The sequence below is a fragment of the Triturus cristatus genome, chromosome 2_2 (genome assembly GCF_964204655.1).
Source record: "Triturus cristatus chromosome 2_2, aTriCri1.1, whole genome shotgun sequence".
Classification (NCBI taxonomy): Eukaryota; Metazoa; Chordata; class Amphibia; order Caudata; family Salamandridae; genus Triturus; species Triturus cristatus.
Genome location: NC_140582.1, coordinates 475,691,765 through 475,763,853, shown reverse-complemented (window position 1 = coordinate 475,763,853; position 72,089 = coordinate 475,691,765).

Sequence of the window (72,089 nt, the reverse complement as noted above, 5' to 3'; positions counted from 1 at the left end):
ACAGAGAGCGCTTCATGCCACAGCATTGGCATGAAGCACTATACAATGTCTACAATAGACAGGACCAACCAGAAAACGGGAAATGCTGGCTTTGCAAGAGTCACAGGCAGTGAGGGTTGGGGCTGAGGGGCACCTCCTGGAGTCTGCCGCTTTCCTGCTTCCTAAATCAGGCCGGGGAGTGTCGCTATGGCATTGAGATATGGTGGGCGATGACGCACAACCAGGAATGTCACTGCAGAGACCCCCTCTGGGGAATCGACACAGTGCCTCGTGATCTTCCCCTCTGCCTACATTCCCAGAGAAAAGCATAAGGCACGAACAATGAGAAGGTGGGGGCCAAGAAGGCACGGACTTCACAAGACTACTTATTTTGAAACAGTCAAAGTAAAGGGGCCAGTAATCATGGAAGGGTACAAATGACGACATGGCAGTCAGAAGGAGGGACTAACAACCCTAAAACCAATTGGAAGGCAGCATTTAGGGACCAAACTCAATGAAAAAGATGGGCAGAGAGTGGGCGGAGCTACCTCGGAGCTTCCACTCCATACTGAATATTGCATGCCCCGCAAAGCGAGCAGCGCATGCGCGCTGCCGCTATAGGCTCGACCTCAAAATGATAGTGAAGACAGCTCAGATAAGACTTCTTACATCCTTATGAAGCAATGCCGGGACTCCCTGTTGGCGCTCACAAGCAATATCAATACACAGCAAGGAACTGCACAGCTTAAGCACACTCAACAGTATGCACTTCTCTGCGTCTGATGGCTCACAGATGTATGGTGATGCAGTCTTTTATAAGGAATATGTTGACAATTGTTCTCATTGACCTAATGGGAAGCTTTGATGTATTCATTCTGGCTTTCTCCAAACTGTGATGCTCTGGCTAGATTTTCTTGTGAAGCAGATGTTAGTCTTCTCCTCTTGTCCCTCGGACCCAGTTGAGTGTTCCAATCACCCTAGAGAATTTTCATAAACATAATCACAGTTAACTCAATAGTTGAAAACATTTGAACCATTTTATTATACTAAATGTACATCACCTGTCCCGGATATTATCAGTATTTGCCATACATTTTATTCTATACAAGACAAATGGCAACCCATGACTTGCCATTTATCAGGCGATCATTGGCTATTAGCTACTGTGGATTTCAGCTTATCCTTTAGTTATTTCACACATACAATAAACAGACTGATTATGAACATCAATTTATTGTTTGCCTGACTAAGTGTTTGGGGTTCTCAAAAGGACTGGGAGAGCTTTGCTGTGATTCTTGACTCAGCTGCACAGATTCTGACACACATCTATAGGTGGCTCATACTAAACCTCTTTGACTGTGTCAATGCGGTAACCCGGCAGTGGTTAATTTGTAAAATGAAAAGTCTCCTCAGGAGACAGCGCTAACAGGAGAAATGTGATGGTGCAAACTGCCTCCTGATTAGAACTGCTCAGGCCCATTTTAGTATCAGTCAATTATCTACTAGAACCCACTCTGGTCGGATGGAACTTTTTACTTGCCCAATAGCGTGGAGGGAATAAACACAATTATCAGAAAATGCTGTCCGCCATTTGTCATAATCAAGGACTCGAGACTTAATCTCTTGGCTCTCTGGCTTTTATTATCAGCATAAAAATTTGAAGATACAAACTCCTCAATATGAGGCACAACAAGTACATAGGCACTAACACAAATGCTACTCTACGAAGAATCCGCATACGACTGAAAATAACTAAAAGCACAATTTCTAAAAGCATGAGGTAGAAAACTACCAAGCCAATGTCGATATTAGGGACACTGGACCATACCATCTCTGTCCCTACTCTGTACTGGATGTCATCCCTACTTAGCAATCCCTTGAGACCCTCAATCAAGAAAAAGGTGTCAGAGTGAAACTTCCTAAGAAGTCTTCACTTAGAGAGCTTGATCTAAAATTGCCCCCTCTAGCTCCTCGCCTAGATCTTCTCTGCTCTGGGCTGCTCTGCTCTGCCTCCACCCTCGGGGCGCTTTCCCTAATACAGAACCCCGAATCCCAGAACATGCCCTTTTGCGCCTCCTCTTCAGCCGGGTCGTCTTTCAGTACTTTTCCATCGAGCGCTGTCCAGTTTCATCGTACATCAGCTTGGCCTTGAGTCCCAGACACCATCCGCACTAGGAGTTACGATTGGCACATTCCAATGCACTCCCATGTCTGGCTTTAACTACATAAGTCAATTCGTGAACAAAGAACTTCTCTACTAACGAGCAACTGTCCTTGCACCTGGGGTGAGATCATGCAATGCAGACATACTTCACATCTTTTAACTTTGCAATTTACTACAGCCTAAAACCTCTACTGGAATAAATCCCTTTTGGCCTATTGCCCTCGGCTAACATAAGAAAATACCAGGCCTTTCGCCTCAACGATATATGTGAATTCCGGCCACTACTTCGGTTACACAAGCATGTCTAAATCACACTATTGACATTTACGTCTTTCTTTTCATGTATGTTTAAACTAAACAGTCTACAGGCACGTATTCTAAGCTACACATTTTAACATCACAATTGCGTTCAAGTAAACTAAACTCTATGCATTTCTCTAAACACATTCAATATATCATGGTACATTGCAAACACTTCTATTTAAATCGATATAGGTTATACAATTCTTAATACATTGCACACGAAATACCTGAGTACACACTTGATTATATGCAGGTGCCGACTAACAGTGAATATAACGCACCCCTACAATTTTCAACCTTTTAAGCGCTACATCAGTTCCCCCCTTTGATGACAGCTGTCATCACACCATTACAATCTTCCTTCTTTAGAACTGATTTAAACGGTACTGGTCATGACTCTGCCATGTCGAACTCCCTCCATTCTCTTAAGACTCTCATACTGCTGATCCTGAAACTTCGCCATCCTTTTCTCATTTGCTCTAAGAGCTCTTTCAACTTTGCCTCCTTGATACCACTTCCACGCTTTCACGCATCCCCACAAACAAATCACACAAACTACAGCAATGATAATTGGCTTCAACACTGATCCAAGAAATCCTCTTCCCAAATTCGCAAACCATGTTCCCACTCTTCCAAATCCTTGTCCAATCTTTTCCCACACATTCTCCTCCGTCAAATCCATAATTTCCTTGTGAATTGTTGTGATGTTGTCTATGTACTTCCCCAACTCCTTCGTATTGTCTGGAATCTTTGTGCAGCATTCTTGAACCTTCAATAATTTACAGACCCCACCCTCCTTAGCTAATAATACGTCTAACGCAAGGCGATTCTGCATAACCATATTCCGTATCGACAACATCTCTCCCGTCACCAACAACAAAGACCTCGCCGTATTCATAGACAGCTCATCAACTACAGTCGCCAACCTTCTGATCTTCACATCATTCAACACCACTCCCATACTAGGTATCATTGCTCCATATAAATCACTGCACCTGCCTTTACAGTCCTACGTCTCCTAGAATGTTGTCTCGTCTCTAACAACTCCAAGTCCTCTGTGTGATAAATCTTCGGGAATATGATGGCCAAATAACATATGCCATACCAATTTGCAGGCAATCTGACATAAGCATTCTTCCCACATACATAATACACTGTCGGAATCACTTCTACTGGACCTTTCATAAAGTCCTTAACAGAAGCCTCCATAGTGAAGGTCTGAGAGCAAGTGCTATGTCCTACTGCAACCTTCTCCGTAGCTGATTGAGGACGTCCAATACACAAATTCCCTTTCTGCACTTCATCTAATGCTATTGGTCCATAGCTTCCCTTGGACTTATGAGATTTCTCCTCCTCTGTCCAATCTACTGGACTATCTCCGGTGTCTCGTGTCTGGGTCAACTTTCTATATCTGTCCTCTACCTGATCAATGAATTTCTTCTCTGTCTCGGACAATGCACATGTCAGGTTATGCCTGTGAGCATGCGCAGTATCCAACTTCACAGTAGGTCTAAAATACTTCAGGAGTCTGTCCTCTTTCTTATAATAGTCGTACTTATTCAAATGCTTGATTGCTGGAACTTCAGGAAGTACCGTATCAAAATTTGAAAAGAAATACTCGAACTGCCTCCTGTCGTAAAATAAACTAAGCAACAAACTACAAGAAATCCCGTATGTCAATGGGAGATGATGATACTTGATACCTTCATCTACTGAAGCAGGCAACTGCATACACACATAGCAATCCTTCACATCTATCGCATCAACATACTCCTACAACAACTTCGCATAAGCATTGAGTTTAAAATCACCCTTCGACAAATCCATGTGGAGTCTGCGATCCTCCCTTAACTTTGATGTTCTCTGATCTCTGATACTGACACCTCTCTGTCCTGGGGTAATAGGTGTAGGTGCTCCCTGAACCTTAACCTCCTGCCTGTGAGCCACCATGTACGAACTTATCACTACTGCAAATATAGTGGCTATCACAACTCCTACCAATGTGCCTATTATCAATCTAGCCTTACGATGTGTGTTTGCAGGATCTGCCATCTTCGGAATATAATCAATGTTCAATACAGTCTCTGGAATGGTAAGTCTCTTTCTCATTAATGTCTCTTTTTGCGAACTTTGGCAAACCTCCCTAACTTTTCTTCGTTCTACAACGGAAAATCCCTAATTTTATTCTTCTTCCACTCGGGCCTAGGTTATCTTCTTCCCTGCTTTACAACACTCTTGAATCAGTCCAAAATAACTGCTGGTCCCAACAGTTCCAGGACCCCCTGCAATATTTCAAGCTTAAGAATGGTCAGTTCTTGTGGAGCTGGCACAACTGTGAACGTCGGGAAATCCAAAGTGTCCAAGATCATACCACGAATGAGGCTTAGAAATGGTGGATTCGGGATGTTGATGGTCAGGATTCCATCGATCTCCAATCCCGGAATTCTCATCAACACTTCTACTCTCGGAAACGGAGCACTGCTGACCAATGTCATTGACCTCAATCTTCCCGTGCTCTGTAAACCTGGCATCAGTCACTGGATATGCCCACTCTGGCGAAGCGTACTTCTGGCTTGGCACTCGAGTTCTCTTTGACCTCCTCAGAGTACCTTGAGGATGCTCTTCGTCACTCGATTCTGCTTCTGGCTCCTCCGAAACTGGTGCAAGATCTGTGCTCGGCGCCAACCTGAGGTTTACCCGTTTCTGTCTTGCGGGCCAAACCCTCTCTGCTTCTGTGGCACCTCCGGTCTTCCCCTCGATACCCTGTGCACTGGCCTCCTCCTCCTCTGCAGAACTCGATTCTGTACTGCCCACTGCACCTCTTATTTCTTCCCCTGTTTCTGGTTCGGTACTTCTCTCACGTTCTCCCTCAGCTTGATTCAGTGCACCACCAGCTGCTTCAACAACCCTCACAGCTTGACTTACCCTCTCAGATGGCTCTACCACCTCAGCTGGGTTTTCGTTCTGGAGAGGGGCTGTATCTTCCAAGGGTGCTGGAACTCTACGGGTATGGGAAGCATGCACCCAGTTCGGTAAACCTCCACACTTGACTGCTGTGTTCGTGATGAGGATCACTTGAAACGGGCCTCGCCACCTAGCATCCAGGCAACTCTTCCTCACGTGCTTTCGGACTAGGACCCAATCTCCTGGGCATAAGTCGTGGCACAGGTCACTCGCAGCTGGAACCGTTGCTGTCTGCACCTGCTGAGACACAGAACGGACCACGTCAGCAAGGCCTTTACAATAGTCCAGGATCATATCATCAGTGATATTTATCAGAGCAGTGGCAGGTATTGCAGGCAAACTCATCGCTCTCCCCATGAGGATTTCATGGGGTTTCAATCCAGTCCTTCTATCAGGCACACTTCGGAGGCTCATGAGGACCAAAGGTAATGCGTCAGGCCATTTCAGGGACGTCGACGAACACACTTTCGCCATCCGAGCCTTCAGAGTTCCATTCACCTGCTCCACTATCCCTGAAGCTTCTGGTCTATAGCTACAATGTAATCTCTGATCTATATTTAGGGCGGCACAAAGCAATTTCATGACTTCACTGTGGAAATGAGTTCCTCTGTCCGATTCAAGGACGTCGGGAACCCGTACCTTGGAATGAGTTCTCTCAATAATAGTTTTGCTACAGTAAGTGTGTCACATCTGCGTGTAGGGTATGCCTCCACCCACCTGGAAAAGACACATACTATCACTAATATGTACCTCAACCCATTACACTTCGGCATTTCAAAGAAATCCAGCTGCATCCTATTGAAAGGTCCACCTGACCTCCCTATGTGACTCAACGTCACAGCTGTCCTCTTTCCTACATTCATCTGTTGACAAGTGACACACCTCTGGCACACGGTTTCGGCCACTGCCCGAAACTTCGGGTTATACCAAGTCTGACGAAACACTCTCATCATTGCGTCTCTACCAAGATGTACAGCACCATGTATCAACCTCGCCATGGGGTTCAACAAACATTTCGGCAACACCGCTCGTCCATCATTCGAAACCCATATATCCACATCTCCCTTCTCACATCCAGCTCGTATCCAGCTGTCTCGTTCCTGATCCGAGACCCCTTCCTGAAGCTGCTTCAATTCCTCCCATGAGTCTGCCATTGCTAACATCTGGTCGTACATCGTTTTCTCCTCAGTTTCCTCAATGTGAGTCTCCGTGTAATTACATCCTTGCTCTGCACAAAACCGGGCTACTTCATCGGCATAATTGTTACCCAATGAAACAAAATCATTTCCCTTTGTGTGTGCAGCACATTTGACAACAGCGATTTCATCAGGACCTTGCAATGCTTCAAGCAATTTTCGCACATAATTGCCATTTCTAATGGGTGAACCTGAAGACGTCATAAACCCTCTCTGGGACCATAGCTGTCCGAAGTCATGAACCACACCAAACCCATATTGGCTGTCTGTGTAAATCGTTACACGGATCTTATCAGCTGCCACACAGCCACGAGTCAGAGCAATAAGCTCAGCCACCTGCGCGGAGTGTACTCCTTCTAAACAAGCGGCTTTAACCACCCCCGCGATGGTACATACAGCAAATGCTGCTCTCAATCGACCGACACTGTCTCTTAAACATGAGCCGTCCACAAAGAAGATCTCATCTGAAACTGGGAGCGGTTCATCGACAATGTCTGGTCTCGGTTTGGTGCATAGTTCAGTCACATCGAGACAATCATGGTCCTCACAATCTTCATCATCTACATTTGGGACAGGTAACAATGTAGCAGGATTTAAAACAGCACACCTCTTCAATATCACATTATCGGCTGCAAGGATGACTTGCTCATAACGAGTCAGCCTATTATTCGTGAGGTGCTGTGTTTTAGTCCTAGTCATTAACAATTCAACGGAGTGTGGCACATGTACAGTAAGAGGATGACCCATCACAATGCTCTCACATCTCTCGATGCTGACACCTGTTGCCGCAACGGATCTGAGACATCCGGGCAACGCAGAAGCTACCGGATCTAGGGTAGCTGAGAAATAGGCAACTGGTCTACGGACACCTCCATGATTCTGAGTTAACACTGCTAATGCGCAACCTTCTCTTTCGCAGCAGAACAATTCGAATGCCTTGTTGTAATCCGGCATTCCCAACGCAGGAGCGCTACATAAGGCTTCTCTCAGCCTCAGAAATGATTTCAAACAGTCGTCGTCCCATGGTACCGGATCACTTTCGTCCTTTCACGTCAGCCGCTGTAAAGGCTTCGCTTCAAAGGAAAAGTTTGGGATCCACTGGCGGCAATGAGGTTCTGGACTTTTAAGAGTCCAGAGGTGTCAGGGAAACAACACCCAAAGACCCCTGAGTTCCTCCTGTCTCGGTGCACAAATAAACAGAGACACGGGCTTCTCGATGGTGGCGTCAAAGACCAAGGTTTATTTACTGCAGGGACACAGAAGTCATAGGAACCACACAGAGGCAGAATCTACGAGACTGTTCAAATTGCATTAAGTGGGTTGTTCTTTAAATACACGCAAAATGTCTTTAGGCAACATTACACGAATATTTCTCATGTCCAACCCGGTATCCCAAACAAGCAGTAAATAGACATCAAACAATAATTAGTCGTAGGATTTCGGTATTCGATCAGGTTCCCTTGACAGTTTTCCATTCTTTGTCCGATCCTCCCCATCATAAAAATGGTAACCTCCCCATTGTAAAAGCCCAGAAGGAGAGGAGCAGAGCCAGGTGTAAAGGATTGAAAAGTAGGATAAGAGGTGTTTTTGGATCATAAACGGACATGGCTATCGTCTTCGGCCTTTCAGTCAGGACAACGGACACGAGAACCAGTATAGCAGGACTGGCCTCAGGCAGGGGAGGCAGCTTGATTCTGCCTAGTCATGTAGCATCAGCCTTTCTCGGGGCTTGAGCTTACGTGTCCTTAACAAGGTGACTCTGCCGGGGTCATCGCCCGTTCATTGACTATGTGAGGGCAAGAAACAAAATGGATGCCGTAACTAAAATGGATGCCATGACTTTACAACAGAATGCCCTATTTCTCAGTGAATTCATGCTAGTTGCGTAGCGAAAACACTGTTATGCATATAATGGATCATTTGCGGTTCATTGGTACCAAAATCGTGTCAGTACTACGATACCGATTTCACGGGTTCGGATCGCTACAGAACCTCAGACCGTCCTTTTGCCCTTACATAGGCAATAACTCACTCTATGTCAGAATCCATTTCTATGTTCATCAGGTCACTGATATGTTGTTGAAGCATTACTCTATCCCGTGGCGTATCTCTAAAAACAGGTGGTCTTCTTACGCATGTTGAAATGCAGAGGTTACATAAGGCAGGACCACACTGAACAATGAGACAGCACGAAAATAAAAATACCAACGCAACACCAGTGACTATCAGAACCTTCCATCCCCATGCAGACAAAAGGCTCCAGAACCATCCCATTAATGACCAGTCACCTTCCTCTACATGAATAGAGTCAGAGATTTTGTGTAACTTAGAGATGGCCTTGTATACTGTTGGCGCATTATCTGGGATAAAAACACAGCAACTCGATTGGATCATCTTACACACTCCACCTCGATCTGCAAGTAACACATCAAGAACCATACGGTTCTGTAACGTCATGAGGCGATCCGCTTGAAGCTCAGCTGTTAGGTTACTAAGGGCACCCGCAGTTTCGGTGATAGTGGATTCAACTACCCGTGTTAGTTGACGTAAGTTTCTACTGTTGGCCATAGGCCCCCAGAACGGAAGGAAACCTTTGAAGAAGTCTCCTGCTTCTTGGCCAGTAGTATCTTCTTTACTGAAAACACCTCTCACAATTCTAGTTTTGTGATAGTCCGGTGCAGCAGTGTATGTCGGAGGTAGCAGTTGAGCGATATAACATGAGCCTGAGAAGTCAGCAGGCAGCCATGTGTATGCTCTGTCTTGGCAAACAAAATAGGTACCCTTAGCAGCTAAGAATGCAGGGGAAGACTGTGACGGGAAAACATATGTTTCGATACAGTCACTCTTCCCTAGTCGAGCTTTCGGATTCCTCCCATTTCCTTGCAAACAGACCTGACCTTGGTGGGGTACGACCCAGATCGGAGTCGAGCTTTTACGTTTGTTCTCACCCAGAGTAATGCCATATTCCGTAACATTCCAACCCATGTAAACTCGCAATTCATCCTTGGGAATGAACGGAGTATTATTGACATCTCTAACCATGTCAGTGATTCCTTTTACCAAGGCTCTATTAGCAGAGTTATACCGAGTGTAACGCGGAGGTCATGGAGGATAGGTCTCTAGGGCATAAGCGAACATGGTCTAAAATGCCCAGAATGATCCATTATAACTAAAGGGCAGAACCAGATAAGGGATGCCCTTGTCCATGGTATGTGGTATCAAGCCACACACCCAGCAGTTTGTTGTGTTAACCACTAGTTGATGTTGGTGCAAGAGCTGAATGAAAGTGTTATTTATAAACTCAGAGCGTCGAGCTTGCTCGTGGGCAGGAAAAGGATGGAAAGAATGAAGAGAAACAACAGTCGGAGAAACAGGAACATGGGGAGATACTGTAGATGTAACAGGTGTAAAGATCAACTGAATACCAAAAATAATTCCGCCTACCAAAGTTATCAAAACAATTAGAAGTGTCAGAGTACATTGCATTAGATAACATTTGCTATATAATATGTCATATAGCTTTGTCTTGTGCACATTTATGACATTAACCCGTCGCAGTTCAGGAAGCTCCATCTTCTATAACCGTTCGCAACGGATGGTTTGTACCTGTTAAAAACTTGCCTCTGTTTACCCTGGGAGTTCCCAAGATAGACAGAAGAAACCGACCTTATGTCTGATTCCCTGAAAATTAAAACAAGGCACACGTTACGACCCTACGGTAACCCAGACGGCAAGGTGAGAGAAACAATAAAAACAAAAAGATAAAAATTTTGAGCAAACTTCCTGACTGAATGGAATGCAGTAAGATCAAAACAGTTTTCAAACAGAAAGGTAATTATGCAATGTCATTAGTTCATAACATGAGAACGTAGATTATATCTGTACTTTCCGGGTCTTGTCTGATCTTGAAATAGCTGGTCTACAGGTGCGGAAATGTTCGACTCCACAGGTGACAAATGTTCACTTTGTACAATACTTTCCAAGATTCAAAGGAGCGGTTCCTGCTGAGGTGTCAAAGTTCTGTGTTTCAGTTCGTGGGTGGTCCGTTATGTACTCTGCATCACTGAAAGGGATGTGCCTAGGAACAGGTTCTGTCTCGGATACACCAAATCCCTGTCTAACCCAATTGTCATAGGGGAGTGGGAGAGGGACACGCTTCATATGGCTAGCGTGCACCCAATTTTTCCTTCCAGCTAGGCGTACAGCAGTTCTTGTTGTGAGGAGTACCTGGAACGGACCCACGAATCTTGGCTGGAGGTTCCGAGTTCGTTCGAAATTCCGAACTACAACTTGGTCGCCTGGTTTCAACGTGTGGCCTGGACTCTCTGGCAGTTTAGGCAAGGATTCGAATACCTGTTGATGAATAAGGCTTAATTTAGCAGTCAGATCATAAAGATAATCAATCAACATTGGGTATTCAATCTGTTTGAATTCCTTTGGCCTAGGGACTCCCCAAACATTAGCAGGACGACCGAACACAATCTCATATGGGCTAAGCCCTACTCGAGAGTGTACAGTCGCTCTGGTGGACAGTAGAGCTAAAGGCAGTGCGTCTGGCCAAGAGAGACCAGTGGAAGCTTGAATTTTAGCAAGTTTCAGCTTCAGGGTGCCATTGTACCCTTCAACCAAACCCGCTGACTGTGGGTGATTCGCACTGTGAAATTTCTGGGTAATACCTAAACCCGCACACACACTCTTCATAACTTTCCCTACAAACTCACTTCCATTGTCTGACCAAACAATCCGTGGCATACCATACCTGGGGAAGTATTCTTTGAGGAGGATTTTGGCAGTGGACATAGCAGTGTTATCCTTCAACGGATATGCCTCAATCCATCTTGAAAAGGCACAGACTACCACTAGGACGTATTTAAGATTGTTACACCTATCCATGTGAAAATAATCCAACTGAATCACTTCAAAGGGACAAGAAGGGGGAGCAAAATGACCAGTTGGGGTTGGGGTTCCCTTGCCAGGATTATGCATCAGGCATATCATGCAATTTTTCACCACTCTTTCCGCACACTTAGTAATTCCATCGTTCTTCCATACTGGAGCTAACATTTTACAGATCCCTTTCGAACTGATGTGCGCCGCTCCATGCGCCATCGTGACTACCGCAAGTACATACGCATCAGGTAACATCCAACGTTGCTGCTCAGACAAATCAACCCAACATCCACTTGAATCCATTTTACCCGTTTTCTCCTTCCATTCATTCTTCTCATTTTCAGTTGCTTCATTCTGGATTGCCTTCACACTTTCAATCGTATTCTCACACATCCCTGATTCAGCAATCCATCTTGCAGACGTTGCAACATACATTCGTCTCGTCATGTTCTTGGCCGTCTCTTTGGCGACCTCATCAGCAAACGCATTCCCACGGCCAACATCATCCGTAATCTTCCGATGTGCACTGCACTTCACAATCGCAACTTCATTCGGTAGAGTCAGGGATTCCAATAGATCACTGACTAACTGTCCATGTTGGATCTTAGTCCCATGGGACGTGAGAAAACCTCTTTCTCTCCAGAGACGTCCAAAGCTATGTGATACGCCGAAGGCGTATTGGCTATCAGTAAACACATTCACTCTCTTTCCCGCAGCTAAAACACACGCTCTTGTTAGTGCAATTAATTCTGCAGCTTGGGCAGAATTCTGACTTACTCTTGCGGTCTCAACAATCGTACTCAAAGTCGTAACTGCATACGCGGCCGTCACATCACCATTCTGTAATTTAAAACACGACCCATCGACATATAAGGTGCCGTCTGGATCTAGTAACGGAGTATCTTTCAAATCAATCCTACCTTTTGTCTCTTCCTCAGTTCTGAAACAACAGTCATGAGGCTCTGAATCACTCGACTCCTGAGTAGTCGGCAACAGCGTTGCTGGATTCAATATGTTGCATCGCTTGATCTGAATGTGACTTGCCAAAAGCGTCAGCTCGTAGCCTGATAGTCTAGCACTGGTGAGGTGCTGAGTTTTCGTTCGATTCATGAGTGTATCCACAGCATGTGGAACCATGACTACTAACATGTTGTTCATGACAAGTCCAGCAGACTGTCGAATAGACACTGCAGCTGCTGCTGTAGCTCTCAAACAACTTGGCAATGCTCTGGCTACCGGATCTAATGTGGATGAGAAATATGCACAAGGTCGCTGTTTGTCACCAAATTGTTGCGTTAAAACACTCAACGCACAACCTTCTCTTTCATGGACATATAAAGTAAACGGCTTACTGTAGTCAGGAGTACCCAACACAGGAGCTGAACACAGCGCATCACGTAAGTCAGAGAAGCTCTGTTGACATTCATCAGACCATGGCAAAGGGCTCGGAACACCTTTTCCAGTCAGGGCTACCAATGGTTTTGCCATGAGAGAAAAATTTGGGATCCATTGCCTGCAGTATGACGTAATACCCAAGAACGCACGCACTTCTCCCTGTGTGCTTGGTACAGTCATCTGCGAGATTGCTTTGATTCTCTCTGGGGTCAACCTTCTTCCCTCCTTTGACAAAAGATGACCTAAGTAGGTCACTTCTTGGCAACAATATTGCAGTTTAGAAGGTGACACCTTGTGATGTAAGTCTGACAAATGACGTAATAGAGAAATTGTAGCTGCTTTGCAAGTTTCCTTGTCATCAGCAGCCAGTAAAAGATCGTCTACGTATTGGATCAGAGCAACACCAGGAGGAAGTACAAGAGCATCTAATTGACTCTTCAATGCTTGACTGTAAATTGAAGGGCTCTCACAATAACCTTGTGGAGCGCGCTTGAATCTGAAACTGCGACCTCCTAAGGAGAAACCAAAAATGTCTCTACTTTCCTCGGCTATGGGAATGCTGAAAAATGCATTTTTCAAGTCGATAACTGTAAACCATGAGGCTGAGGCAGGAATCAACGTCAATAATGCAGTGATATCTGGGACTACAGGAAACTGTGGGATCACTATTTTGTTAACCTCTCTGAGGTCAATCACAAATCTGTAGATTGGAGGTTTGGAAGGGTCAGTACGTTTCAAAATCGGCAGAACAGGACTATTGCAGACATTTCCTCTAGTTTCCTCAATCACATCTTTCTGTATTAAGTCTTCACAATCAGCAAGAGTGCTCGTTCACCTTCATTCGAAATCCGATACTGTGGGATTCGTGGGAATTTAACATTCGCTTTCAGACTTACCACATAAGGGGGAATTTCCAAGAGGCCTACATCGTTAGGACCAGTTGCCCAAAGAGTATCAGGGAGAGAACGCAGCTCCGGTGGGAGCTTATCCATCGACATATACATTGGAGAGATGACTCTTTTGCCTAATGTGAGCTGTACTCCCGAAGGAGAACAGTACAGTGTCGCATGCAGGCGTTTCAACAGATCTAAACCAAGCAGATTCTCATTACAACCGGTTGTTAGAATAAGGGGTGCTTCTAGTTCGCATGGCCCAACAGATATTGGCAAAGGACTAGAAACAGGATTGTGAACAGGGGCGCCTGAAAAACCTACTGAAGTGTTCGTTAAGCCAGACAAAGGTGCGCCAGGGAGTTTCGCATGCATAATTGAACTTTTTGCCGCACCAGTATCCAACAGAAACGGTTCGACCACACCTGAGGTAACTACTGCGACATAAGGTCCACTCTGATCAACTGGAACTGATACTACTCCCTCTCTTTGCCTGTGGCTGTCCTAGTGCTCGCTTCTCTGAATCTCCTCATTATGATCATAATAATCTTCAACATGATACTGTGGAGATCTACCTGCTTGCGCAGATTGTGCATTTCGCTGATCGAAATAATTCGATTGGCGATCAGCCTGTGGTGTCATAGTACCACGTCCTCTACCTCTAGGAGTTTGCATAAACCCAACAGTACCTCTCTGAGCCGGGACACCACTAGTCTGTGCGTGCAGTACCGGACACTCATTCTTATAATGGCCCTCCTTTTTACAATAGGCACACTGATTCCATGCTAACTGTTGTCGAGAAAAACCATAATTAAATCTTTGGGACGTCCCTTGCTGGAATTGTGGCTGTTGCTGAAACTGGGGTCGCTGCTGTGAATCTGACTGATTCGAACGAGGCGGATACGCCTGTTGCAAAAGAACTTTAGTCTTTAAATCTTTTGTTTTCTTTTCTGACTTTTCCTTCTCTTCCTTCTCTCTATTCTCGTAATACTGAGCAGTTGCAAGTATCTGTGCTGTTGTCGACACTGCCCATGCACTTTCAGAATCCTTTAACTTGTTACTAAGTTCAGGTAGTAAATTAAACACGAACTTGTCGACAAACAATCTCTGGCCTCCTTCAGTACTCATATCTTGCCCACTGTGGTCTACGAATGTCTCTTCAAATCTAGTGAAAAAGTCAGAAACGCTTTCGTCCTTCTTTTGTTTGCATGCCGATAGTTTATCCCAATTGACTCGTAATGCTGGCATCAGCGTTTTCATCAGATTAATTATTCTGTCAGGTAGGGCAGCAATCAGAGGTTCAGGTTTAGCACCGCCAACTTGTTGCGCATCTGCTGCTACAATAGCTGGCCAATCACCTCCTAAGGCGACTGGGTGGTTCTCTTGTCGAATCTTGGCCGATATAGGCTGTGGCACTACATTACCAAATAACATTTCAATGTCTGCCAAATTCATGATGCACGCTTGAACTGTCTGCGTTAACTCTTTGTAATAACCAGCAGGATTTTTACGTGGGTCTGGTAACGCTTGTTTTACTGCTAATACTTCGGCCCGCTTCCAAGGGATGTGTATCCACACTCTCTGGAAATGTGCCGGGGCAGCTACAATATTATTAGCCCCATCAGCTTGAACTGCATCACGCCATATCGGCGGAACTTCCCTCATCGGATATTGACCTCTTTTTTTCCTAGTAATCGGTGAACCGTCAGGGTCTCTTGTCGCTCGAAGAGGGGAATCATCCCTATAAGCTAAAATCAGTTCTATCGCTCCTCTTACTTCTGAACCTATCACCATTCCGGTGGCGAACTTCTGTTGAATATTTATCAAATCAGAGGGGACGGAATCTAAGTCATCATCTTCCCATTCTTCACGCACAAGAGAACACATCACGTCAAAAACATAACGTTGAGTTGGTTCATTCCATTGCATAAAAGTATCTAACACTCTTTGTGCATCATACTTCACAGCTTTCGACATCCACCTAAGAGCTGTCGAGTCTAACATGTCTCGTTCCTGAGGACCAGGAAGCTGGCTACGTCTCTGTATAGAATCAGAAACGGGGGTCTCAATTAAAGACCTGTAGAGAGGAGTTAAGATATTAGTTACAGAGTCGGTTATTTTCCGACGAACGGAAAGCGGAGTCAGAATGTTCACAGGGTTCGGGGATAGGGCAGCTGGAGCAGATGAAATAGTAAGGGTGGGAGTAGCAGGTAAAGCAGTTTGCGTAACGACAGGCAAAGGCGGAGCAGGCGACCCAGGAAGAGGGGGTGCCGAAGGAACATTAACCACGGGAAGGACAGGAGCTGGAATCAAAGGAAGTGGAGCAACTATTCCAGGCTGACCAGCAGCTGGCTGTACAACAGGTAGTAACTGTGGTACTGTAATACCCTGTGCATACGGTGGAGGTGAATTCAACAGGTAAGACAACAGAGGATCCTTCTCATGATCCTCCATCGGCTTAGTAGGACAAGATGGCAATACAGGGTAACATTTATCAATTGCCAAATTATATTTTCTATTCGCCATCTCCATTGCTTTCTCAGTCTCGTTGACATGCAGCTGCCTAGCAGACTCCATTAAATTCAACCCTTTCTCTTTCTGTTCTTTCTTCGTCTTCCTAATTTCTCTCTGTTTGGCTTCTTTGCACCATACGCGAAAAGAATCAAACATTGCCGGCCGGGCTTTTCTCTTAAACAACTTCATTTCTAGATTGTCTAGAATTTCGGTTTCGAAGCTACCATGCGGTGGCCAACTAAGGACACCATCTTTTCTGGTATAACGGATCCATACTTCATTATACGTAATAGGACCAACACCATGTTTACAATAGAGCTCATATGTAGGAGTTCCAATCGGAGGAACCGAACACGAATCCTCCAACCGGGAATCCCCGTTGCAACATAACCAGGACAGGAAACAATTACTACTGGTAGTCATGACAAACAAAGACAAATTCCAACCAAAATGCGCAAAGAACTTAGGCCTACCAAAATGAACTAATACCAAAACAAAGATTATCTAAACAAGAGCAACCAATGATAATCTACGAATTAAACCAGAGCAACAAGGAACAACCAAACTGAGCGTAACCCACTTAATACTTAACTGAAGTGTGGAAGACGTCACCAAGGAGAACCCGTCTACGTCTCGCCGTACTAAGGTCTGCACCTCGGGTCCAAGACAGGGCGACAGTCAGGGCAGCGGTCCTCTGTAGCCGTCTGGGAACGGGAACGTGGAAGAGATCGTCGGGCCACTTTTACGACATGCAGGGATCGATGAAGCGGGGTACCTCCCTCCGGAATCTTCACACGAAACTTCTCGAACTTTTCAGGCTTTGGACCGGTACCGGATGACGTCGCCCAATGTTGGGCGCCAATTTGAGTTTCTGGACTTTTAAGAGTCCAGAGGTGTCAGGGAAACAACACCCAAAGACCCCTGAGTTCCTCCTGTCTCGGTGCACAAATAAACAGAGACACGGGCTTCTCGATGGTGGCGTCAAAGACCAAGGTTTATTTACTGCAGGGACATAGAAGTCATAGGAACCACACAGAGGCAGAATCTACGAGACTGTTCAAATTGCATTAAGTGGGTTGTTCTTTAAATACACGCAAAATGTCTTTAGGCAACATTACACGAATATTTCTCATGTCCAACCCGGTATCCCAAACAAACAGTAAATAGACATCAAACAATAATTAGTCGTAGGATTTCGGTATTCGATCAGGTTCCCTTGACAGTTTTCCATTCTTTGTCCGATCCTCCCCATCATAAAAATGGTAACCTCCCCATTGTAAAAGCCCAGAAGGAGAGGAGCAGAGCCAGGTGTAAAGGATTGAAAAGTAGGATAAGAGGTGTTTATGGATCATAAACGGGCATAGCTACCGTCTTCGGCCTTTCAGTCAGGACAACGGACACGAGAACCAGTATAGCAGGACTGGCCTCAGGCAGGGGAGGCAGCTTGATTCTGCCTAATCATGTAGCATCAGCCTTTCTCGGGGCTTGAGCTTACGTGTCCTTAACAAGGTGACTCTGCCGGGGTCATCGCCCGTTCATTGACTATGTGAGGGCAAGAAACAAAATGGATGCCGTAACTAAAATGGATGCCATGACTTTACAACAGAATGCCCTATTTCTCAGTGAATTCATGCTAGTTGCGTAGCGAAAACACTGTTATGCATATAATGGATCATTTGCGGTTCATTGGTACCAAAATCGTGTCAGTACTACGATACCGATTTCACGGGTTCGGATCGCTACAGAACCTCAGCAATAACCCACCATTCCCAAAACAATTCTAACTTCCCTCTGCGCCGAGGGAACTGGCATTCTCAGAATCGCATCAATGCGATCTGGAGACACCTTCCTTTTACCCTTCTCAATTCTGTGCCCCAAATACTGTACCTCAGGTAAACAGTATTGCAGCTTGTTTGGGGACACCTTGTGACCGTTTTCCCCCAGGAAATTCAACAACGCAATTGTATCAGTTCTGCAAGCGTCTTCTGTTTCCGACGCAACAAGCAGATCATCAATGTATTGCACTAAAAAAGAGTTTTGTGGCAACACAAGACTTTCAAGGTTTTTCTTCAAAAGTTGATTAAAAATCGATGGACTCTCTGTATACCCCTGTGGGATACGACACCACGTTAACACACGGTTTTCTAGTCTAAATGCAAAAAGAAATCTGCTCTCTTCATGTAGGGGAATCGAAAAAAATGCTTAACACAAGTCAATCACTGTGAACCATTCAGCTTCACATGGGATCTGAAACAGGATCACAGATGGATTCGGTACCACTGGACAACATGGAACGACTATATCGTTTATTTTTCGCAAATCTTGCACTATCCTGAACTTCCCACTTGGTTTCTGCAGTCCCATAATGGGCGAATTGCATGGACTACCCATGATTTCCACCAGTATTCCCTGCTTAATCATGGACTCGATCACAGGTTTAATCCCTGCAACCGTTTTGGGGGATAATTTATACTGAGGGGTTCTCGGGAATTCCACGTTTGGCTTGACCTGTATCTTCACTGGTTCCACTCCCCTGACTAAGCCAATCTCCTCTCCACTTAGGTCCCACACGTCGACGGACACTGAGTCCCCTAAATCAAGTGGGAGCTCCTCCACGGTCAAAGCTGGGTACATTTCCACACACCCCCGCTGATTCGCAACCTTAAAGGTCGTGTCGTCATCTCTTGTCTGTACCTCTACTCCTTTCGGGGTACAGTAGATGGTGCAATTGAGCTTGCACAATAAGTCTCTCCCCAATAAACAAACAGGACTAGAATCGAACACCACGAACTGGTGCCGATCCCTAAAATTTCCTATCCTGACTGGAATCGGTTCTGTCAAAGGGCTAACTAGCCTCTTATTCGCCACCCCAACAACCTGTATGCTTTCCCCAGAAAGGGCTACCCCCGGAACTACTGCTGATCTTATAGTCGACCTAGTAGCCCCCGTATCAACCAAAAAGGTAGTAGGGTGTCCGTCAAGCTCTGCTTCCACAAAGGGTCCTCTCTGATCTACCTCTAAGATGGCCCTAAGTATGCAGTCATCATCTTGGCTTAAACTCAACCGGGCCAGCATTTCCATATCCTTCTCTTCGCTTACTTCAAACATGGGCATCTGCAAATAAGTTCGCGCTCCCTGCTGTATGTTCTGTATCCTGGGTGGCTGGGGAACCTGCGCTTGCGAGATGCCGGTCCCCCCTTGCATCATTCTCGGTGTAGTCACCGTCTGTACCTGTTCCGCCCCAGGGACCTGAACTATTCCTCCCTCCATCTGTTGCTGGTTCCAGGTGTTCAGGGGACACTCGCGCCTCCAGTTTCCCACCTGGTGATACTGGTGACACGCAGTCGTCTTTTTCAGTATCGCTACATCTATGCCTGTCCTAGGGTCTATGGGCCTTGGCCTTCCCTGACCCTGCACGTTCTGATTTCCTGTCTGATAATTTCCCTGCCTCCTTACCACTGGACCCCCATTCGGCGGTCCCTGAGCAGCTTGCATCTGTATAAGCAACAAATTATCTTTCATCTTCTTGTGCTTCGACTCAATCTCATCCGTGCAGTACCTGGCGTACCGCAAGAATTCATCCACGGGCTTATTCTGCCAACAGATCAAATGCTGCTGTATCATGAGACTAACCTCGGGCTTCAAACCCAACACGAACTTAGAAACAAACTGTCCCATATCTTTCGTTTCCAGCTCATCTAGGCCACTGTACTGCTTAAAAGCCCTCAAGAGTCTCTCATAAAACTCATGTACTGTCTCCTTTGGTTCCTGCACTGTCCTATCTATTTTCACCCAATCGATGTCTTGGGGTGAAACCTTCAATTTTAACCAGGTAATTACTTTATCATACAGCCTCATCACCGCTGGCGACGGACCATTTGTAAGCATGTTCCTATCAGGCTCATAATCCGGCCAATCAACAGCAACCTTGCATGCGTTCCACAAATCTCCCGGGACCACAATATCAAATAAGGTATTCAGATCGATCCATAATACCTTCTAAATTTTAACAAAGCGCTCAACTTGCTTGTACCACTCTGCAGGCTTCTCCCTGAGCCTGGGAAAATCATTCGTAAATGATGCCAAATCACCCCTGCTCCATGGTACATGCACATATCCTCCATTCGCCACTTCCCTCAAGGGGAAGGTCTTTGCCAGTAGCAACCCTGTACCCGGAGTTCCTCCTTCCGCTCCCTTAGAGGTCTTTTTCTTAGACCATCTCTACTCCCATTTATCAAGCATCAGCCATACTCGCATGGCTAGAATCAGTTCTCTGGCATGTGACCTTAATCCAACAACCCTTTTCTCCTCCAGCTCCCGCTCAGTATAATGCATCCTATGACTTCCTTGCAACGCCCTGGTCTTGGATAGATCCACATCATATTTTTTCGCCAATCCCCTTAATTTCTCATGTGCAATTCGTGCTTTACGAGTCACATGTTTCGCTACAAAGAACAGCTCATCCGGGTTGTAGGTTACTATTCTCTCAAGAGGTAGACTTCCATATATTATTTCATCTACCTCTGCCTTGAGCCTTACTATGTCTATCATCCCTGCTCTCAAGGCTCCTTTCAACACCTGACAACTTGCTCCACGTCCCTCATCATATTCACATTCCCGTTCCTTCTCTCTCCTCTCTTCTGGTGCTTCTATAGGAGCAGAATAACTCCTAAAATTAGCCCGATCTCTCTCCGATTGGACCACATTCGGGTTCTGATGCCTCTCTGATGGTACCCACGACCTTAAATCTGATCTCGACTCCATCAGATTTCTCGGCCTCACTGGTCTCTGTTCCTCTTCGCCCCTAGATGTATCTGACACCGCTACCAATGGTGTACACCATTGTACAGGGCTTGGAGGTCGGGCCATTGCCCCCTCTAACCCACTCTCCTCACTTTCCCTTCTCGTTCTTTCCGCTACCTGTTCGGATCTCTCCCTTTCCTCCGATTCCGGACTATAAATCGACACAATCGGTCCAATGGTGACCGGTACCCTCAATGCATCTGGTAACCTCATCTCTCTCTCAATCCTCCCACTAGCCTCAGACTGACTCCGTGGACTCTCTGTTCCAAACGAGATCAACCCTTCTACTCGAGTCTCGGGTTGAATGGTTACCCTTCTAGTTTCCCCTCTCTCACCCCACCTGTCATCTGCTTCTTCTGGATTGTAAGGAGGTGGCCTCTACTCCAACAATCTTTCCAATACTCCGTCATCGGAGTCACTTTCTTCCTCCTGTGCCTTCACATGCCTTATCCCCGTCGAGTCTATCAATAAGGGATACAGTTTCTCTTCCTCAATTGCCTGCACTCTCCATCTTTTCTCTGCTGCATCCCACTTGGCATCCTGGAATGCCCTGATAGATTTCCTCATCCTTTCCTGACTCCTTCCCTTTTCTTTATCATGCGCTGCTCGAATCCACGCATGTAATGCTTCAAACTGTGTTGGCCATGGCAAGGGTCTTAAGGACCTCATCACAGACTTCAACTGATACAGCACCGCTAGCCTAAAGGAGCCATACCTCGGGAAGGCTAGTTCCCCTTCGCCTTGTGTAATCTTATGCCAATTCTCGATCCAAACTATCGTATGTAATCCCACATTCTTTTCCATGTAATGTGCTGGGGTATCCTCGGGAGGGGCTTCTTCTCCCTTCCGAGTGACCACATGCTTGTCGCCTCTACACAATTCTCGTAAAGCCTTAAGACACTTCATGACGAGCAAGTTCGATCTCGCGCTCTGTTTACTTCTTGCTCTTAAATCCTCCAATAACAGCGCGACTCACACCAACCGGCCTATCACAGCGCGACACTCTCTGACGTCACCTTCCTTCGTTCGCAGCAGTTCCCTTCTCCAGACACGTTTCACGCCTACTCTCGTCCCATTCATACACTGAAATAACCGATTAAGTTACTTCTCTGGCTGTCCGTCCACAGCCTCTGACTGTTCGTCCCCAGTCTCTCGACCTTGTTGACCTCGATTGGCGACCGTCTGCCCCCGTCCGGCCAGACAGATCACCACTGATAGGTTACTGACACTCCGATCCACACACAACAACCCACGACCAGCGTTAAGTTGCCATACACACACACGTTCACTCCCCCTATCTCGGTCCAGGTGATCGATGGTACCTCACGATCTCCTTTGGGTGGGCAACAAAATCTATCTCAGGTGTCTTCTACACCACAACTCCCGGGCTGCGCGCGCTCACAGCCTGATCTCACAATCACTCAACATACACATCAACTCCGCAAGACATCACACAACAAATCAACACCGCAATCTACAACATCTCCTTTTGTTCATACTCACTCCTGGAACTGCTGCTTCCTGCCGCACTGCTACTCGTCGTCGATGCTCATCTGCCGCCGTCGTCTCCCGCTCACCGTCTGCTGATGATTCACCATCACTTATCGTCTATGGGCCTCAAGGATCACTTATCCTTATCTAATCTAATCGTCCCTCGCTATCGGAAGTAACCATCCTCTGTTACCAACTGCTCAGGCCCATTTTAGTATCAGTCAATTATCTACTAGAACCCACTCTGGTCGGATGGAACTTTTTACTTGCCCAATAGCGTGGAGGGAATAAACACAATTATCAGAAAATGCTGTCCGCCATTTGTCATAATCAAGGACTCGAGACTTAATCTCTTGGCTCACTGGCTTTTATTATCAGCATAAAAATTTGAAGATACAAACTCCTCAATACGAGGCACAACAAGTACATAGGCACTAACACAAATGCTACTCTACGAAGAATCCGCATACGACTGAAAATAACTAAAAGCACAATTTCTAAAAGCATGAGGTAGAAAACTACCAAGCCAATGTCGATATTAGGGACACTGGACCATACCATCTCTGTCCCTACTCTGTACTGGATGTCATCCCTACTTAGCAATCCCTTGAGACCCTCAATCGAGAAAAAGGTGTCAGAGTGAAACTTCCTAAGAAGTCTTCACTTAGAGAGCTTGATCTAAAATTGCCCCCTCTAGCTCCTCGCCTAGCTCTTCTCTGCTCTGGGCTGCTCTGCTCTGCCTCCACCCTCGTGGCGCTTTCCCTAATACAGAACCCCGAATCCCAGAACACGCCCTTTTGCGCCTCCTCTTCAGCCGGGTCGTCTTTCAGTACTTTTCCATCGAGCGCTGTCCAGTTTCATCGTCCATCAGCTTGGCCTTGAGTCCCAGACACCATCCGCACTAGGAGTTACGATTGGCACATTCCAATGCACTCCCATGTCTGGCTTTAACTACATAAGTCAATTCGTGAACAAAGAACTTCTCTACTAACAAGCAACTGTCCTTGCACCTGGGGTGAGATCATGCTATGCAGACATACTTCACATCTTTTAACTTTGCAATTTATACAGCCTAAAACCTCTACTGGAATAAATCCCTTTTGGCCTATTGCCCTCGGCTAACATAAGAAAATACCAGGCCTTTCGCCTCAACGATATATGTGAATTCCGGCCACTACTTCGGTTACACAAGCATGTCTAAATCACACTATTGACATTTACGTCTTTCTTTTCATGTATGTTTAAACTAAACAGTCTACATGCACGTATTCTAAGCTACACATTTTAACATCACAATTGCGTTCAAGTAAACTAAACTCTATGCATTTCTCTAAACATATTCAATATATCATGGTACATTGCTAACACTTCTATTTAAATCGATATAGGTTATACAATTCTTAATACATTGCACACGAAATACCTGAGTACACACTTGATTATATGCGGGTGCCGACTAACAGTGAATATAACGCACCCCTACAATTTTCAACCTTTTAAGCGCTACATCAGAACCCCAGCACTTATTAACCTCGAGAGGACGTGGCCTAATGGGTTAAGCTACCGATTTCAGAGCTGGAGAACCCGTTTCGAGTCTCGATGTGTGCTCAACATCCTGTTAGTCTGGGGAACATCATGTGTCTTCTAAATATGTGTGTCTAGCTGGTGCTATAAGCACTGGTGCCAAGGATTAGTTTCCGGTGTTGAGCGCCGGAAAGCACCTGCACAAATTAAGCACACCTGTATTTCTTGTTTCAGGACCACTTCAGTGGATCACAGAGGTAGGAGGCGTCCATTCAAGGTATGTGTAGACAGGGTTTTTCACCAGTACCATAATGGCTAACTTCACCACTGCGCAGCCTTGTTTCACTGAATCCCGATGCTCATTCTAGGGAAGTCAGTTAGCATTCTGCTGGGAAGATGGCTGTATGAATGAGGGCAAAGTTGTTGCTCTCTGTACAAAAGTGGTGCAAAAAATCCATTTCGTTATTGCAAAGTTTATGGTTTCTGGCAGCGGGACGGTAAACTATCGGAAATGTATTGTGGTGCAGCACGTTAGAGACGTGTTTCATTAAGTTATTTTCTGGGGCCAGTACTGTTCTAATTTTTCAGAGACATTTGAATAAATTAAAATTCACTATCATTTGAAATTTCTCATAATAACAATTTAAATCAGAGATGATTTTGAGGACATAGAAATGACTTTCTGGTGCTTGCCCTTTAAATGCAAATCTGTAGACAGCTCGCTGTCGCTGTCTGTGCTTACTTGAGGAATGACAGCATTTGAACGTATCTTTGTGTGACACTGGTCCAGCCATCTACTGGTGATCCAAACACAGTTGGATAAGTTTAAGTAAACGGAGGATATTTTGTCCCGATAGGTATCCATCCTTAAAGGAAATATTACACATCCAAAATATCTGACTGTTAATAGAGGCTTACCAAAAGCACAGGAGTTTCATTAGAAATGCTAATCGCCAGTATCGATTACTTCAGTACATGAGATGACATCATTCGCAATCTGAAAGCATGTTTGGAGACACAGCATACAGCAGGCTTACAGAAAAGATCTTCACTTCTTGACAAATCAGAGCTCTCTTTCGAAATTGACTCTTCAGGTCAGAAACAGGGCTGGGGCGATGACCTTATCTTCACAAACTGTCTCAACATTCTTTCTAGCAACTTGGTGGTCCAGTGTACAACAGTCTACTTAAGAATAGCTATCAACAAAATACTGATGGCAGCGTCAAGGCATTCACAAAATGTTTGCAGTTAAATGTACATTCATTTTCTGAAATCGGTTGTGGCATTTTAATATATCATGAATTTAACTTAATCCATTTGTCTTTAGGAATATCAGCATAGGGACATTTACTGCAGATGAAGGGTAGTGGGCAAATGCTGTGCTGGGTAACCGGAAAGGTAGGAGATTCAGAAAGAAGACGTCAGAGGTTAGTTACTTGCCTTTTACACGGACGCTTTCTGGTCAAAAAGTGGTGCAAAATATTGCCTCAATGTACTTACAATAGAGAAGGCACCCAGGTTTAACGCGAAACTGGCCAGTTCCACAAAAGGGCCCTCACAGCCCTTAGTAAATGTAGGCCTTCGTCTACTCAAGCATCAGCTCACCCTCTCAAGGGTTTCAGACATCATTGTTAGTTGAACTCTTCGAAAAATGCCCACCGCAAATTTGACTGCGTTCAGATATCTTAGTATACGGCCAGCTCTGAGTTGGTGCATAGAAAAGGCAGTTGTGCAAATCTGGCGATCTTCTTGATGGGAAGCTCCTCAGACTTTTTTCTTGCGTTCTGCTGTTTTTCACCTGTTTCTTTCTGTCTACAAAAATCGGTAGAAAAGCACAGTTGTCTTTTATTCAAGACTTTACAAATAAATTGAAGTGGCTTACCAACAGCCACATAGAATTCAATGCCAACTGGCCACCACTGTAAAGATTGGCCGTGTCTTCCCATATACTGTGACGTTTATGTTATTGTACAAAACTGCATTAAGCCACGTGCACCAGTCCGCCAGGGTTTGCCCTCTTAGGGGCATATTATCAAGAAACGGCGTTATAATTATCGCCGCTTTAGCGGCAGATAATGGGCTTGATAATATGCCGCAGAGAATTCCCATAGAAGCCCATGTTCTGGTTTCAACATGGGCTTCTATGGGAATTCTCTGCGGCATATTATCAAGCCCATTATTGCCGCTTTAGTGGCAGTTGTCTGCTGATAAAGAGGCGATAATTTTAACGCTGTGCTTGATAATATGCCCCACAGTCTTGTTCTCAGTTGCACACTAGTGACTTTATGCTTCACTGCACTGTGCTTGCAGGCGCGGTGCGTCCATTGGGGCGTGGGGGCGTAGCCCCCCCGCCCGCCCGTCCACGCACCTGCACGTAGCTCTCTCACGACGCCGAGGGTGGGGAGAACTCAACTGACAATGCATGTCAGTCAGCATGACGTCGGACCGTGGGCGGTCCGGCGTCATGTTGACTGACAAGCATTGTCAGACCAGGCAGCACTGCAGCACAAGTGCGCATGAGTGGGCATGGTGAGCTAGTTTTTACCCCGTGCCCAGTCATGCGCATTTGTGTTTTCACGGATTTGCACATGCCCATTAGGAGCCCCTCGGTCTCCTAATGGGCAGGCGGCGGGCGAGGAGTAGGCTGTGCCCTCAGCCAATCCTGGCGCTTCAGCAGCGCCAGGATTGGCTGAGGGGTTGCCACTGCAGTGCTGACGTGACGACGTGCTGTTCAACTTCCATCCAGTTTGAAGAGGCGCCAACGCGGACCAGGAGCAGAGGCGGTCAGGTAAGAGGGGCTGTAGGCGCCAACAGAAGGAGCCGAGGTGGCGCGGACGTGCTGAGGCCCTAAGGTAGGATTTAAAAAAAATTTATTTTAACACTCCCCACCCCCCGCGACTCCCCCCCCACCCCCCCCCTGCGAGCCGCGACTGCTAGAGAGAGAGGGCGATAAAAGTTACTGTGGATACCTAGGAAGAGAGCTGACTCCGAGTCTCCGACCTTACATTATCCAACTAGAGAGGACAGAAAGAGGCAGCGCTGGCGACCCGATTTGAGGGCCTACCCCCACCCAATTCCACAGACCTAGACAGTGGACACTGCAGTTATATCTCGGAGCCGTTCCCATTTCAATGCTTATGTATGTGGGTCATTTTCCATGATAGGCCAGAGCGTCTTTGTTTTGCTTTTGTTTGAACCATGTCATTAATTCATTCGTACTAACGGAGATTCCCCTGTAACACCGGTAGCTGGTCACAGGGAGCGAGCTGGAGAGACAGCGGCCTCGCCGCAGAAGGGAGGATCGTCTGTTTAAAGAGCTGTAACTGAAGGCTGAGATAGAGATAAGAAGCTCTCGGCACTTCAGACGGGTGCGTGTCAAGTGTAGGGTGTCAGTGGCAGTGCGCAGTGGGGGTGTACATTAACACATTCATGACGGACAGGTGTATGCAGAGTGCAGGGGCATTCCCCGAGGTGGCTTGGTTTCCTCTCAGTGCACAGTGCGTGTGTGTACATTAACGGATTCATGACGGACAGCTGCATGCACATTTCAGGGTTCGTTTCCCCGGGTCGCGTGGTTTCCGGTCCGGGCCCTGTTTGTGTACAGTGACGGGTGCATGCGGAGTGCAGCGGCTTTCCCTGAGGTGGCTTGGTTTCCCGTCAGTGCACAGAGTGTATACAGTGACGGATGCATGCACGGTGCGTGGCTCGCTCCCCTGGGTGCTTCCGTCCCTGCTGCTGATGCAAGGCCGCGCGCTGAAGGCTGCTCACGCTGGGGTGATTGGTGGGCTCCCCAGGTTGCAGTCTGCATGCCCAAGTTCTCTTCTGCAGATGCTGAGCATCTCCAGCAGCGGGAGGAGGGGAGGGCGAGGGCATGGATTACAGGGCGTGTAGTGCGAGGTGGAAGCAATAACTGCGGGGCACATATTAGAGTAAGAATTTGGAGACTGGGGTGAGGCACGGAATGGCTGAAATTAAAAAGTACGGTGTTTTTGGATGGACACTGGCTGACCTGGACCAGAGGGTTTCAGACGTAGGGGATTTTGCGCTCCACCACACATTTTACGCCCCACGACTTTCAAATGTCACCAGGCGCCCCTGTGTGCTTGGCTCTTGTAGACACTCATAGAGGAGACACCGATTTGCATGTTTCCATTTCTACCTGATAATTGATTGTTAAGGACTATGGGGCATATCAACAAGGGCTTTATCTCTGCTTTTTTGGCTTTAAAAGCCAAAAAAGCAGAGATAAAACTAGCGCCCTATCAACAACAGGGTGCTAACACGCAAATTTTCATGTTAGCACCCTTTTACTCTACGCTTCCCCTTGCATCTCTAATGAGATGCAAAGGGGGCGTTCCAGAGTAAAATAATAGGAGAAATGTCGCTAAGCGACATTTCTCCTATTATCAAGAATGTCGCTAACCCTGTTAGAGACAAAAAAAGCAGCGCTAACCGCGGTTAACGCTGCTTTTTTACGTCTGCTAATTTTCAGACTTAGCCATGATATCCTATGGAAGGAGGATATCATGGCTAAGTTTGCCTGTCCCTATCAACAAGGTAACGTGTGATTATCGCTGGGTTTCCAGTGATAATCTCACGTTAGCCTGTTAGCGTGTAGATTTTTATCGCTATTGAGATAAGCATTGCTAATAGCACGCTATCTCAGCGATAAAAATTCACGCTAGCCGGCGATAATTATCCTCACGCTAAGAGCGCTGAGCGATAATTATCGCCGGTTGTTGTTGATATGCCCCTAAGTGAGAGGCAGAAAGTAGGGGTGCGGGTGCACAACTTTCTAAAATATTTCTCTCATGAACATACTGAATTTCAGGTGAGTACTACAATAACCACATGTAATAAGGAACATTTCTGTACGTGTGGGTTTTCACATAAAAATTTGGAGATTTGATAAAAAAAATTATTGCCAACATCAATTCAATTTCAAAATCAGAGTGAAAAAAGTTTTAAAGTTAACAGGCAAATCTATTTTAGGGCAAACAATGCAGATGCACATAGGGAGTGCATGAAAACATATGTACCATGGCGATGAACAGGATTCACTGAAGACTTTAGGCTGATTTAGAGTATGGCAGGCAGAGAACTGTCTATCAGTGTGGTGGAGGGTATCATCACTACCAGCCTGATGGACTACTGCCTGCCACATAGGATGATTGCTGGTCCTGCGGTCATCTCTGTACATTGAAGGGAACTGCAGTCACATTTATTCTTATTCTTTTCAATAAACCAAAGCAGGTGTTGTTTTTGAAAAACAAAAAACTGATGACCCCCACACCCTAGGAGATTACTCCCCGGGTGTGGGGGTTAGTATAGTTTTTTTCCTGTTCCTCACTGCCAGGTTTCTCCTGGAAGTGACAGGCAGGAAAATAAGACATTACAGTGTCTAACCATAAATCTGGCAGGAGGTGTAATATCATGTGTCCTACGATCTCTACACTCTTGGTCCATCAGAGGAAGAATTCTGTCAACGGAGCCAACCAGGCCTCCTATGACAGAATACTTAAAGCACGCTCTTCTCTAAATGAGGTGGGCGGACCTAGAGTTTGGGGGACAGGGTAAGTAATGTGTTGCATTTGCGACAGAGTACCCTGCCCACCAAATACTAATTAAGACTCTTTGTTCAAATAATGCATACCTCACACAACCCTAGTACAAACAATATTACCTCTGTGTTTAGTTTACCATCCAGGTACTGATGATTAATCCACATGTACTGCATGTCTTGGACACACAATTACAGGCAGTCCTTCTTGTGCTTGAAGATGGCTGGGCAATGTGTTTATGAGTTGGTTTTTGTGCAGTAGAAAGTTAGCTGGAGAGTAACAGAAAGATAATATTCATGGGGGTGCTTATGAGGCGGTTATGAGATGATACAAGATATTGTACATTAAGGGGGCTGTTGCACATTGTTTTTCAATTATAGAGTTACACTTTTTTGTTACGACTGCATTACATTTGGCATATTTACTACTTTTAGGCACAAACAGCCCTATTCAGAAACAAAAATAAAAGTAACGAGGGAGATTTACATCTCCATCTGAATGCACTTTTACGTTTATTTTGCTGATCTCAAACATTCCTAGTAGTATGCCCTGACAGCTGCTCCAGGCGCAGGTTTCCAGGTGCTCCACTCGGAATGTCACGTGACTATTCTCACAGGCTCTTATTCCGCATGTTCGGAGTTCCACATAGCATAGAAGTATATACAGTGCAAGTGGAGCCTCCAGTTCAAATGCACATCTTTTTCTCTGCAGGCAAACATTTTTTACATGGAGAAGCCCATCCTTTACGCTCCTCATAAATCTGAGGTTGATGCATTTCCCTTATCATCCTGGAAGGGGAGTTACTCTGGCCCTTAGCTGGAATACAGCTCTAATTCCAGTGTGGAAAGTGGTCCCACAGACACATGCTTGAGGCCCTTCCAAACTTCCCAGTCTAACCATCTCTTGGAATGTCCACTTCCTACTCATTGAGTGAGATTTACTACTGCGGCTTTCTCCAAACTCATGGCAGAGAAATCCGCAATAGTAAATACAGTCACGTCGTAGGGAATCCTATGTTAATTCCTAGCAGGTGTAAAAAAGCTATTTTCATTCATATAAAGCCTTGTCTCCAATCTCCAAAGGAGGTAATGTAACCTGAAAACTACATTGCTTGCTTTAATGTACAATCAGAGGAAGAGCTGGTCAGTTACTCAACACAGTAGGCTGGTCAGGCAGACTAATACTCTCATCTCACAATTTTTCCAGAAGAGGTTTGTTTGCTGAAAGGAAGTTGTGATCCTTGCACCAATTCTGGCTAATGTGTACTGTGGACTGCTGAGCGCAGTGATCAGTGGCGGTGCGTCCATTGGGGACGTTCGGGAATTGCCCCACCAATGCACGGGCCCACGGCCCTATTAAGAAATCGTTCTACTTCTGACGCTAATTCCAGCAATCAGGACTCCTGATTGGAATGGAATTAGTGTCAGAAGTAGAACGAGGGACGTTGAAGGGTGTTGGGGCTGCGGCAGCACTCAGGGTGAGTGACAGCGCAATAGTGCGCATGTTCGTTTTTGGGCTGCTCATTTTTAAGACCAGCCTGAACATGCGCACTAAGCCTTCCCCTTAGGAGAGCGAGGTTTGCTTCATTCGCAGCCCCCGGTCTCCTAATGGGCAGGGAGTGAACCTGCTCCAGTGCCAATCCTGGTGCTGCTGGACTCTAGAGCGGCGTCTGGATTGGCTAAGAGCCTGAGAGGGCTTGCTAGCCACTCACGCAGATAGACGACGGTGAAGGCGCCAAACGTGGACCCCGGCCCAGAAGCAGACAGCAGAGGCGGCAGACCCGGTCAGGTAAGTTTAAGCTTCTTTCTTTATTTTCAAACCCCTGTGGCCCCCCACCCCTGCACAAGACCCCCCTCCCCCGCACGAGACCCCCCCACGAGTATTGCGAGCCACGACTGGTGTGTAGGGTTTATCATCCTAAATCTCAGACGATGCTATCTAATTAGCTGCAGGCAGCAGCGATTTGTTTAGTCAATTGTGTAAGGTATACTAGAAGCCAGAGAGGACCTCATGAAGTGGACATTCAGAAAATAACACTTCCTCCTGCGTGGTTTGTGTGTTCTGGCACTTGTAGTGGGTACACATTACTTGGATTTCTTTGGTGTGTAGTGTGGCCGACAGAAGGCATTTCTGTATGTCGAATCTAATGAAATGTGCCAAGTAGTTTTCATAACCGCTCCGACATCTGCTACTTGTAGCAATTAAATATCAGAACATATACTTTTCGCAGTAGTGATTTGCCCAAGGTCACACAGTTTAAGCGGCTTGTGGTAAATAAAAATTCCTTTACCTGGACTGAATTTGATACAGAAACATTATAAAATAGCTCAGTAAAATGAGAGGCAGAATCCGTGATATTGGAGTTTCGGAATGGGCTTTATTCCAGTGATCGATTATAATCGGATGCTCCAAGTTCCATCACCACGGGGGTTCAGGAAGTGAAGTACATACTTTATTGACAAGAAGTAACTTTTATAGTACATACATTATAATGAAGCGAATACAGTAGGCGTGACAATTGATAAGGAAATTGACGTTTTGTCTGCGTAACCGAAAATGGGTGTAATAAAGAGTAAAAAGGAACATAATTGGTTATGATGTCATACATAGGTGGATCTATAAGATAATACTCGACCTAGGTGCGCGCGCAGCAGCATGACGTGTAATTGACGTGTAACTAGGGGGTGAAGGGGACTTGACATTTAGCTCTACATGTGGAGACAAAAAGTCTGGGGGGTCAAGTCAACCTAATCCCAAATCATATCTAACATCCTATGTTTAAAGAACTATGTTATCCAAAAAAGAAGGACTCTCGGACAGAATCTATTCTATACTGACTGTGCGTGCGTGTACAAGCGTCTAAGTGTCTACACTGAATGCGAGGGTTGGTAGGAATATTCCATGGTAACAGGGCTATGAATTACTTGCATGAGGACAGAGAAGCCGGGCCTTTTGCTCGGTAACTGGAAGAATGTTTACTTAAACTACTAGGCAGGAATGCATCGGCTGAGGGGGAAGCAGATAATTAAAAGGTGAAATACAGTTCTTGGCAGAGAATAGGCTGATGTCAGGCTTCGGGAGCCGCGCAGAGAATGAGACAAAGTTCATGGTCACAGATGCAGGCTCAGACTCGAGGTTTCAGAGGCAGAAGGCAAGAGGAGTTTTGATGACAGAGTCAGGGCCTACTTGCCTAGACTGTAAAATGGCATAAGTGAACCACATAAAGCCGGTGGCCTTTCATATTTAGGAATGGAATATCCGGCCTATTCATGGCGGATCTGACAGAGGACATGTTGACGGTGGACGCACATGCATTTGCGTCTTCATAACTGGAACTGGAGGGAACATACATGTACTTGTGACATGCACATAGAACCGTTGGGGTCCAAGATAGGGGACATAACTGACCAGAAAAATCCATATTTCCACATTCCCTCCTTGTCCCCTACTTGCCCTTCAAGAGATATCAATCTTCATCAATCCATTGATCTGTTCATATAGCATCATTTGTTCTTCTTTCTTCTTCCGTGACGAATGAAATCTTGGTGGTGGAATACATGATGTGGCACACAGACCACAGATCGCTGGTCCACATTGTAGACATAGACAGCAACTGAATAGTATGAGAAGGCCAATACCTAGGAAGGATAAAACTCTCCATCCCCAGGCTGATATCACATTCCAAAACCAACTGGACCAAGTCCAAGTGCCTGGGTTCTGGTGTATCTGGCTTACAATCTTATGAAGGCGAGTGATGGCTTTATATACAGATGGCGAATTTTCTGGTATGAATACGCAGCAGCTTGATCCGATGACCCTACAAGCTCCGCCCCTATCAGCCAGGATGACGTCAAGGACAAGACGATTTTGAAGCACAACAATCCGCATAGCAGACTGCTCTTCTGTTAGATTGCCTAAGGCGGAAATAGTCTCATTCACTACTGCTTCAAGGGTTCTAGTTAATCTACGTATCAGCTTACTATTAGTAACAGTACCTATATAGGGAAAGATACCTTTATTAAAATCTACATACTTGTCCCATGCCGTCTCAGTGTAATCGACAATGGGGAGATCTCTCCGCTCTCTGTTGTGTACTAAATGAATATTTCTGTAATAATCAGGAGGAGCTAGGAAAACAGGTGGCAAAAGGAATGCAATGTAGCAGGTACCATCCCAATCTAGAGGTAAACGCATATATGCAGTCTGACCACATACAAAGTAGGAATGGCGAGAAGCTCTAAATGAAGATTTGCCTTGATCACTGAATTCTACTATAGTAGTGCATTTACTATGGCCCATATGTATGGAACCAACCTTTCTTACACACAATTCACCCTTCGCTGGGAATACTGACATGGTGGGTAAGACTAGTTCAATTTCGGATACGACATTTAGAATCATGAGATTAGGTGTAAAATTACCTAATCCATATACTTCATTTTCTAGATCAGTTCCTGTTCTTTTGGGGCGACCCTCCTTGTCAGGGTAGCAGACCTTGAGTAAAACTAGGTTCAGGTTTCCCCATACCCAATGATCTTGGTAAACTGCTGTGTCTGAATCTATGGAATTGATTAAACTGAACCATGCCCTACAGGAGCCATTATGTGTAAATGGATGTGGAAAGAAAGGCAGGACTCCTTCATAATTCTGATAGGGAGGGAGTCGGCCACACACCCAACAATTAGTGGCATTATTAGTCTGATGGGAATGATGTAACATACTAATGAAAGTGTTATTGCGCAGCGCAAGTCTATAAGACAATTCATGCGGAGGTAAGTCACTAAAAGAATGTTCAGCAGCAACATTATAAACATGTCTAGAAATAGGGTAATATATGTGCAACAACATACTTATAATAATTATTAAAAGACTCAATAAAAACAGAATTAATAATGTCACTATGCAGTGGCTACGCAGTGATTTACAATACGCCTGTCGTTTCAACATTTTTCGCGACTGTCCATGGTTCAGGTCTAGAGGATACATGTCAGGGACAAATTCAACCGCTTCACCTTGGAGAGGACTTAAACAATCAAATTGTCTGACGTTCTAGGCCTCAATTTTACTTTGTAGAGTTCAGTTTCAGTCTTTTCAACCAAAGGAAGTTTTGAATCAGTCTGTGAGGGAGTGCATGGCACAATGTCTATATCCGAGGATAGTCCATGAAATTTCTTGATATGACTTGAATGAATCCAGCCCTTGCGGCCCTCGATCTTCACGGCTGTCCTTGTGGTCAGCAGGACCAACTTGGGTGATTTCCACCTGGGCTCCAGCTGAGTCTTTCGGTCGAAATTCCTCACAAAGACAAGATCGCCCGGAACAACGTCATGGGGTTTCACCTCAGTGTTGTCGGGAAAGGCTGCAGCTACCTGTGAACGACAAGATTGTAGTGCAGACATCAAGGAAGCCAAGTAATCTGTCAGCATATTACAGTCAATATCAGTTATTTTGCGTGGTATAGGCGTCCTCCACATATTTGGTGGTCTACCGAAGATCACCTCATACGGGGATAGCCCTGTTCGAGAGTGTGCTACCATTCTCATGTAAAAGAGTGCAACTGGTAACGCTACTATCCAGTCGACACCTTTTTCTCTGCATATTTTGGACATTCTGATTTTCAGTATCTGGTTATGTCTTTCTACGAGACCTGCTGCCTCGGGATGTCGGACACAGTGGAATTTCCACTGATATCCTAACAGAAGTGAAACGTGTTTCATTAATTCGGATGAGGACGGCTGGCCGTTATCTGAGTGAACAACACGTGGTAAACCGTATCGTGGGAAGAATTCTCGAACCAACTGTTTGGCAGTAGTCGGGGCAGTGTAATCTGAAACCGGGTACGCCTCTGTCCAACGGGACAGAGCGCAAACAACTACGAGAACATATTTGAATCCTCGACATCGTTCCATCTGGATGTAATCCATCTGTAGGACTTCAAAAGGGTGATTAGGAGGATGAAATCCACCCTGTTCTACGGGAACGCTTTTTCCTGGGTTAAACTGACAACAGATCATACAGGTACGGACCTTTTGTTTGGCTGCTGCTCGTAAATGTTTATTGAACCAAATGTGTTGAATGCTGTCTAGCATAGCTTTTTCTCCTAGATGTGCTGGACTATGTATAGTGTTAATTATAACTTGGACCATTGAATCAGGAAGGAACCATACAGACTTTTCCTTCATCATCCATCCTTGGTCCGTTTGAATCCCTCCTAATTCAGTCCATTTCTTTATTTCGTCTGGTGTAGCATGTGTCTGTATGTCAATTACGTCAAGAGTAGGATCTTTAACTGTCATACAATGTGTCGGTGTCGGGACTATTGTCTTTGTCATGTCGGGGGTTTGAGTTTGAGCAGTCTGTTTAGCTGTTCTGTCGGCTAGATCATTGCCTTGGGAAATGATATCAGTAACCTTCGTATGAGCCTTACATTTCATAATTGATATTGCAGTGGGTAGATGTATTGCATCTAATAAGGCATGAATGAGGGGTCCGTGCTGAATGTGGGCACCGTGGGAAGTTAAATAACCTCTCTCTCGCCACAGCACGCCGAAGTCATGTACAACTCCGAATGCATAACGTGAATCAGTGTATATGTTGACTTTTTTATTCGTGGCTCGAATACAGGCTTGTGTCAGAGCGATAAGCTCTGCGGCTTAAGCTGACAAAGTATTTATACGATTAGTTTCAATGACTTCAGTATCTGTGGTGACTGCGTAAGCGGCCACTAACTCTCCTGTACTTGTTCTCATACATGAACCATCTACATACAATGTTAGGTCTGGATCTGACAATGGGACATCGGTTAAGTCCTGTCTGGGTTTTGTCGTTATTGTAATGACTTCAATACAGTCATGATCTAGTGGGTCTGTTCCGGTTACTGGCAAAAGTGTGGCAGGGTTCAATGTGTTACAGCGTGTGATTTCTATATGTGGCTGAAACAATGTAAGTTCATATCCTGTAAGTCGCGCTATAGTCAAGTGTTGTGTTTGCGTTCTATTTACAAGAACCTCTACTGCGTGTGGTACTTGAACTGTCAATGGATGCCCTAACACTATAGCATCGCTTTGTCTGATTGCTAAAGCTGTCGCTGCCACTGATTTCAGGCATGCAGGCAAAGCCTGAGCTACGGGATCTAATGTACTAGAAAAATAAGCACATGGTTTGTGTGATCCTGCTTGTTCCTGTGTGAGTACTGACAAGGCAGTACCTTCGCGTTCTGTAACAAAGAGTGTAAACTGTTTTCTGTAACATGGCGTTGCTAAAACAGGTGCTTGACATAAGGCTTTCTTTAGGCTTTCAAAAGCTTGTGTATGTTCTTGAGTCCAAGGGAGAACAGTCGGTGTGGCTGCCTCCTGTGTGGTTAACTGAATGAGTGGTTTTGCTAGAAATGCATACTGAGGGATCCACTGCCTGCAATATGACGTGAGGCCTATGAAAGCTCGCACTTCCTTTTGTGTCTTGGGTATTGACATGTTAGCTATTAACTGAATGCGGTCGGGTGTAAGCTGCCTTCCCTCCTTGGACAGCGAGTGTCCAAGATAAACAACTCGCTGGACACAGAATTGCAGCTTAGAAGGGGACACCTTGTGCCCCTTTTCGGCTAGAAATTGTAAAACTGTCAGTGATGCTGTTTCACATTCCGGTTCGCTTCTCGCGGTGATCAGCAGATCATCGACGTATTGAAGCAGAGCGGTGTTAACTGGCATGTGGATACTGTCTAGTTCTCGTTTCAGTGCTTGGCTATAGATGCTGGGGCTCTCTGTAAATCCTTGAGGTGCGCGTGAGAATTTAAAGCTACGCCCATTTAAACTAAATCCGAACAAATATTGGCTTTCCGGATCTATTGGGACGCTGAAAAAGGCATTCTTGAGATCAATTACAGTAAAGAATGTTGCTTCAGAATCAATAGCTGTCAGTAATGATGAGATATCTGGGACCACAGGAAATTGTGGCACAATGCATTTGTTTAACTCGCGCAGATCAATAACCAATCGATATACTGGCGGGGCCGTGGGATCTGTTCGTTTAAGAATCGGAATTATCGGTGAATTACATACATTGGAGTCTGTTTCTACAACTACTCCTTGGGCAATGAGCTCGTCAATGATTTGTAGTAAAGCCACTACAGCATCTGGTGGTAACTTGTATTGTCGTATTCGTGGTAGCACCACTCCTGCCTTTAGTGTGACTCGATATGGTGTAATATTCATGCAACCAACATCAGTAGGGCCTTGTGCCCATAGATGTGTAGGTAAAGTCTGCAGTCGGGGATCCATGTCTCTAGACACATAGTGACCTTTAAAATCACGTAAAAACAACCTTACTCCTTCCGGAGAACAACATATTATGGCTCCTAGAGCTTTCAGGGTCTTTATTCCTAACAAGTTTTCTGGGCATGATTTAGTAAGCAATAAATCTGTAGTTCGGGTCAGAGGTCCTATCGTAAGTGGAAGAGGCTGCGATACTTCATTAACAATAGGTTTTCCTGAAAAACCAAGGGAAATATTCTGAGAGCCTGAGAGGGGTGCCCCTGGAACTTCACTTCGTTTTATAGTTGTTCGACTTGCCCCTGTATCGAGTACAAATTTTCTGTCTTGGCCTAATAATTCACTATGGACATAAGGTCCTTCTTGATCTACAGGAATCTCGATAAGGGGTAAGTCCACTTCCCTCTCTAGGCTAGTTCATGCGTAACGCTGATACTCAGGATATTCATACTGTGCGGTCTGATACATTTGTCGTGTTGTGGTTTGTGTGGCAGCAGCAGGCAACGGTGGTGCAGCTGGCACAAACTGTATTGGCTGTTGTGCGGCTGGCATGGCCTGGGCATGCTGCATAGCTCCTTGTTCATTCTGATCTTGTCTGAGTGGCCGTGATCTTTCTTGTGTTTTACCTATGGCGATATTATGTTTTAAAACTGGACAATCGTGTACGTAATGACCTGGCTTTTTACAATAATTGCATGTCCCTTTTACAGGTCCTGCTGAATCGGAATGTGTCATACCCTTTTTATGTCCTTCAGCTGGAACTGTCTGGGAAACTAGCATTTTCATTTTCGTGTCTTTCATGCGTCTGTGTTCATGTTCTTGTTCCTCTCTAATTCTATTGTGATGGTACTGTAACATTTGTAACATTTGTGATGGAGTGTTACCTTGCCAGGTACTCTCGAATTTTAATACTCTATTCTTTACTGGGGGCAGGGCATTTTCCACTAATTTTGTTACAAACAGATGTGGGTAGGATTCGCTACTTGCTTTTATGCCACTATTTATACCAAAACATTTTTCAAATCGGGCATAGTAATCACTAGTGTCTTCATCTTGCTTCTGTTTACAGGCTGAAATTGTACCCCAATCTTCTTTTTTCGTAGTTAACAAACGTGGCAGTACCTGTACTAGTAAACCTGGTAATGCTTTAGTTTTATCCCCAAGTCCTGCTCCTGCAGTTCGGGCCTTTTCTTCCGCTTCTAGCACTGACCATTCTATCTTTTGGTCTCCTACCTCCCACTCTTTTTCCTTGAGTTTTTCATAAATGCCAGCAGGCATCAATACCTTTAATATTGTCATAATGTCGGGATAGGTATACTCTCCCATGAGTAACATGTCTTTAATTTCTCGGTGAAAACCCGCTGGATCTTTGTCATGACTGGGTACCACTTTCTTCATTTGCAACAATTCTATTTTCGATATGGGCGTATATACAAATACGCGCCTAAACTCGTTGTCCTCGCCTTTTATTGGGTGCACTTCTCGTAAGGGATTCTGTCTATCCATGTGATACGTGGTTCTTTCTTTGACGGGCAATGAAACATGCTCTGAGCATACAAAAAGAATATACTGCTTTCTTGATTCTAGAATTTCTTTAATTAATTTAGTACCTGGACCTCTCCATTTATTCGTAAGTAATTCAGTCAACATGTCAGGTAAGGGACCAGGGTCCGTATGCTGACTCCGATATAGTATAATGAGTTGTTGAATCATATAGATCCCAGCTAACCTCTGTTCATCTGGGGTGAGATTCAAAAATGTGCGTACTACTGTATCATCACTATATTTTCCGGGACTGTCCACCCAATGGACAGCTGCCCTGGCTAAATCTTGTTCATCCATAGAATCGAGAAAATGATAACCCCTTCGTTCTTGGAGTAGCTTGTCGGCGGTTTGGAACGAATGCTCGTTAGACCTTATATTAATTATGGGTATTTGGAAATTCCTGTTATTATCTGGACATATCGGACGTATTGAGTCAGTATGACATCTAGTCTGATTCCTATTACAAGATCTTCCTCTACCTACATAGGCTATGGTGTCCGACTGTCCTGCGGGCAGTCCTGACCCTTCTTCCTCGCTTTGTTCGAACTCGTCTGCCTCTAATCTCTCTTCGTGTAGGCGTTCTATTTCTTTACGGATCTTTCGGCACATGGCTATTATACAATTTTGCTTATCGTGTCTCCCTTCTGATATATTCTGGCTCCACCTGGTAAGAATTTGCATTGCTTCCGGGTCTACCCCCGGTCGGTCTACATTTCTGATCACACAGTTTATGAGGAAACGTAACAGTTCCCCCTGTATCTCTACTTTCTGGTATTCCATAGCTCTGTTAATACATTCTGGGTCTCGCCCTGTTTGGACAAAATGGTATATTTTATCTAGATGCGCAGGCATTCCTGGTAACTTCGCTAAATACACTGCGGCTCGTCGGATACGCAATGATGCCAGGATCATTTCGTCCTCTATACCGGGCACCGGGTCATATCTACAATCTACAAGAAGTTCTTTAAGTGCACGGGCACTTACGAATTTGGGTGTACGTGAATGCGCTGACTCTTGAAAAGTAAGTTTATTTATTCTAGGTGGCGTAGAAAAAATATTGGTAGCACCTCCCGTGGCCCCATCTGGGGCGTCGGGTGTGAAGGGATTCGTTGAACGTGACACAGCAACTATAGGTGTGGACACAGCTATAGAAGTACCTGTAGAAACAGATGCAGAAACAGATGTGCTTGCCGGAACTTGTGACTCGATTTGTTGCTGTAGGGATACGGGTGCAGGGTCTTGGCGTTGGACCTCTCTGGTATGCGGTCTATGTGGGGCGGAGTTAGCATACTCGGGAGCTGCGTCATCTAAATATGAGGAAAGAAAAACATCTTCTGCGGTTCTAGGATGCCCCTTAGGATGTACCTTGATTGGGAATAATGGGGGTGGCAAGTCTTTCGGTATCTCTGGAGTAGCCTTAGGTAATCCTTCGGCTAGAAGGGGATACATACCATTCATAAGGGCATTTCTTTGTCTGTCTACTTGTTCTGATTTCACTCGGATACCTTCCTCAATTAATAGATTTTCTTGATCTTTGTTTGAACTCTCTTTACTCTTCTCTTCCTGTCTACGTGCTTTTTCTGTACGTCTATGAGATTCTTTACGCCATAACTCGACGGCGTCTTTCTGTGACTGTCTGACTTTCCTTTTCCATAACTCTTCCTCGACTTTCATGATGCACTCTGCATCCCAGGTCCCCGCTGCGGGCCACCTCTGACTTTCTGGTAACCCCTTGGTGTAGTCTACCCATAAATCAAGAAATAATATAGCGTCTAAGCCATGTTTGTGATACATGAAGTGTCCTGGAGTATCCCTAGGAGGAATAGGGACGGCTTCTTCGAGTACCCCTTTTCTAGTAGCGATCTGTCTTAATTTCGAAAAGAGCGGCATATTGACAACTGATCTGATACTTAATCTTGAACACACTTAAATACAAAAGCACAATAATGAACAACCATTCATACCACAATATGCAGGACGTTTAACACATTAAACATTAAACATTAAACCTTTTTTTAACCTTTTAAAATAAACAACAATGATGATCGTCTGCATAACTAATCACCAAGCTTAATTCTTGACTATAACTAGATACTTCGGAATACTTGATATACTGCTAAACAGTACAGATACACTGCTAAAACAGTGCAGACCGGATTTGTGTACCCAAACCCGTCTTGACCGGCACAACCTATGTGCACGTCAGAAATGCCTCCCCAGTAATGGTACTCACCGGGTAGCTTCGGAAACGGAAGGCCTCGGTAACTTGAACTTGAACCGGACTGGACTCGACTCGTCGGACACTGGGCTCGACTTCGAGCTGGTGGGTCTCTGTATACCTCGGATCTTGCTCTCTCAGCTAGGCTCTGGTCGGGATACTTCGCACTTCTCACCGCCTCGTCTGGGTGTTGATCGCAGTCTCAGTCGCCCCCGCTTGACCGGAGGGAGATACAGGAAATCCTGCTGGTACGCGTTATTGTCCGTCCAGCTGTGGCAGGAGACCGGGCCTGCAACTCACCGCCGGCGCGTGAGATGAGAAAGTGTCCCTGTTCGGGCGCCATCATGTGGTAAATAAAAATTCCTTTACCTGGACTGAATTTGATACAGAAACATTATAAAATAGCTCAGTAAAATGAGAGGCAGAATCCGTGATATTGGAGTTTCGGAATGGGCTTTATTCCAGTGATCGATTATAATCGGATGCTCCAAGTTCCATCACCACGGGGGTTCAGGAAGTGAAGTACATACTTTATTGACAAGAAGTAACTTTTATAGTACATACATTATAATGAAGCGAATACAGTAGGCGTGACAATTGATAAGGAAATTGACGTTTTGTCTGCGTAACCGAAAATGGGTGTAATAAAGAGTAAAAAGGAACATAATTGGTTATGATGTCATACATAGGTGGATCTATAAGATAATACTCGACCTAGGTGCGCGCGCAGCAGCATGACGTGTAATTGACGTGTAACTAGGGGGTGAAGGGGACTTGACATTTAGCTCTACATGTGGAGACAAAAAGTCTGGGGGGTCAAGTCAACCTAATCCCAAATCATATCTAACATCCTATGTTTAAAGAACTATGTTATCCAAAAAAGAAGGACTCTCGGACAGAATCTATTCTATACTGACTGTGCGTGCGTGTACAAGCGTCTAAGTGTCTACACTGAATGCGAGGGTTGGTAGGAATATTCCATGGTAACAGGGCTATGAATTACTTGCATGAGGACAGAGAAGCCGGGCCTTTTGCTCGGTAACTGGAAGAATGTTTACTTAAACTACTAGGCAGGAATGCATCGGCTGAGGGGGAAGCAGATAATTAAAAGGTGAAATACAGTTCTTGGCAGAGAATAGGCTGATGTCAGGCTTCGGGAGCCGCGCAGAGAATGAGACAAAGTTCATGGTCACAGATGCAGGCTCAGACTCGAGGTTTCAGAGGCAGAAGGCAAGAGGAGTTTTGATGACAGAGTCAGGGCCTACTTGCCTAGACTGTAAAATGGCATAAGTGAACCACATAAAGCCGGTGGCCTTTCATATTTAGGAATGGAATATCCGGCCTATTCATGGCGGATCTGACAGAGGACATGTTGACGGTGGACGCACATGCATTTGCGTCTTCATAACTGGAACTGGAGGGAACATACATGTACTTGTGACATGCACATAGAACTGTTGGGGTCCAAGATAGGGGACATAACTGACCAGAAAAATCCATATTTCCACAGGCTCCAGGTCTTCTGGGGCAAAGCCGGTGGCAGCGTCGCAGGCCGCCTTTCCCTGGCATGGCTGTCCTGTATGGCATCATTCCATTTTTTTAAATTATAAATCTGCATGTTACTGGATTGTTAAAAAACAAGCAAAGGATGATAAATCCACATCAGATTGGGGATGTGAGTTCAGGAAACGGATGCAGTACAAGGAGAGCGAATCAAATGGTCCCAGCTGTGTTCATGTCCAAAGCAGCACCGCGTGAACTCTCCACTTAAGAAGTGTTGATGCTCACACGACGAAGCGCTGTGAAGCCATCCCGTGGGAGCACTGCAGAAAACACCATCAGTTGAACAGAGCCTCTGTCTTTCCCCGGCGTGCGCTGATGTGCTAGCTCTTTGGCCCACCTTCGAGTGTGGTGTAAGGTTTGATGCAAGTGTTGTGTAGCGGCTGCAGTGCACTCTTTCATCAGACGTTCAACGCTTTAACCCCACCCCCTGCTGCATCCTGTATCCTGTATGAGCAGTGTGCATGTGTGAGTGATGTGGATGGGTGAATGCAGGCTTAGTGATGTGTCAGGGAAGGGTGAGTAATGGGTCTATGAGTGCAGGGTGAGTAGTGTGCCCATGTGAAAGCAGGGAGAGTGATGTATCTGTGCAAGTACAAAGAGACTTGTCTGGCTACTCTCAAAGATGTGTTCGCCAAGTCACCTCTTCCTCAAATTTGCTTGAGAATGCACCATTTGCCCACTCTTTTTTCCATTTCATTTGCCCCCGTAGGTAGTTTGGGTTCGCTCGCCTCAGTGCAGTATTTGTGCCTAACAATTTTCAAATGTCACCAGCCGCCACTGGCAGTGATGCTATATAAGCTGGTTAGAAAATTGAAGGCTTCACTCAGCATTGCAATACCACTGAACTCCGGGGAGGGGGGGGGGGGATGAATAGGATTACACTGATGCCAATGTGATGCTGCCTTGATATTTCTTGATTACTGGGAAAAGCAATGGTGCTGGTGAAATTTTGCTCTACTTTTTGCAACAACAGCTTGCTTATATCAGTAGGGTGAAAAAACATTTGTGGATTTGTTAGTTTGTAAATACAGTGTTATTCAGTGGATGTAAATATCAATGCAAAATTGCACCAGAACAAATACAACCATCTGATCGAACATATTTGCTCGAATTTGCACCTAAACACTTGTAATTCAATATAATCGGGCCCCAGAATCAGGCGTCACAAGTCTGCCACGCCCAGCCTGTATAGGCAGCAGCCTAACATCACCTACGTGGCTACTGTAAACAAAAGCCATTGTATCCTTGTTTTACACAGTTAGGCAGGCTTTTCAACTCACAACCAGAACTCATCAACTGCACCCATAGAAACTTGGAGGAATATTTATGAGCCCTTTGCATCGCTCTTGCACCACGCAACGTGGTGCAAGAGTGATGAAACTTAAAAATGAGATTTATATAGCCATTCAAAGCCATCTTACGTGGCACTGAGTGGCTTCATAAATCTTGCGTATTACAACACAGTGCATATCACTGCTTTGCATTATTCTGCACGAGGGAAGGATTTCCATGGGTCTTGCATGGGTATTCCTATGCAAGGTCCATTGATTTTAACGCATTCCCACTTTTACCGGAAGTGGTAGACCCGGGAATGAGCCAAAAACCTATACCTCCCCAGGTGAGGGGTAATGAGGAGAAATATCTTTATTTCTTCATGTGTGCTGTGTAGGCAATTGTTTTTGTGCAGGAAGGTGCCCCTTCCTGCACAAAAACAATCCTCTTTGCAACGCAGGCACTCTTGCAACATGTTGCAAGGGTGCCTGCATTGGCACTAGGCATCAAAAGGGCACCAGCGCAAGGGGAAAAGCAGGAATGCACCGTATTGACTTAAATGCGATGCATTCCTACCATTTCCCTGTCACACAGTGTAACGCAGCAAGGTGACTTGTGTGCTGTGCTGCACTGTGTGACTTGGACTAAAATATGGCATTGATTCATTACAGTGGTTCTGCATGGAATCCTTTCAACTATGGATAATAGTAGACTGTATCTATGTGTACGTTTAAAATAATGTTTTCTTTATGACTAAACATTAGCATATATTTCTTGACATAGTCTGTCCGGCTGTCTTTTTCATATTCTTCTTCTTTTATCTTTTATTATTCTCGTTAAAACAGTAGCCATCGCATTTCATCCTCATGGACTTCTTCAGGGCTCTATTTCGAGATTCTTCTAACAAACGCACTGTGCTAGTGTTTGTGGCCTTCGTAGTGTCTCGATTCCCTTACTGATATTTGTACTCAGCCGCGGCCCGTGGAGGGAGTTCCGTGGGGCGGTAAGGCGGGGCGGGGGAAGGGCAGGGTGGGGAGTTCCAAAAACCGGAATATGGATAATTGCAGGTAAGTAAACAAATAAATAAATAAAACGAATTTCGTAGCGCGCGCTGCATCGCATTTTGCGATGCAGCGCGTGCTACGAAAATCGTTTTATTTATTTTATTGTTTACTTACCTGCAACTATCCATATTCCGGTTTTTAGAACCACCCCCACCCTGCCCCTCCCCCGCCCCGCCTTACCGCCCCACGGAACTCCCTCCACGGGCCGCGTCTGTTTGTACTTATTAGTTCCTCTAATTTTAGGCTCTTGCATGTCAATCCGTGCAATGGACTGCGGTGTGAACGATTCCAATTTTCTTTAGTTGAAAGATTTTTCAGAATTTTTCAGGACTTGCTGATGAAATTTACCTGAATATAAATTTCGTTCGCTGAAGGGTCGAAATCTGTCCACTGTGGTATTCCAGAGATTGAAAAAAGATCTGTTTTAAGGAGAATAATAAAAGATAAAAGAAGAAGAATATGAATAAAGAACTTTCTACAAAAATATTTTGATGGGGTTTTGAAAATTATGTGTACTGTGTGTTTGATTTGCATCATAATTGTGCTGAACCATTATGATAAAAAAATTATACACATTGTAGAATTATGGTTCCAAACCATTTTGATTGATTATTGTTGAAGGAGAGTTTTCACTATTTGAAGGTGAAAAAGGGCTGATCTTCGGGTTCTGTGCACCATTAAAATGATTTGATATTTTTTCCCACTAAAGTGGCAGGTTTGGTTGTTTATTGCCTCAGCATCTTTATGCATTAAATTGTCTTGAAACTTGATAATTATGTTATACTTTTGTAGTGTTCAGTTGCTGAATAATGACATAACTAGTCACGCAATGTACATTTTGTAACTACATTCGCAACTCATCCTGCTCACTGGATTACAAATCAGCTATTCAATTAATTTATTAACAGTCAGTTACTTAGCTTTCCTCACTAAATGAAAACTTAACCTTGCAGAAAACAAATGAGGAATGATCGTACATTTCCTTTTGATTGTCTATTGCAATATACCTGTTTAGCACTAGAGGGCAATATTGTATAAACAATACATTTTAAACGATGCTACTGCTTCGCACAAGAAGAAAATGAAAGCTCGATGCTACAGCTTCGGACAAGAAGAAAATGAAAGCGGTGTTCACTTCCTATTTATGATTTTGAAACAGATATATCAATGTCAGGCCCACTGAAATTATGTGATTCTGTGGCCACTGTTTTTTTTAACATAATTATAAATTTGCCACATTTGCCACATAATCTATCATCTGCTGATAGTCTGCAGATGTTAACAAAAAAATCGTGTTTAGCTCAAACGGATTACAAGTTACTAAAATCTTGGCGACGTGTTCCCACCCAGGGATGCCCATTGCAATGGCCATCTTTCACTTGCTTATTTCTGTATTTGGTTGTTAAACTGGCACTAAAGAGGTGAAGTCTGTTCCCATGCAGTATTGCGATGTGTACAAATGAGTAAATAATGAAGTAACACTATCAAAAAATGTGCTGTATTATGCAGCATAGTTTCCCTTTTCTTGCAAAATAATGTAGTCAACCACACCTCATAATTTGTTCCTCCCCATGCACATTATTCCAGTTGACCTGATCAATGGTTTGTGATCAAAATGGTGGTCACGCACTAGTGGTCAGCACTTACCAACCTACAAAGTGGGGTGATAACTGATTCACAAAGGGAACTGGAAATCATGGGGCAGAGTTACAAGCCACTTGCGTCACTTTTGCGTCACTTTTCCCATGTTAAAAGTGACGCAAAAGTGGCACAAGGGGCTTGTAAATCTGCCCCCATGTTGGTGGCTGTGGCAAGCAGGCAGTTCTCCAGAGGGCTACTATCTCATCCTCTCAACATCTTCGCAACCTTTCATTGTTTTTAAAAGTCCCATTTGGGAAAGAAAATCCACAGATGCAGTTCTGCAGTCCCTTGCTATTTTTCATCCCGGCATTTTCAGCCAAACAAAGGGGGCTGCAAATTGTGACCTGCCTATTTACTCATTTAGTCAGGTCATTTCACAACCGCCTGAGAATGGCCAGTTTGAGAAGTGACCTAGGTCACTTTGCTAATTCCATTGCCATTTACGAGCTAACCAATGTGCAAAAATGCACATGCTTTTTTAAATGGGAACGTAGGGCCTGATTCACAGAACTAACTTAAGACAAAATCCTAAACTTACTACCATTTTGGTATTCACAGAAGGCACGTACTCATTTTGGTATTCACAGAAGGCACTTACTCATTTCGGTATTCACAGAAGTTAGGAGTCCTAACTTTAGGACTCCTAAATGCCTTCTGTGAATACCGAAAGTCTTAAAGTTAGTATTTTTCTCAGTTTAGGAGTAGTAAAGTTAGGACTCCTAACTTTAGGACTCCTAAATGCCTTCTGTGAATACCGAAAGTCTTAAAGTTAGGATTTTTCTCAGTTTAGGATCTCCTAAACTGAGAAAAATCCTAACTTTAAGGCTTTCGGTATTCACAGAAGGCGTTTAGGAGTCCTAAAGTTAGGAGTCCTAACTTTACTACTCCTAAACTGAGAAAAATACTAACTTTAAGACTTTTGGAATTCACAGAAGGCATTTAGGAGTCCTAAAGTTAGGACTCCTAACTTCTGTGAATACCAAAATGAGTAAGTGCCTTCTGTGAATACCAAAATGAGTAAGGGGCCGATTCACAGAACTAATTTAAGACAAAATCCTAAACTTACTGCTTTTGGTATTCACAGAAGTTAGGATTTTGTCTTAAGCTTGTCTTAAGACAAACTTAAGACAGACTTAAGACAAACGTAAGACAGACTTAAGACAGACTTAAGACAGACTTAAGACAAATTTAAGACAGACTTAAGACAGACTTAAGACAGACTTAAGACAGACTTAAGACAAAATCCTAACTTAAGTCTGTCTTAAGTCTGCCTTAAGTCTGTCTTAAGTTTGTCTTAAGTCTGTCTTAAGTCTGTCTTAAGTCTGTCTTAAGACAAACATAAGACAACATCCTAACTTAAATCTGTCTTAATTCTGTCTTAAGTCTGTCTTAAGTCTGTCTTAAGTTTGTCTTAAGTCTGTCTTAAGTCTGTCTTAAGTTTGTCTTAAGACAAAATTAAGACAAAATCCTAACTTCTGTGAATACCAAAAGTAGTAAGTTTAGGATTTTGTCTTAAATTAGTTCTGTGAATCGGGCCCTGAGTGTCTTCTGTGAATACCAAAATGGTAGTAAATTTAGGATTTTGTCTTAAGTTAGTTCTGTGAATCAGACCCAATACAACTGGCCTTTCAAGACATGGAGAGCAAGACACTTTCTACAAATTGCATAGTGGGGATTTGAATTTTTTATTTATTTTGCAGTGTTCTGTAAAGTCGAAAATAGGTGGGCTGCAGAAAGCTGTACCGTAAGTTGAAAATGCAACTGCACATGCAATAACAGTACAATTGGTGAAGTGTCAAGGGCAGAGAAAAAATGGGTTGAGAAGGTATATATATAGTGAAATAGGTAGTTCAGGAAAAGGGTACAGAACGTGTGCAAATAATGGAGAATTTATATGTAATCATAAGTTACTACCAAATCTATGGTGGACTGCAAAGCAGTATGTGTCAATGGGAGAACAGTAATTCAAAAGTGACTGAAAGCCTCGTTTATAACATAACATAACATACCACGTATATTTGTAAAGCGCACGTTCACCACTACGGGTATCTTGGCGCTGAATAACAGATGTTTGTTGTTACCCAACTCAATGGTACTCATTTTATCGACCTCAGAGGGATGAAAGGCTGAGTGGACCCGCCGGAATTTGAACCTGTGACCATGAGGTCGAACACAGGCCCCTGAAGCAGACGCATTAGTCCACTGAGCCACCAGACCCGGCTTATAGAGTGATGATGCATACAACCTAGAGAACAAATATTCATTTAGGGCAGATGATATGAGAAAGACAGCTGTGTCATGCATACGGTTAATCCTATGGAGTATGTCCTGTGGGCTTGTATGTGGAGAATTTGGGGGGAATAGGGTAAATAAGTATTATATATAGCCTGGGTTCCAAAATGTGTAAAGATGAGACTCATACAAGTATATCTCAGTATCATAACAGTTTTACATTTAGATGCTACCCATAGCCTCTCACCTATAACTGTGATCAGACTCTAAAGTGCGTGTCTGTTAAAAATCCATGGGGCATATTAACAAGGGCTTTATCTCCGCTTTTTTGGCTTTAAAAGCCAAAGAAGCGGAGATAAAAATATCGCCCTCTCAACAACAGGGTGGTAACATGCAAAATCGCATGTTAGCACCCTTTTTCACTACGCTTCCCTTTGCATCTCCAATGAGGTGCAAAGTGGGCATTCCAGAGCAAAATAATAGGAGAAATGTTGCTAAGCGACATTTCTCCTATTATCAAGCTTCACGCTAACCCTGTTAGAGACAAAAAAAGCAGCGCTAACCACGGTTAACACTGCTTTTTTACGTCTGCTAATTTTCAGACTTAGTCATGTAATCCAATGGTAGGTGGATTACATGGCTAAATCCACCATGGGCTATCAACAAGGATATCCTTATCCTTGTAGTTTTATCGCTGCATTGCCAGCGATAACCTCCCAAAATGCCGCTATCGCTGGATTTTTTAACGCCTAGGCGGTTAGCGTTGTTAATAACGCGATAACCAGGTGATATTATCCAGCGATAGCGGGCGTTAAAAAAATTAACGCTAAGCGCCCTTAGCGTTAATTTTCCCCGTTCCTTGTTAATATGCCCCCATGTGTGTTATTGTTATCATTATTAAGTTTAATGAAAGAATTTCACTCATCCCCTAATTATGCGATAAAGTCACCACAAATGTATATAACTGAATTCTATAAAGGTACAAAATTATGTTTTTGAGAAAATATATTAAATTCATCATGTTACCCCAAAAAAGTTCCATGTGTTTAAGGTCTAGAGGAAACAGTACAGTAAGCTCTGTATAAATAAATTGGGTGCACAGACCTGTTTTGAGTATGCATTGATCCAAACTGAAGTTGCTGCATGCTTGATGATACCATGTGGCCCACTAGGAAAACAAGCATTGGCAAATCCAATGACTTTCTCCATTGTTAAAGAAGCAATTGCATTCATATTTGCATCAAAACAGTACGCAAGCGTGAAGTAGGCAGTGTGTTTATAGGTGGCATATGATTTAATACTCTCTCAGACTGCACTTGCAACACATATGCCTTGCTCCTGGCTTTCTCTACTCATGTATGTTCCTGACGGCCCCTCATAAGACCTGACCAGTATTTTATTGTCTGGGATGAAATTTTCATGCCAAGACAGCTAAAAGGATCACGAAATCATTAACATCCAATATATTTCCAATTTGCACTATAACCTGAAAGCTGCAAATACAAGAAAAAAAATTCAAAGGAATGTTACTACTGTCTAGACCATGGGTACTCACAAGCATTTCCTCGAAGGCTGAAATGCACTGTCTGGGTTGTAATTGTAACCGTGGGCCACACATATGACCTTGGGAGGTAGGAGCAGGGGAATGTGGGTGGGGTGATTTGGGGGTGGAGCTAAGTTGGGCAGGCCATGCCATGGTTGAGACTTTGCTGGTCAGATTGTACCACGTGGAGAGATAAATGCATAGAATTTACAAAAGATCTTCATTAAATAAACTGTTACAAAGATTGAGAGAATGCTGTATTGTGAAACAAACATATGGATAGCTATGAAACGTTTTAAAGGATGTTCAAGTAATCCATAGAAAATTTGCCAGTGGTATAAATCACACACATTGATATAAGAATGATAAAGCTTTGTCAATTGAAAGCAACATTCAACCCAATATTTTTTTAAATGTCTTTTATTCTGATAAAGTAGCATTCTGATTAGGTACCTAATGCATTCTGATTATTAGGTATCACTGCTAATGGTGGAGAAATGACAATCACATTAATATTAAAAGACAGACTGCAGCTGAGATACAAGTAGTTCCTTCATATCACACTTGGATAGATTCAGTGAAGAAGACGTGCAGAGTGTTCACCAGTGTGCAAGTGTTGCAGTGCAAGTCTCCCAATCTAGATGCGGCATAAAAAATGTTACTCTGATTTGAAGGCCTTTTAATGAATGTAGAACAGCGAGTGCAAAGGCACACATAATGTGTGAGAAGTATTTTCCTTGGCACAGAGTTTACGCACTAATTTTACACTTCATATCCGAAATTAATTTCTTGTACTTTGGAACCTTTTCAGAAAGTGCAAGTCTCAGAAGGTGATCCAAATGTGCATCAGTCAGTTTGTTTCTTAGTTTATTTTTTAGAACAACCATTGTGGAAAAGGAGCACTCGCATACATATGTGGAGCCAAACATGCAAAGTATTTTCTGTGCCAAGGTAAAAAGTAGAGGGAATTTTTCAGATGGCACACTTTGCTAGAAATCTTCTGGTTCCTTCCCCAAGAAAGAGGACTCAGGCACAAAGCTCTACTACATGCCATTTAGTTCCATCTCAGCTTGTGCCCTTTTCAAACCAAGAAATTCAACAGCTTCAAGATTCCTTGCACTAACCATCCATGGATTTTCTACAAGTCTGAAAAGTAGGGTGAGAACTCTAAACAGAGAAAATCGCCTCTTAATGTCCCCAGAAAGTTTCTCAAAATAAGCACCCAAATTGAGACTTAACAACATTTCCTTAGCTTTTTCAGCCCTCTAGGTTAACTCCTGCAGCTTAGGAAAGTGTGTGAGATCACCATTGTCCAGCTGCTCTCGGAACAGGTCAAGCTTACTTTCGAAGTAGTATCTGGCACTCATCATTGAGGACACAAGTTTCTGTCTGCCTTGAAGTGTCAGATTGAGAGTGTTGAAATATGGGCAAATGTCACATAGAAAATGGAGCATGGTGAGCCACTGAAAGTAATACAATTCTGAGAAGGACTGCCCTCGACTGTTTACAAATTGTTCATTTTCAGAATGCAAAAAATAAACCTATCTAGCACTCTACCTTTGCTCAAACACCTAATTTCAGTATGCAACAACAGGTCTGCATATTCAGTTTGGGCACCCTTCAGTAATAATTTAAAAAGCCTGTGGTTGAGTGCTTTTGCTAGAATATAATTGACAATTCTTACTACTTGCTTCATAACATCATTTAATTGTCCTTGTTTTATTTTTGTTCACAATGCTTCCTGATGGATTAGGCAATTATATTCAATTAAAGTGGATGATTGAAGCTTTTTTCTTAACAGAGATACAAAGCCCCTTGTAAGATTCATCCAAATATGAGATTCCAAGCAGGTGGTTGTGAGAAGATCTTAGTTTAATACAGAGTAAGAAAGATCCCATCCATCAAGACCCATCAGCCAGATGCAACTGACTCAGATCAAAACCTAAGCATTCCATTGCCATGGAGCTACTTTGATGGTCAACACTTATCCTGTACATGGATCTTAAAGTGGTACAACAACTATGTACAATATATATATATAAATAATATGCACGTTACTACACATCCTCCTCCTTTACAAACAAAGACACACCCAGAATGGAAAGAGATATAAAGCCAGAAAAACAATGGAAATAACATTCTAATATAGTCTTTGAATTTTTCAGGAGACTTTATGAACCTTTTACTCTTGTCTCTCAGATAACTTGCTTGACCCGTATTATCTGAGTTTACCTTTGTCTTATCTAAATTGCCCTTTACCACAGAGTTATTGATAACAACCACTCCAGATCCTAGAATCCTCAGTTTTGATTGCATTAGAAAATACCTTTTTGACTTTATGTATCATTTTGAATAATTCAGAAGACTTCCGCCCTGGTGGTGCTCTGATCATCACTAAATCACCTACCTTAACAATAGTTTTCTTAACAGCTTTCTTACTATCAAAACTCAATTTGAGATCCATAATTTTTTTTGCTTCTCTTTCCCTCCATGACCCAAAAGGTAAATCTTCATCGTTCTTGATGACCCTTTGATTTACCCAAAAAGGTGTGATGAAGGTATTTGGATGTCTGTTTTTAAGAAGAAGAAATGGTGTACACCCAGTAGTGGAATGAGTAATTCTATACATTTCCACGGTTTTAATAATTCCTTCCTTCCAATCTATGTTAGTTTGTTTGGAAAGAGAAATGGACTCCTTGAGAACTCTGACAAATCTCTCCACCGTACCATTACTTTCTGGGTGGTTTAGAGAGCAACGCTTGTGCTTAATAGAGCATTTCTCTAAAAACTCTCCCATTTCCTTAGAAACAAATTGTACCCCATTATCTGTAAGTAGACAACCAGGAAAACCCTCTCTAGAGAACACATCCATGAGGAAAGAAATAACATGTTTGGAATCAATCGACTTTGTGATTTTAATTTCAGGCCACCTTGAGTACAGATCTATCAACACAAACACGTAAAAATCACCTTCTTTACTTTTAACCGGACCCAAAATGTCAAGAGCTAATTCCTCCCAGGGTGCATTGGGTCTGTTCCTAATAACCATTGGTTGTACTCTTGGTTTAAAACACTTTTCACTTAATTTACACGGGATACACTCCCGCACTAATCTCTCAATGTCCAAATCCATCCCAGCCCACCAATAATTGAGTCTGATGCTTTCTTTGGTTTTAGAAATACCCTGATGGCCTTGATGAGCTAAGGTGATCAATTCCTCACGGACGCATTTAGGGGGAATTAATCTTGTACCACGAAATAGCAACCCATCAGAAACAGATAATTCGTCCTTCACATTCCAGTATTTTTCTGATACACCTTTTCTTTTCTTGACCCATCCATTGACAAGAAAGGAGGATAATTCTACAAGTTCCTCATCAGTTCTACACTCTTCTCTCCATTTCTCCTGTTTTATTCCATCACAATCAATAAAGCACACCCAATCACGTTCCTCCTCTTCCTCTTGCATAGAACAATTCTCATCAAGTGTTACCAGTCTGGATAAAGCATCTGCTGTATGATTACGTACGCCAGGTAAATACTCTACTTGAAAATCATAACCTTGTAAATCAACAACCCATCTTGAGATCCTGCTCGAGATGGCATCCGTTCCTTTCTTATTGAAAACTTCAACTAAAGGTTTGTGGTCCATCCTGACCACAAATCTGGTACTCCACAATAAATTCTTCAATTTTGTCATAGCCCAATGGACAGCCAAAGCCTCTCTTTCCATTACCGAATACCTGGTTTCAGCTCCTCTTAGACTCCGTGGCAGAAATAAAATGATATTTGTTTTCCCTTTACCTTCTTGCTGCAACACCGCACCCAAGCCTTTGTTACTTGCATCGGTGACTAACACCGACTTTGCTGTAGGGTCAAAACTACTCAACCTAGGAGTCTCCCTAAGATACTCCTTTATTTTGGCAAATTCCATCTCACATTCCTTGTTCCAACTAAACTCCACACCTTTGCAGAGCAGTGTGCGCATGTTAACACACTTCTCAGCAAAACCTTTAACAAACTTACTGTCATATTCAGCCATTCCTAGAAATTTCATGAGCTCTTCTTTGTTTTTTGGCGAAGCCAGGTTTTCTATAGACTTAACCAACTCACTCTTAGGTTCAATACCTCTGCCAGATATTGTGTGGCCCAAGTAATCAATCGAGGATTGCCTAAATTTGCATTTATCAATCCCCACCATGAGATTATGGGAACTAAACTTCTCCAATACTTCCTTCACTCTTAAATCATGCTCACATGCATCCCTCCCAAAAATCAAAACATCATCTTGGTAGATTTTTACGCCTTTCTGACCCTTCAAAACTCGTTCAAGTGCTCTCTGAAACACCGAGGCTGCCGAAACCAAACCAAATGGTAAACGTTTAAATCTAAAGGTGCCAAAAGGTGTAATGAACGAGGTATAATCCTTCGACTCTTCATCCAATTTGATCTGGTGATAGGCCGACTTGAGATCAACAGTTGAAAAAACACTAGCACCCTTAAGAAGCATTAGCATGTCTGAGATTTTGGGAAGGGGATATTTATCAATCACCACCTGTTTGTTAAGTTCTCTGAGGTCAATGCATAGACGGAGACTTCCGTCAGATTTGCGAGCGGCAACCACCGGAGCCAACCACTCCGTCCCTTCCACTTCCTCTATCATTCCTTCTAACTTAAGTTTTTCCAACTGGTCTCTCATCTCTTCTCTAACCACTAAATGGACCCCTCGTACCTTGCTGGCATAGGGAACCGCCCCCGATTTAAGTTTTATCTTGTGAACATAATCATTCAGACATCCTAGCTCATTTTTAAAAACCCTAGGGAAGGAGTTCTTTAATTTCTCTGTGTATTCTTTACCACAGGACTGTAACTTGATACTATTTATGTCAAAATTTTCTTTCAATATAATAGGCGGATCATTGTTTGGGTCCAAAATCACACCTAGATCTTTCTGGTGTAACCAGCTTAATAAGCTATCACCTTTATACGAAACATAGACCTTTCCGGAGGTGTATCGTCCCTTATATTCAATCAAACCATTAAAGTAACCTATTAGTTTTATAGGCTCCCCTCCATATGAATATGGATTAATGTCTGCCTTCAAAAGATTAACTCTGTTGAGTAGGTGTTGCTCATAAAAAGTTTTTGAAACAATGGTTATTTTAGCACCCAAGTCAAACAGAACATTTGTTTTATGATTTTCTACTATCACCTCATCAATAGGGCCTTTCTTTTTATCATCGGAAATATGAGAGATGATCTGCCCACAATCCAGGTCAGAATCAGAAGCACTTAGACTTTCTACATCTTTACATATCATGTTAACCTTAGAACCAACTTTTTTGAATCTGCAAGAGGGGGAATAATGTCCAATGTTTTTACACTTATTGCATGTCGCTTTAAGCGCAAGACATTTCCTATCATTGGCTAAATGATTGGGGTTCCCACACCTGTAACATTTGAAGTTGTACTCTTGGTCCTTAGAAGTAATCATAACTTTCTTATCAGACCTGGAGGTTTTGAGTTTCTTATCATTCTTATCTTTGTTTTCACGATTTTCCTTTCCATAAACTTTAACTACTTGAACATTATCACTCTTATTTTCATTCTTAGTTATCACTTCCACACATTTAAGAGAATGTTCAATCTGTTTTGCAATCACTAGAACTTCATCAAGAGTAGGGTCGTCCTTCTGCCATATATCATCCCTCACCTTTTGTACATTGCACCCTAACATAAATTGGTCTCTTATTCTTTCCTCCAAGAGACCTCCTAATTTACAAGAAGACCCTAGCTTCCTAAGAGCAGTTACATAATTCTCCACTGACTCTCCTTCATTTTGAGTGCGTCTACCAAAATGATAGCACTCAAGTATAGTGCTCACCATGGGTAAATAGTGACGATCTAATTTTAATATGCAGACTTCATACTCATTTAAACTAGCATCGTCTACATCAGGTAAATGGTCAAACACTTCTTGCCCTTCTGAGCCTAGACAGTGGAGCAGCAGCGCAGTTCTTCTTTCAGCACTTAAATTAGTCCCACACACTTTCGCATACCTCTCGAATACTTTCTTCTATTTCTGCCACCTAATCGGTGGGTCACCAGGATTGGATAGAAAGAAAGGTGGAGTGGCCACGTTCTGCATCTCCGTCAAATACTGAATAAAATTGTAATTTAAAAAAGAGATAGAACGTAAAGCAAAAATTACAAACTAAAAGAAGCTTTCACTTGCACTAAATGGAAAGGGTCACAAATCAGTACTATTCCCTTTACCAAATATACAGAGTGAACAATCAAAACCACAAATAGAATAATTGCAAATATACATTTACATAAATTATTAAATACAGGAAGCTTTCACTTGCACTAAATAGAAAATGCTGGTAAAAATTGGTTTGATTCAGAATGTGCACGCACCAAAAGAAAATATTGCCAAAATGAAGTTTTAAAAGGATAAGTCAATCCATTGTACTATCCATGGTGAACTGCAACGAAGTACATTTAGATCCACTAGATGGCGCTGATTTCCCTCTATCCTCTTTTTTTTTTTTAAACAAAAATATACCTTCGTTTCTTCACCGCAATAACTCTTGAGGCAACAAGGGAAATGTCACCGCAATCGAGGCAGAGAACACCGAACAAGGAACTCCCAGCTGAAATGAAATCTGGATTAACTACCAAGACGGAAGATTGTTAGAATGGAGCCAATCACGCACAGCACGTCACAGAGACGTCACAGGAGCTACCGGAGCCTCTGATGTTCATAAAGCGCACTGTAGCCTCGCAGATGAGAATGCCACTGACAGAAGAACGTTCCAACGTTCTACCTGATGCGCGGAGATCAACGTTCACCGGGTGAGTGTCCCAAAGATGTTATCTTTTGATTTAAAGATCAGCAGGCAATGTACGGAACGCGCTGAACGGGATGAATAGCGCGCTCCGTGAATTCAGTGAAATCCAAACGAAGCCAAAACAAATAGCGTGAATGAAGGTCTTCACATGGAGCATAATAAAAAACTAGTTATTGGAAGAGTAGTTTTGCTGAAGTAAATATACGTGAGTAGCATCAAAGTTAGAGAGCCAAAACACGGATAAAACTTTCAAGGAACTGGATGACTTTTTCTACCAAAACAAGTTAGAGGTGATGCAAAGGTTGAATCCCAACTTTACTAGGACAATTCTTTTGACGGTAACTTCCTCTAGTATTAAAAAAAATAAACCCTTACTTTGTGAACATATAAAACATTTCTCCACTTCATAAGTAAGAGAAAGTGCGTTCCCAACAAAGTATCCAGGTTTAATTAAGCCCACATCGAATATCTCCCAGCCCTCTAAATGTTGTTTTAAGTTCAAAGGGGCGAGAAATGTGGCGAAGCTTAAGTTTAAAATAAGGAAGAACACTTACAAGAAGATTTGACGTCCAAGTTGAGTCAAATTCAGATGTTGGGATCTTCTTGTTGTAAAATCACACAACAACAAAAAATTGTAGGTTCACAACTCAGTAAGAATGATGAGTTAATCCCACGCTCGTCGCCAGTGTAAGATTCATCCAAATATGAGATTCCAAGCAGGTGGTTGTGAGAAGATCTTAGTTTAAAACAGAGTAAGAAAGATCCCATCCATCAAGACCCATCAGCCAGATGCAACTGACTCAGATCAAAACCTATTATGATAACAATGGGGTAACCCAGTATCCCTCAGAACCTGGGCAGTATACAAAGATAATACAAACGGTTCTGTCGGGTAAAGAATATTTCTTAGAGCACTAAACCATCATTGGTTTGTTAGTACGAAGATTAATCAAAATTGACACACATAGAGACCATCAACAATATTCAAAAAAGTTTTATAAATTGCATCATTTATGAAAAACTACTTTCAATGGCTGTCAAGGACTGAAAGTGAATAATAATTGTGACAGAGTGACATAAAGTGCTCAGTGCTGTGGTGAAAGGTGCGTAATATATACAACGTGACTTATAGAAGGATTGATAATGTACAGAAGGCCAGAAAAACAAATATTTGAAGCAGTCTGCAGACGGATTAAGTAAGTCTTTATGCAGAGTCTTTTCAACTGGTCCACAGAAAAAATGTCGACGTTTCAACCCAGAGTAGCATTACTAACTAGTCAATGCGGGTCTTCATCAGGACAGGGAGTGACAGCCAATGGGAGCTCGATGTGGCTCCTGGGGCAAGGTAGGGAGATACTCGTGCAGGAGCAACAGTATCCTATACGTCGTGGCTGTGATTCGAGCAGGAATTCCGGTATTTGGGATATACTCTCTCTCCAAATATGTTCAACAGACTCCAAGTTTAACTAACGGAAATTGGATTGGGTTACGTTTGTTTCGTCTGATCGAAATTATCCCCCCAAGGTTCCGCAAATGGGATAAGATTCTTCCAAAGCGGCAAGCGCCGAGACTTGAAGTAATCTTTCCTGGGCCCATTTCGAAGGACCTCAGTGTGATTTATTCGATCTGAGGACACAGGACTTTTGCCTATGCCCTATTCAACCCCCTTGCCGCTTTGGAAGAATCTTATCCCATTTGCGGAACCTTGGGGGGATAATTTCGATCAGACGAAACAAACGTAACCCAATCCAATTTCCGTTAGTTAAACCATTAAACCATTCACACCGAATCCAAAAGAAATAACAAACGCTTCTGTCCAGGATTGTTGATCCACATCTCCCTCGAAACCCCCCAAGGATACCTTTCCCTTCTGTGTGGGTGCTTATAGCACGAACAAGGAGGACGAGCAACAGAACACCACATAATATGGGGAACAGCAGTGTAACGAGGGTGGCATACACTTACTTCTGTCAGAGGCGAGATGCGGAAATTGGGTCCTGGATCAATGAATCTGAGCTCCGTCTCAGCTGTGCACACACTGCTTCTGCCGGCACTGGGGTCAGTCCAGCATGGTTAAGATAGGGGCAGGTAAAGAAAGGCAGCAACTTGCATAGCTTCTTTTAAAAGCTTCTCCTGCGGCTATGCAAGCATATGATGACACATAGGTAGATGAGGGCAGCGGCTCCAGTTGAGCATGCAAGACACTGATTGTCTGTGCATGCCACTTTGACCTTTTCTCACCGAATGCGGCCTCAAGGAATCACAACAGCAGTACTGGCACTGAGTCTGGGGGCAATCATGGCAACTATACAAGACCTCAAGAGCACACTTGAGCCCAAGTTGGACTCTGTAGATTTGGATGTCACCCTCCTCCGAGCAGACTTCAAAAAGATCACAGAAAAGGTAACATCAGCCGAATCATCTATCAATTAGCTCCTTTCAACAACCAAGAGACTGAGGACCAAGTGCAAAACTTTACAAAGCACCATGCCACCATTGCAGCCAAACTTGAGGACCAGGAGTGAAAGCCATGGAGAAATAACATCAGAGTTGTAGGGGTCCCTGAGGGGACTGAAGGCCCCAGTGCCAATCTTTTCCTGGAAGAACCTATTGTTAACACTCTCCTCCCTAAGTGCCTTTCCAACTACTTCTCAATTGAAAGAATACCACAATACATGTTTTACCAGATTCTACGTTCCCAGGTGCAACTACAGAGGCGCAGCTTTGATGAGATCAAGATAGTGCTTAGAGTGAAGGAACTCAAATACATGATGCTTTTCCATGTCTCGACTGAGGGTGGAAGCGAAGGGCAAATCCTGGCACTTCACCACACACCAGGGAAGCCTGAGAATGTATAGAAGGCTGGTGCGCCCTGGGTCGGCAGAGTAAGTCAGAGGCTTGAGGAGGGTGCAGTGGCAAAGAGTTGGACAATGGGAGTTGTAATCACCCAGACACATAGCTGAGGCAGGAGCCCCATGGGGAATGGTAAACAGTTAAACTCAGGTGGCTTCCATTCGGCTACCTGCCTCATGTCCAGTGGTTGACATTGCCAGATCTATCTGAGCTAGGGTGCATAGGAGAGATGGGCACTGACCTTGGCGGTAACTAGAGGAACCTAGTCACACTTACATGGAACTGGGGAGGGGGTATATGATGGTAATGACTTATACTGTAGAGGTATGGATCTATCATACTACAGAAGGGGTATAGTTCTTTGTTTCTATGTCAGCGGTTGGTCAACGTGGTGCTCCCCAACCCACTGTTATATATGATACTGTTTGGGTGGCAAGCCCTTTGCCTATTCAGGAGGTGGGCAGTTCTGACCTTACATTGCAGGATATCATGGAGGGGGAGTTTGCTTGTTGGACGCAACTGTTTTGGTTATATGTAATTGTATTTTGTTTTCACCCTTGCTCAAGCTTAGTGACATGAAGAGGATGTATGTAGAGATGTAGGGTACAGTGGGACAGGGGGAGACACAGGGCACTCCATGAACACATAGACCACTCCATGAACACTTCACTGGTAGATGGGAGTACCAACACCATAGACCTTAAAGGTCCTGCCGTGGAACGTTAATGGACTAGGCAGCAAAATTAAGTGCAACATAGTGCTTCAATATCTACGTAGGCATGCCCCAGATTTGGTACCCCTGCAGGGGACCCACCATAGAAGCAACCAGGACAAAGCTCTAGACAGATTTGGATATACCTTTATGGCACATGAAGTTATTTGACGGATGCAAGAGGAACAAGTATTCCGATGAAAAAATCTGTGCCCTTTATCCTGCCCATATATGGTGTGATACCTTTATTATATATGCGGTGCAATCTGCGATTTGGGAGGGCCGCACATTGAACATTTGCTCTCTATATATATACCACCAAAGCTGCATGCGCAGACATTCCCTGATATTAGCGCCTTGCATTTGGAGATGCCACCAGAGATCCTAATATTAGGGGGAGACATGAATACTGTGGCTGACCCTAATATGGACAGGGAGACAAGGACTGTGTCGCTGGATGAACCAGGCCCTTTATGGGCCTTCATGGAAGCAATAGGACTGGTACACGTAAGGTGCGACCACAACTCCTTGCCACAACAAGTCATATATTTATCAGCGGCCAATGGAATTTTCTCCAGCCTGGACCATATTCTCACTCAACATATTTATGCAGGCAAATTTAGAAATACAACACATAATGCACGTGCAATTCCTATCCATTTGCCTGTGGGAGTGGTGCTCTGTGCCCTGTCTGGAACTATATTCTGCTTCCTAGAATCGATCTCTGGTATGTAAAGGAAAAAACACTTAAGGATAAGTTGAGGATAAAGGAGGACCAGTACTTTCAAGAAAATAAAGGCACAGTTTAGGTGGCCTGTGTCCTATGGGAAGCCTTCAATGTGGTCATCCGCAGACACACCCAGGCCCTAATTGGGGAAAAAAGGAGCAACAGCTGTAGTGAAAAGCGCTCAAGCGTGACATTAAATCCCTAGCGGCCCTAGCAGGGGGTACAGTAGACCTCCACCTTCAGCTACACCTCAAGGGCTAGCAATGCCGCCTATATTATGTAAGTGACAAGGCTACCAAATGACTAGCATGATTGGACAAGAGGGATAAGGGACAAAATTGGGTCCTGGAAATCCTTGATCAGAATGGAGCGCTCCAGACAACCAGTGGCGCAATTACAGAAACCTGTGCCATGTATTCTGAAGGGGTATACACCTCCATGACCACCATGTCTGAGGAGGATTGTGCCAACTTCCTGAGGGACTTAGCCCTCTTGATGTTCACTGATGAGGACAGGGGGACTCTGGAGTTAGATCTAACTGTAGAGGAAATAGCTAAGGTGGTAAGGGACCTATAGACAGGGAAAGCGGTGGGACCGAACGGCCTACCAGTGGAAATCTATAAATGTATGATGGATAAGATCGCAGAACATATGTTGGCTATGCTACACACTCCACTGGAGGAGGGGCGCTTGCCAGAAGACCAGAGGACTGTTACCCCATGGTTAAGTTCTTTAGGGCTTACTACAATCACACTTTCTGCACATGCTCTATCCCGGCTTCCTTTCTTCATGACATCAGGAAGGAACACCATGGTTGCTGATCTGTGTTTTCAGACTGTGCTGGCAGCAGATCATACACTCACAGATTTACAGAGTTAGTGCAGGTGCTGTAGATAGTGTGAGGAGTGTACCCTTCTGTATTTGTGCTGAGGTGCATTATGGATCATAATAAAGCTCCTGGATTTCTTCACAGAAACTGGGATCAACACGAAGCATCTGAAATGTATGCAGATTATTCTAGCTGATGTAAACGACCTAAATTTTGTTCTAATTTTGCAAAGGAAAAGGAAATATAAATCAAGTTTGTTAAATATAATTCTATAATGCACATGTATACAATGTATTTATTGGAAGACCTGCAGCTAGCTTCTATTGACTATTGAGTACTAATGATTCATTCTCTTTAAAGGATTTAAAAGATCTGAGTGTAGGTTACAAAGATTGCGTGTCCCAGTAAATTCCTGAACTGTCATTTGCACCAATGAATAAGAGCAAAAATTACTTTAAGGCCCTGAGTACGATGTGGGGTGGACTTGCGTATGTCCCACATTGTTGCGGGAAAGGAACAGCCCAACCATGGGTTCGCAGTTCCGCAATCCCAATCTTGATGCAACCGCACATAAGGGCCGATTACGATGTCGGGCAGAACTTTTATCCCAACACCGACTTGTAATCGGGACTGACTTGCGGTAGATGGTTCCGCCTGCCTGAGTATGATGCGACCGAACACTGTTAGTCGGATTCTCAACACAGGCTCCTATAGGGAAATGGGGTGTGTGTGTAAAACCCTGCCCCCTGTCGTAGGCATCCCGCAGTGCTTGCCACACAGTGTAGGGTTTTACAGGGGGGTCCCTTAGGTACCCCCTCGGCCCCCAAATGGAGGCCACAGGATGAAAGGGGCCCTGCTAGGGTCCCCCAAAGCCACTTTATGACAGCCGTTTCATGTCAGACAGGCTAACACGGAAAGACTGTTGGAAACCGACATCGTAATCCTGAGGTCGGAAGCTCTGGCCATAGGGGTGTACGATGTGGTTCCAACTGGCTCGAATACTCCGAGAGCTGGTCAGAACCAATTCGAATGACCATGTAGTTTACCTTCTGACCGGGAACATCTCAATCGGTCGGGTGGATTGTAAACCAACTAAGTCACTTGGAAGGGTTCTGATACTGTTGAGGAGATTCCAACTGTTGGGATGAGGCTTTCCATCCGACATCGTAATCGCCCCTTACTGCGGTCAGAAACGAAAAACACCCGCAGCACAAGCTCCCATTGAAAAATTGAACTTTGTAAACATCCCTGCACTGTGTGGCACCGTGTGTCTACCACAAGGTGCAGGGATATTGAGTGGGGCAGCATAGGTCCCCCCCAGGGCAGTATGAAGGGCCAGGGGGCATGGGGGCTCTGCTAAGACCCCCGATGTTGTTTTCCAACAGCCTTTCCATGCCGGAAAGAACGACATGCAATGGCTGTCGGAAACCGACATCATAATCACGATGGCGGAAACGCTGTCCTTAAGGGATTATGCTGCCTTTCCGTCTGACACCCGCAGGTTTAAACTTCGACCACCGTCATCCTAATACGGCGTTCAGACCCTAAACCTACCATGTCGGGCATGTTGTAATCAGGCCCTACATACTGTATAACCAACTTCACTTGCGCAAGCTCAACATTTTGCTTCTGCTGGTCAGTGCAATAGTGATTTTTTGTACTGATTAGAATGGAACATCAATGAAAAATGTGCCACTAAAGAGCAACCAGTAGATGTTATTACTAACATTCATAGTGCAGCCTGAAGAATACGGCTTATGAGTTAATACGTATTATAAATAAAGGCCCTGCTGTCTATAATGTGTCCTTAGACAATTTTGTGAGTGATACAAATTCAAAATCGTTGAACATATACCATTTGTGCATCCTTTGGCATGGACTCAGTTCTGAGTCTACCTCTCCACTTGCCTGATATGTGGTGATGAATCATCTGTTGTACAAAATCGTTTCCTAAAAGAAACCACTGCCATGTGGTAATGGTCCAGGAAATGTTGCTAACTGTAATTTTCCAATAGGACATTGCAGAGTCTGTCAATTCTTCAAAACCTAGAAGATTTCTAGGTTGATAATCCAGTTGACCACTTGCAAATAATTTACTGCCCTTCATTCTCTTTAACTAGAAAGTAAGATGAGCAAGAAGGCAGCATGTGCCTTGGACACAGAGGCTGGAATTATTACATATAACATTACAGAGCTCACTGGAAACCTTATTCTAGGTACAGCTCTTAAAATGAACAGTGCCTCAGTCATTAGGAACTTCATTATTTAACACAGAAGTTCATCCTCAGCCATGGTAACCAACATCAATTACAACGTCAACTGACTGCGTCTAAATAAGCCCTTCATTTGTGACAGTAGTTGCATGTTGTGGGCACAAACAATCATTTTTGGGGACCCAAAACCAAATTTCATCATAAGGTTTTGATCCACAGCAAGAAAGACATGAAGGTAGATAAGGAAGGAGTAAGAAAAACACAGGAAAACAGTGGCACAGGTAAAAAGCAAAGATGAAAAACAACCTGCAAGAGTGAGACAAAGGCAAGCAATCTTAAAATTTAGCAGTAGCGCAGATAGTGGGCTCCTGAGAAAACTAGGACCCTGCATTAACTTTTTTTGTGTGGACAAATTAAGCAGTTGTTTAAATACACTTCTGGTCACTTGGGCATGAAGCTGGGCAATTAAAGATCATTCCATCTGAAAACCACCTAAATTATATGTCAAAATATATTTTGAGAATGTTAAGTTTGCCATTTAAAATATATATTTCATGACCCTTCCTAACACCTGAGAGTTCTTATAAAGCAAAAAAAGTTTGGCTTTACTGTATAGCTATTCTGTTGGTATTTGAACAAAATATGGGAAAGAATGGATGAGATACAAAAATATTGTGTCAAGAAAATCAGGATATTAAAAATTTCATCATCAGGAATATCAAAGGTAAAACTTGTTTTTAGTGCTGGTTTGAACATAGTTGTAATAAATATCGATGTGGAAAATGTTGTTGTATGTAATATCATTTGCAAATGTTAATTTCTATCTAATTTTCAGTATTGTATTTGATTGCATATGTTTATTATTTTTTTGTGTTTTTAGCAAAATACTTTTTTTGTTATGAAATTGTTGAAATTTATATTTTTTGTTGTAATAATGTATAAAAATAATTGTTTCTTTTTTTAGTAGCCAGCATTGGGTTTTTAGAGGATAACAGAGGGGAGATTTAAAAAAAGTATATTTTTTAAAATACATTGGAAGTTAATACTTATGCAAATCAATAATTTTGAATATTTTAATTGATTTTGTTCTTTTAATTTCATATTAATTAAGATATATAATAATGGTATCAAATGCAAAATAAATAAAAAATGAAATAGTATAAAATGTAAAAATATATAGCAAATGTTTCATAAAGTTTAATATTTAGGAATATTTTTATGTACATTTATATTTTTTTATATATTTTGCAGCACAGCACGCTTTTCAAAATAGAAATATTTAACTTTTCAGTAATTTTATTTTAAAAATGTTTCATTTTTTATGTATTTTTTTAGATTTTAAAATGGATTTTCAAAAATGTTCATTTATGATTCTTAATAATGTATTATGATTTTATTTGGTAATAGATGGTTTAAGCTTTATGAATGTTTGTAAATATTGTTTTAATATATTAATAATTAATAGTTATTCAACTTTTTTGTATTTTTAATACTTGAATATGTATATATATCGGTTTGTAGTTTTGGTTAGTGTGTTTTAGATAACAGTTTATTTAGATCTACAGTAAAAAAAAGTGTGTGTGAGTATGTAGCATTGATTTTGTATTTAAAATGTTTATTTTGTAAAATGATTTATATTCAAGTGGATATTGTAAATTTCATCCTTTTAGGGGCCAATTCCGATGGCCGGTCGGACAGCTGTCCGTAGCCTTACCCTGTGACCGACACATACCCGGAGCCGGTCCGTCCTGTAGAGTAAGTATGATGCGCATAGCTGCCAAAAACACGACCGACACATAGGCTGTGAATCAAGGCCCATTCTCCGTCCGAGCCGTAACTCCCAAAGAGGAACCGTGTCGCCCGGAAGCAGTATCCATAGCAGTTTCCAGCATGACAAGTACGATGCGTACTTCCTACGTGCCGGACGGGTCGTCACAGCATCCGGAAAACAAGCATATCAGCTACGATTCGTGCCACAAATCAATACACGGCTACGAAACGGACCAGCTTGCAGCGGGTACGAGATGGAGCAACAAGCAGCATGTACGACACGAACACAACATGAATCCCATCGCGCAGGTCATACCAGTACTCTACATCTATGACCGGATCAGGAACCGATGCCGATGGCGCAGGCGGTAAGTCAGACACCTACCACATAAACAAACGACACGTACCCGAAAAATGGCACACTCACACAGGAGATCCATATCCGGGCCTCTACCAACAGTCCACCATAGGGGTTGCATTGCCAGCACCCCTGCCACCCCTAACCATAGGGACTATGTTACCCATCACCCCTGCCACCCCCACTCACAGGGCTAATGTTGCCCATCACCCCTGCCACCCCCACTCACAGGGGACCTGTTGCTCATCACTACTGCCACCCCCACCCATAGGGACTATGTTGCCCATCACCCCTGCCAATCCCACTCACAGGGGACCTGTTGCCCATCACCCCTGCCACCCCCACTCACAGGGCTTATGTTGCCCATCACCCCTGCCACCCCCACCCATAGGGGACCTGTTGCCCATCACCCCTGCCACCCCCACTCACAGGGGACCTGTTGCTCATCACTACTGCCACCCCCACCCATAGGGACTATGTTGCCCATCACCCCTGCCACCCCCACTCACAGGGGACCTGTTGGCCATCACCCCTGCCACCCCCACTCACAGGGGGCCTGTTGCACATCACCCCTGCCACCCTCAGCCATAGGATGGGTGATGCGCAACACATCCAGCATACGCAAACATCAGGTATGTCCGCAAAATACATCCCCCACGACATCATGACAACAGTGTGTAGTCTGTGACAAATGCCCACAACAGTGAATATGGCTACGAGCATACAATGTAAGTAACAGTACATCTGTGACCAACACATGAGTGTGACATACACAAGGCAAGCATCACCATAGCACTGTGGCAATGTAAAAAGAACACCCCCTCACTGTGTAGAACAGAAGTTAAGTGGGGGCTTCCAAAATGCAGCAGATGTTGAGCATTGTGGTGATGGGGACTAAACCCCCCTCATCACAGTGACCAAAAGGTAAGTGTCATCATGGTCAAAGCTGACAACTCCACTGTGATGACAAAGGCAGATGTCGTACAAACTGGGAAACCCAGACATGTGTCCTGTGCCACAAACGTACATCACACATACACAAACACAAATCACTCAGCATGGCCCCTCATCCATGGACAAACGGGAGCTAGGGGACCATCCATGCAAACATTCACATCAGTCCACCATCAACACCACACACCTGAACTGCAACAATGTGTATCTGCGAAACACACATGGACAGGTGACATTGCACATGCCCACATAACAAACACAGGAATGTTAGCAGGAACTAAGGTGCACACACACATCACACAAGGACTGCTTACAACCCTGGGGAATGACAGACACACTGCACAGTATGCGGTACATGGCCATGACCTTAAAGCTCATGTGACCTTCACAATCCCTGCCACAGTCCCAGGACTATGCAGATGACAAGGAGGAACACAAGGCACCCATGGTGACACCTGCCAGCATCGCTGCCGTGAACCCGACAAGTGGGAGCAGTCACACACACATACAAATGTCTCAATCACTGAAAACTACCACCTAGGGACAACTACATGATATTGCGAACAATCAAGTGCCTTAGGAACCCTCACTGTGTCCCATCTGTGTCTGACAACATCATCAACACTCAGAACTGACAAATCACAATGATGATACACCAATTAACAGTAGTGAGTCATGCACCAACACATCTGGTAGACCATTGGAAAAGTAGTGGGATTAACCCAGTACCACTCAGCAAGCATCAACAACAGGAACATATCAAGGGAACACTGTCTGTGTATGAACAGAGATGTGGACACACACACATGCACATGCAACACACACCATGGGCCCAGGCCATGTCACTGGACAACACACTAACTTGAGGGGACACAACTCCTGTGGGAGCCCAGCTGTGCCAAACATATTCACCGCAAGTCCCACTCATGTCTGCAGAACACTTGGTCAGTCAGCCATCAGTTACCACACAATGAAGGCTCTGGTCACAACAGCCTGGGTACGGGAGTCACCCTTAAGTCAGCTGCACATACCCCAAACATATGTCTAGCAAGTTGCACAGAGAACCCAGTTTCTCCTCTTACAATGATGCCCACACCTGTAGGGCCAGTAGTGATGAGCACAAAGTATGTGGAGGTGATAATTTGGACAATGGGAAGCACATCATATGTGCAGGGGTGCAAGCCACAGATGTGACCATGGCAATTAAATGTTCACAGAGAGATGTACACAAATAGTTGATCCAGACACACCCAGTTTGCTGCAAAGGATGACATGGATACCCACCAGAATAGGTTACATATCTCATGGACCACAGGGAGTACCTCACATCAACGCATCAGTATGCAACATTGTAAACCAAGCATTACAGGTGCAAGGGCATCTTAAACAACCTCAACATGATGTACAGCTAAATCAAGTTCACAAGGACAAAGTAAAAAGCTTTATTCAGCATATGAAAAGTGAAACGTCTGTTCCAACAAAAGGCCAATGGCCAGTCCATGTCCAAATGGCAAGGAGTGAACTAGATTCACAATTTCAGTATATAAAATACGAAACGTCTGTGCAACCAAAAGGCCAATGGCCAGTCCATTTCAAATTGCCAAGGATTGAACTAGAGTGACAACTGTCACACCTTGCTTGCCTGCACTGCTATGGACCGGGGTCATCCCCTCGGAGGGGCATGCATGGGGGCAGGCCAGGCACCGCAGGGCCAGGATCAGGGCGCAACAGAAGGAGGCAGTGAAGAGGTGGGGGATGCAGGTGAGACACTTGCAACTGCAGTGGAAATGACTGAAGTGGTGGGTGCTGTCACAACTGTGGGGCACAAGTCAGATGGGGTGGGTGCTGGCACAATTCCAGTGGGCAGGTCAGATGGAGTGGATTGGCTCACCACTGCAGTGCCCAAGTCAGACGGGGTAGGCGTGAACTCCAAAGCAGTGCCTACATCCATGGGAGCGGAATGGGGGACAGGTGAGGTCTGCAGGGCAGGGGGTTGGGACACGGTCCCCACATCAGTGGCACCAACTGTCTGACCAGGTGTGGAGGAGCAAGTGCTAGGGGGGATGACCTTAGCATTTTGGGGATGGTGTATCTGTGAGTGGGGGAACCCGGGGCAGGGAGTGGTGGGGGAACCTCTGGAGTGGTGGCCTGGGGGATGGAGGATGGATACTTTGCCTTGGAGCTGCGTGCTGGCAGGGGGGTCTTGCTCTTCCTGCGCCGGGGGGACTTGCGGGTGGGCGTCTCGGTCTGAGTGCACCTGGGGGAGGGTGTCCGGGTGTGAGGGGCACTCCCTTCTGTGTGTGGGGACTTCCTCTTCCCCTTGTAATCAGGATCAGCTGTGTCGGTGGGGAAGAGGCCAAGGTCACAGAGGAAGAGCTTCTGGGGGGATGGGGTTGCAGGTGAGGCAAGGGAAGGGGGCTGGGAGGGAGAGGTCTCAGAGGACTGTGGAGTGGTTGTGGATGACTGTGTGTGTGTGTCAGCAAACCAGCCCCTGTGAGTGTGGAATCAGTCCCCTGCGCTTGCTTGTGTGCACGTCTAGCCCTTGGTTTGGGGGTTTCTGTGCTTTGAACAGGTAGTGTGCTAGGAATTGTGGGTGCTGCAGGGGTAGGAGGGGTGTGGGACTGTTGGAGGAGGGACACTGCTGCCGTCAGGGAGGGGGCCATGGACTGGTTGGTCCTCTGTAGGGCAGACATGCCCGAGGAAATGCCCTCCATGAATGACACCAGTTGTGCCAACAGACCTGTGTGTGCATGGAGGACCTTCAGCATTGACATTTGCCGTACATGCATCTGTCTAAGTAAGTCCACATACTCCTCACTCAGGGCAGCAGGGGACACGGGCAGGGGGTGCAGTGCCTGGCACAAAGGAGACATGCTCACGATCACAGGAGCCAACAGGGACCTCTGGGATGGGAGCCGATGGGATGGGGTGGTGGTGGTGATGGTGGTAGAGACAGCCTCACTAGCTGGGGTTTGGTGGCTGCTGACACCCGCCTCCACAGGGGAGTCATCCTCAGAGCTGCTGTGGCCTTCAGCTGGGGGGGAGGGTGCTGACGACTCCTCTGTGTGGCTCAAATCGCCCTCCGTGCCACTGGGTCCACCTGACTCCTCTCCTTCTGTCCCTGTAAGGCTCTGTGGCTCCTCCTGGTCCGTGGAGCTGTCCCCTCCTGTGGCCGTAGATGTATCTGGATAGGAATAGGAAGTAAGAGAACAATATCAGTCACCTGCACCGACTGCACACACCACAGTGAGTACATCACATCACAGGGCAAGCCCTGGCATCATCAGCTGAACACAGCTCAAAGTGCCAAAACTGTTTAGAATAGGCCAATTGTCATTTTCAACATCAACCATGGCACACATATCCCTCCTTGACTTGCACACATATGTCTGTTGCATGTTGGATGCTAATTCCCCAATGTGCCAGCATGCACCACCCACACATTAGTTGTACATGCAAGTGAACATGTAGGAGTATGTCACTAGACCCACAGCACATCTCTTGCGACTGACTCAGCACAGGTGTCCGCATGAAGGGATGGGCAGAGACTTATTTCACATGCTTTGGATGCATGCCAGCAACACACACTATGATGTACTCATGTCCTGATGGGCAAGGCCACAATGGGGTGCATGGTGCACACTTGAACACAACGCAGGCTCACTCATAGCAAGTTCAATGCCATGGCACTGGGATGCCCTGAAAGTCAGTCAACACTGTCTCCTGTCACAGGGGCAGGGCATCCAGACAACAACAATATGCACTGACTCACAATCCTAGCTCAGGGGCAAATCTGACTC